At 41.8% G+C, this 72,089-nt stretch overlaps 6 protein-coding genes across 6 annotated transcripts in view; 3 read left to right on the plus strand and 3 right to left on the minus strand. All coding sequences in view use genetic code 11, as the record gives it.

The window, feature by feature from the left end:
• Positions 1–3,654, minus strand: part of EGR_04548 (TFIIH basal transcription factor complex helicase XPB subunit) — a gene marked incomplete at both ends in the record, with an annotated part of 6,940 nt that extends 3,286 nt beyond the window's left edge. Inside the window, 3 exons of the mRNA XM_024493797.1 lie at positions 133–417; positions 2,269–2,514; positions 2,704–3,654. Coding sequence (XP_024351725.1) covers positions 133–417; positions 2,269–2,514; positions 2,704–3,654 — 1,482 coding nt within the window. The remainder of the gene's footprint in view (positions 1–132; positions 418–2,268; positions 2,515–2,703) is intronic.
• A 1,428-nt stretch (positions 3,655–5,082) lies between these two features.
• On the plus strand, positions 5,083–7,080 carry EGR_04549 (Pyridoxal kinase; the record flags this gene model as incomplete). The annotated part of the gene is made up of 8 exons (XM_024493798.1): positions 5,083–5,170; positions 5,265–5,480; positions 5,513–5,547; positions 5,588–5,673; positions 5,712–5,953; positions 6,015–6,133; positions 6,485–6,563; positions 6,968–7,080. The coding sequence occupies 8 exons, from the start codon at positions 5,083–5,085 to the stop codon at positions 7,078–7,080; spliced, it is 978 nt and encodes a 325-aa protein (XP_024351726.1).
• Positions 7,081–10,148: 3,068 nt separating this feature from the next.
• Positions 10,149–12,475, plus strand: EGR_04550 (hypothetical protein; the record flags this gene model as incomplete). Its single annotated transcript, XM_024493799.1, has 2 exons — positions 10,149–10,345; positions 12,337–12,475. The coding sequence occupies 2 exons, from the start codon at positions 10,149–10,151 to the stop codon at positions 12,473–12,475; spliced, it is 336 nt and encodes a 111-aa protein (XP_024351727.1).
• A 2,618-nt stretch (positions 12,476–15,093) lies between these two features.
• Positions 15,094–59,568, minus strand: EGR_04551 (Nuclear factor of activated T-cells 5; the record flags this gene model as incomplete). Its single annotated transcript, XM_024493800.1, has 18 exons — positions 15,094–15,234; positions 17,748–18,336; positions 19,696–20,036; positions 22,014–22,466; positions 27,908–29,350; positions 32,907–33,026; positions 35,254–35,492; positions 36,514–36,643; positions 38,823–39,049; positions 40,574–40,899; positions 43,499–43,692; positions 44,931–45,260; positions 46,278–46,382; positions 48,569–48,710; positions 50,746–51,044; positions 51,184–51,504; positions 52,613–52,978; positions 58,999–59,568. The coding sequence occupies 18 exons, from the start codon at positions 59,566–59,568 to the stop codon at positions 15,094–15,096; spliced, it is 6,336 nt and encodes a 2,111-aa protein (XP_024351728.1).
• A 7,632-nt stretch (positions 59,569–67,200) lies between these two features.
• On the minus strand, positions 67,201–67,531 carry EGR_04552 (hypothetical protein; the record flags this gene model as incomplete). Its single annotated transcript, XM_024493801.1, has 4 exons — positions 67,201–67,256; positions 67,287–67,370; positions 67,410–67,481; positions 67,522–67,531. The coding sequence occupies 4 exons, from the start codon at positions 67,529–67,531 to the stop codon at positions 67,201–67,203; spliced, it is 222 nt and encodes a 73-aa protein (XP_024351729.1).
• A 221-nt stretch (positions 67,532–67,752) lies between these two features.
• The window catches only part of EGR_04553 (DDB1- and CUL4-associated factor), a gene marked incomplete at both ends in the record, with an annotated part of 5,530 nt that continues 1,193 nt past the window's right edge, over positions 67,753–72,089 (plus strand). The window contains 12 exons of the mRNA XM_024493802.1: positions 67,753–67,764; positions 69,018–69,065; positions 69,104–69,178; positions 69,212–69,419; positions 69,459–69,561; positions 69,637–69,680; positions 69,943–70,066; positions 70,764–70,821; positions 70,869–70,967; positions 71,682–71,765; positions 71,844–71,933; positions 71,999–72,053. Of these exons, the coding sequence (XP_024351730.1) occupies positions 67,753–67,764; positions 69,018–69,065; positions 69,104–69,178; positions 69,212–69,419; positions 69,459–69,561; positions 69,637–69,680; positions 69,943–70,066; positions 70,764–70,821; positions 70,869–70,967; positions 71,682–71,765; positions 71,844–71,933; positions 71,999–72,053 (1,000 nt within the window). The remainder of the gene's footprint in view (positions 67,765–69,017; positions 69,066–69,103; positions 69,179–69,211; positions 69,420–69,458; positions 69,562–69,636; positions 69,681–69,942; positions 70,067–70,763; positions 70,822–70,868; positions 70,968–71,681; positions 71,766–71,843; positions 71,934–71,998; positions 72,054–72,089) is intronic.

Consider the following 72,089-nt stretch of genomic DNA (forward strand, 5'->3'; position numbering starts at 1 on the left):
GAATTGGAAAACAGGCAATTAATAAAAGGAACTGGAAGGAAATCAGGTAACTGAGGAAAAGAAAGCAAAAAATGTGAAGAGTAAGACTGGAGGAGATAAAATTAAAATGAACAAATAACGAGAATTGCCCACCTCATCCAGAACCATGAGGCCCCACTCCTGGCCCTTAATCCATTCCATGAGACGCTCAGCCTCGTAGGAGCGCTTGCCGGAGAAGGCGATCATGGAGTAGGTGGAGATGCAGATGCACGTACTCGGTGAGGGACGGTCGCGCGCGTCAGAAGTGAATCGGAGAATTTGGCTGTCCTCCGCGGTAGACCAGAGCTTGAACTGGCTGCGCCACTGCTCGACCGCCACTCCACTCGTGCACAGGCATAGTGTCGGCTTGCGCACCGTGCACGCCGCTGTCACACCCACCTGTACGACAGAGGGTAGTCAAGGCAAAAAACGGAAGAAAACTGAGGCTGAGTGCAATACAAATTCATCAGACCATAGTAAAAAACTACCTCAACGCAAGCAGTAAGCATTTCGTAGTGAAAAAACAACTATTGTTGATCCTCGATACACCGGTTTGTTTTATTCTAGCGACAAAAAGCTAGTGTTGAAGCTCATTTACGATCAACAATAAAGGAGATATCGAAAGCATTAGGTCCTGGCAAAGGAAAAAAATATAACTTCCCGGGATTTCATAGAGTCGGCTATATCTTAAAATGAAAAAAAAAATTGATAGCAGTGCTAACTCTAGTGAAAATCATCCATGACCAAAACAAAAAACTGGGTCTCCATTTGGAGTGGGAGGATGTGTCATATGGAAAACTAGATAGGGCTCTTGATCATTAGAAGATCGTTTCCAGGCCAATATGCATTGGCAGTAGAGGGATGCAAATACAGTCCCCATCGTTGAAGTTGTGGCCTGTAAGGTCACGATAGAGGCCTGTTCATAAACAAGTCATGGGACTAGGTCCTTGTTGTTAGTAAAAGGATGGGATAGTTTTTAAACATGGAGGAAAGAAAGTGACTGAAGAAAGGAGGAGAGTGGGTAATCCGTCTGATCGACAAAGTACTAAAACTAGTTATTTGCGAAAGAATCATTAGGTCGCGTTCCGTGAAGGGGAGGAGGGTAAGATATATCGGTGTATTACGAAGTTAACGTAATAAAAAGCACCAACAAACCTGACCTTAGAAACAACTCTCACTCATGATCAAAGAGGAACGATAGGACTAAGTAGGTTAGGATGGGGTACTTAGAGACGCTTGGTAAGGTTGTCGAGATAGCCATTAAAAAAAAAAAACACCTCAGGCACTATCAAAGGAAGGGTTTCAAAAGAAGAAAATTATCGTGGTTTTCATCGGGAAAAAGGTGTATAAATTAAAAATTTTACGCCCTCTGCTGCAGACGCATTAAGATAAACTTGATGAGTGTTACAAAGTCAGAAGAATAACAGCTTCGTGTAACTCATAAGTTGCTAGTGTTGTTCCAAGACAGACTTACACTCTCAGAAAGTTTAATTATTTGACCCTAACATGTATATAAATCTACGGAAGAAAGTTTCCTCAACACAGAAGCACAGGAGCGCCTGGGGCTTTATAACTGAGCAACAGATAAAGCAAAACACCAATTTAAATGTTGGTTAAGCCACAAGAAACTATAGGAATAGCGGGGAGTGTTCTAACTGCTGGGAATATTAATGCAAAAAGCAGGATGGCCAATAACGTTGACTGTCTAAATTAACATTATGATTGAAAAGTATCAGGAAGTGCACAAAAAGAAAATTATTGTCAAAGCTGCTTCGGATACTAGCGAAACGCTTTATCGTAGATGCGGGGAAATATGTTTTAAATGTGTTATTCATAACAACTCTAAGAGTAACTTTCTATAAAGCGCTTGGAAAGCGACAAAGGTGCTCTTCTACGTCGACCAAAATGGTCAATCAAGAGGCATTTATGATACCGTTGGGAGAATGATTAGAAATGCTGGCTTAAACAACACATAAATCGTTGGTGAGTATTTGTGGCCTATCAGTCTGATTGAAAACCACAAAAATACTTTATTAAATGGGAGCCAGATTAAAGATTAGCCACATGGATGCCCCTCAAATAACACCGGAGATAATCACGTCAAAAGCAATAAAACTCCTATAAAAAACATAGATACCGCATTCCGGCAATTTGACCAAAAACAAAGGTACGAAAATGTAGAAAGCCAATTTAAAGGATCGGAGTCAATAGCTTTAATTATAGAATGGAAGTCCAAAATGAGCGACTTACAAGAGTCTTCCCTGCACCACAAGGTAGTACAATAACTCCAGAGCGCGCACGTCCATTACCAAACATTTTCCGTAGGCTCTTCTCCTGATACGGTCGCAGAGTGGTGCTTGCCCTCAGATCTACACTCATATCCTTATTCAACTTATCCTGTCGAAAGTCGTATTCAGCCAGCAACGGCACCTCCAGCTCCACACACCTCCGCTGTAGTCGTTCGATTTCATTCTGCTGCACCTCAATTGCCACCGTCTCAAAGGGCTTCAATCTCCCTTTCCCTTCTTCCTTCTGTGACAACTTACTTTTGGCAGTATCGTCGTCATCCTCCTCTTCCTCTCCTTCCTTATCTCCTGCCGCACCCTCAATACCTAACTTTTCAATGTCCAACGCATCAGCATCGCCAGTGGAGTCTTCCACTTCCTCTCGCACCTCCACGCCCACAGGCCCCGCCTCCAGCCCTTCAGCCTCCTCCTCTTCCGCATCAATTGCGGCGTAGAGCCTCAGAATATCCTTTAAACCTCCATCTGAAACGGAGTTCTGTGCCTCTCCTGCGCCATCAGCGGAGGAAGCAGTCCTGGAGGCATCTTTTGTCTCCACACCAAGAGCAAGAACCGTATCAGGGGTGTCAAACTTGTGTAGTGTCACCTCGGAGAGGCCCTCAGCGGTGGGAGTATTCACCAAGCACTCCTTGATTATCGAGTCTGCAGCGAGTTTCTTGAGAAAGACACGATGATTACTCTCTACGTAGAAGTGTCCACCTCGGAGGACCAGCTTTGCCTTGCCGTAGGAGAGAGTGCAGGAGCGAATGTAGGCTATTATGCCTGGGGGAAGGTCGGTTTTACAGAGGCGTCGGAGACAGCCGATAATCTCGCTGGTGCGAAGACCGACAGAAACCGCGGCATAAAGGGAATAGGAAGTTAATTTGTACTCATGGATGTGTTCTGGCCGGCAGACAGGTTCGGCAATGGCAATAAGGAAATCTTGCGCCTTGCTGGCCAAGGGACCAAAAGTTTCAAGAAAAATGTGACCGTCTGGACCGACCCAAAGTGGACGGGTAGGGTGATCAGAACGAAGAGTGAGGAGTACACGGAGATCTTTGGCACCGAACTCATCGCGGGGAGTTGGTGTGACAGTGGTGGCACCGCTTCCCTGCGTGATACCAGCAGAAGTGCGAGAAATGACTCGTTCCTCATCTGCCTCTTCCATCTCCTCGTAATCCTCATCGTCGTCGAAGTTAGTGTCCATGGCGGTGGTGGCAAAACTGTCGTTGCTAGCTTCCTGGTCGCTGTAGGAGGGCTGAAGGTCATTCAAACCCGCAGTTTCGTCCAGACGGGATCGCTTTTGTACAGGCCGAGAACCGCGACGTGAGCCTCGTTTCTCCAATTTGGGCATCTTCTAAAATAAATATCACGCCATAATGACGAGTTCATGGGAAACCACGTAACCTAGAGCATCTTACAGGAATGTTACATAAATGCCAGTCCTGGAATTATGAACTGGCACAGAAAAATAACAAGGATATATTAGGATACCCATATTGATAAGCGATTCTTTCCTGAAGAATTCGCCCAAATGTCTGTAAAGGTACTCAAAGTACTAACTGAAAATACCATTACCAGACAACACTAACACTAACCCATACGGTAATGAACTAACAGGTGAGATAAGCTTGTACACTACAAGCGGCACCAACCGCAATATGAGTCGAAGTGGTTAAATAATAGGTGTAGTACAGAATGGTACAATTTTCGAGACTTAACTAGGTTTCCTCTAAAAATTTTTGAGAACTTCTTCAAATTACTTACGGTTGTGGTTTCAGCTGCATAGCAGTAAAGTAACATTTATTTTTGCCGACCATTATTAATTTGTATCCCGCAAATATAACAGTAGCAACTTAAGACTCCTCTAAAGATGAACGAGGGCATAATACCCAGACAAAATACATCCATTTGGTACCCTGTAGGAGTAGGGGCTACTGGCATGACCAGGAGGCATAACAACCCACAAAAGGTACAGTGGCGGAGACCCAAAGTGTCTCCTTTTTTTCCCGAAAATTAAACTAATATAGCATTACACAGTAATGTGTGAAGATAGGGCAAAGACACGTATCTTCTCCCACAATATTATGGTACACTTGCCCAACTCTTTCACCTCCGCCTTTAATCACTTGAATAAAAATAAGAGGTACAAAAAGATACTTTATGCTCGAACAGCATCAAGAGGTGTATATACTAAAAGTTCTGTAAAAGATGAGAGTTTGGCTTTTCCTTGGGACCAGTTATGCACTGTCATGTACGAGTCGATAGCTGCAGCGCTTCGTGACTTCTCTGGAAACAAAAGCGGGAAACTTCGGAATAAAGCGTGCCCTAGCAACCTATAAAAGTGCTGAGGGACTAAAGACATGGCTAATAAGCCACAGTGCTCATCCGAGGTGCCAAAGGAGGCGCTTACGTTCCCACAAGACCTAAGTGAAGGGCCGAAAATAGTTAAGCATTGCAATGTATTTAGACCTTTGCCATTTTGCGTGCTATGTATGATTTGTAGTTTGCATGTTTGTTATAAGTTAGTCAAAATGAGGATGTAAAACAGCATTTAAGTTGATAACATAACAAATCCATAATCAAAAGCAAGCATTAGTCCTCCAAAAAAGTTTACATATATAGCATTTGTTATTTTTTCGTTAAAACAAGGATACATGCAATGGTTATGTGTGTTCGACTCATCTTGTTTAGTCGAACCAACAGTACACACCGAGGGACGTTTGTAGGTGGTAATACAAGCATACAAGGTTGTTACGGTGTACCACACATTGGCGCTTACATGGAGTCGAAACGCGTGCTGTCTGTACAGAGCCATGTTGTCCATGGATACGTAGGAAACAAAAGCGCGGTCTTTCCTTTACAAGTTTGTTTAGTTCTTAGCTTGATCTGTCTTTCTAAACAGCTGCATAATTACGAAGTTGACAATATAAATTCTGTCCAACTATCCTGCCATACCCGTAGTCCTCTTTTCAATTTATTACCCTTCAGAGTATGCGCACTGTACTGGACAAGTTTTGTCCCTTAAACATTTGGAATCCATATATGATTCGCTGAAACAGAACAGGTCCGCCAATTATGATGCTCTACTTACGGGATATGTTGGCGATCCGGATTTTCTCATACAACTGGCTAAAATTGCTATGGAAACCAAGTCGGCCAATCCACATTGCAGATTCTGTATGGTTTCTCTGATTCATCTTATTCTCTAGATTGTGATCCTGTTATTGGTGACAATGGTCATATCGTAAGTGAATAGGCTTCAGATTTTCCAGACTTGTTTTTAGTATGTACCAGAAGAATTAATTCCCATATATAGGGAGAAAATTTTGCCAATTTCTGATGTTTTGCTGCCGAATCAGTTCGAGGCTGAGTAAGTTTATTTAAATAATATAAGTTTGTTTTATTCAGGCTTCTAACTGGATGCAAAATTACCGATGAAGACTCTACATTCCACTGCATTGACCTACTTCATTCGACTTATGGTATTCCCACTGTCATTTTTAGCAGCACTGATCTACTCTTTGAAGACAAACAGGGTTTCAGGCAGCTTGCCACTTACATTAGCTACCGTCCAGATCTTGCTGAGTTGAGAAAATGTGGCAGATTCAGCGGAGATTTGGGTCAAAAAGGGAGGGCACTCTCAGTGCTTGGTTTATTTTTCTAATTATTGCCTTATCGTGGATGACTCATGCTTTGTTTTTCCAACTTTAGCTCAACGTGTTCGTGCTCTATTCCCCAAATTAGAAGTCCCCTTCTTTGGCACTGGTGACTTGTTTAGCAGCTTGACGTTGATATACTTTGAAAAGCACGATGGCAACCTTGACATGATGGTGTGTTCCAGTTAATGATCTTTGTTAGCTTTTAGAAATCTTGCCAATGTGTCAATTACCTATAAACTTTTGATGGTTTAATTCGGCTCTACTGACCCCATGAGCTCAAAAATAGTTAGAAAGACACTGGAACTAGCAAAATTATAAGAAAAAGACGATATCATTAATCGTGTCTGTCTAAAAGTAATATGTCGAATAGGCAGTGCCAACATAGTTTTCCATTTGTAATAAAAAATATTTGGAGGTACCTAATCATAGATTGATCGCGATGGCATCTTCTGTCACGATCAGGTTGCCGATGCTTTTATCTTTTTTTCAAAAAAATAGCTGGTCATTTATTGTTTTTTGCAGAAAGCACTCTACAAGATTCAGTGTACAATGCACGCTGTTCTCAAACGAACAGTGGAATATGCTGAAAATCTCAGCTCTGGTAAGCGATCAGTAATTTGTCGTAGGGATAGAATTTTTTTAAGCCGGCCTTTTTGGTAGGATCTCTCTAAATGTACTGGTTGTTTTGGTCATCGATTACGGTCTAACACCAACATTCCCAGTGGTTGTTTCATTCAAATACGGTACAGCTTCATTGCTAGCCTTCGCGGAGTGGCTGAAAGTTGATAAGTCACTCTAAATTGTGCTGTTGCCAATGTGGTGTTCCAGTAGCTCCTAGAAGTAGCACTGTTGCATGCTGGGAGGCTGATTGCATGCGCAACATTAACAGACACCCACGTCACCATCGTAAAGCTCGGGTCATGGGGGGACAGAAAAGGTAGCTAGAACTGTATATTCACTTAAAGCAAATATCGCTCTGTTGCAATGCTTTTCTACACCCACTAGATCCCACCAATATGATGCAAAAGTCTGATCGGTACGAGTTGAGGCTCATTCAAAGCGCAAAGGATATCCTCGACCCCCCGGATTTCGCCTCCGTTCAAGTGACTTCACTTTAGTAGTTGCTGTCTCCTCCTCTCCCGCTCCATCCTCCTCGGCAGCTTATTCCCCTATCTCCTGTTTAGTTTTTGTGATAATAAGACCATTCTCTGGAGGTGCAGCTGCAGCTCTGCTTTTTTGTGTGCCTGGTGCACCTTTGATGTCGTAATAAGGCTGAGGAGCTGTGGGTGTGGGGAAGACGTCATTGAAGCCGGCATGGAAATTCAATTATGGCATCAAAACTACCTGCGAAGATGTACTGTTGCATGCTATCGCTATTAGCTTATAGATGGGATAAGAGGCTGTGCGTGTGGATGGATGACCATACATCAAACAGGGCGGCTGAGTCGTAGAGCTTGAAAGGTCCATGTATTTGGACGTGCACCCTCCTACTTTGAGCACTGCGATATTGGCGGTGTCTTAGGAACCACCCAAGAGACAAGAATCATAACCATTGTGTTTTTAACAAACCCTCTGTCGTCAATCTTCAAAGACCAAGTCGCCTGCAGCGCATGGTTCCTCCTGCAAAGTTGGGATTCCGGTTTTCAGCATTGAATTTTTAGTTTGCGTCAGGTCGCCTTACTGCTGCCAACAATATACCATCCTTGTACCTGCTTTCGTAAACTGATAAAGAATGTGACACTACTTGTGACCCTAACTCAAGTAAGAAAATTGGGATGGCACCTAAATATGACACCGTCGGCAAGGACGATGTGTCCAAATCACTACTTTACTTCTCAGTAGTTCTGATAGATCTGTTATATGTGCATATCTTAATAATGCGCGCAAATTTTTCTTGGAAAACTTTAACCAACTCTCTAATGGTGCAAATAGACCAACAGATCACCACTGAATGGCGTTGTGACCAAATTTTCTCCTCAAGACACGAAGGAAGCAACGCTACATTCTTATGAATTCTACGAAGTTCCATTATCTCGTCAGCACTGCATTGGAAGCCATCCCTTAATCCATCAGCCTACCACATTCAAGACTTTTCCCCTCTTCGACATTGCGCTGTAGCGAAAGAGGAATTGTCCCATTGGTCGCCACCTTATAGTAGTTAATCACCTCCCGGTCTGTGAAAGGCCTTTTAGAGCAAATTAAGCTCTTTTATGCAAAAATGTGGGGAAAACCTGTTATATGGGGATTTACTTCCGAATAAGTCATTTTCTCAATGTCCTTTCGCTCCTCGTTCATTCGCCTGACTCGCATCATCTGTTCGGTTCCGCCGCCCCTTTCCAACCAATAGGCGCCTCTTGATAGGCTTGTGGCTTAGTCGAGACACCTTTTAAACGAGTTCTGGCCATGGCTGATTGCATTGTGCTTTGTTGTTATATGAGTAAAAGCCTTTGTAGTTGGCATTTGGTCATCGTGCTTTAGCTGTTCTAGTTTAAGTAAATTGTTTGGGGGATTCATGCGGGAGAGTTATGACAGGTGTCATCTTAATGACACCCGCCTCATGCCGCCTGTATGGGTCAACCTGCACGCTAAATCTAGATGGCAGTCAACAGTGTTAGTGGGTTCCTGAGCGAAATAAAACGGACATTTTTTAAAAAAAAAAGAGCGCCAAATTTTACTTGTTAAACCGTACAACACTTTTGAAGCTTAGTAGTGCTAAGCAATTTTAGCAATGTCAAGGATCTAGGGAAGGCCGTGCACCTCTGACGTGATGAGCCCAGCTGTGGTGGCTCCAAGCCATAGCACAACACTTATTCCCATGAGCGAACAGTCAATTCTTAGACCGCGTGCCCGATCCTGGATTCCTGTTTTGTGACGAGATTCTACAGAGAACATCTTTTCATGGAAATGGCGAATGCATTCGTTCACAAACGGATACCCTCGACAACCCATTACAAGCTGATTACTAAGAGAGACTGTCCTGAAGTGATTTTAGCCATACAGGCAAGTTTTTTATGCTGAATCTGATTATCAGGTAGCAACAGAACGCTGGGACAAGTGTAGCAGGCGACTACGTTGAAAAATGGATAGACCTTATATTTCTTCAGCTGCGTTTTTGATTTGTGAATTCAAATGGCCTGTTTTGGCTTTAATGTCCCTCCTATGCCTGTCATTCGACAGCTCTCACCAAGTGCTTGTTGCTTGTGTGACTATTGCTTGAAGTCTTCATATGAAGCTGTAAATAAGTAAAAAGCTGTCATTTTTCTAGAAACCAGTCACATTGTATTCACCAACCACATAGTGCATCTAAAATTTGAAGGGTAAATTTCGTTCCTTCCGTCTTATTACGAGGCAAAGTGGATGACTGTGAGTTGAAGGCCATTGTAATGGAAAGGGATGGATCAGTTATTCGAAGCGAACCGGCAAGTCAAGGAATCCGTTTAGGTAGATTCAAGGAGATAGTGTCTAAAAGATTGTCTTATTTTTTAGACTAGTTTTTCCGCAACCCCATTACCTTATGTGAATAAAATGGCTTTGGTAATGTAAAACTAGCAATCGTAGTTAAAGCTAGAACAACTTCTCACTTCACCCAAGACAGATCTGTGGTGCAATCAGCAGGACTGTGTTTATAGGCGTACCATTTTGGCCTAGATGGATGGAATAAAAACCTCATAGACAGTCAAATGTGAGGCGCACCACACCCATCTGCCGCTCTCTTAGTGGTGGTAGTAGCAGTACCAGAAATTAAAATTGCTCAATCCTAAGAAACTCCAACATTTTCCATAAACTTAATCGAGAATAGACTAAAGCATCAACTTGATAGTGTTTTTGTGGTTTAAAATGAAGACTTCAAGGTAAAATCAAAATTTCAGCTTGGCCTATAGACGGAGAATTTCATTGGTTCCTTGGTGTGTGCGCGCACGTTTCCATGTCTGTTCGGTCGATAAAATCCATTGATTGGCCAGTTGTTAGCAGATCGAATATGGCTTTCGGCTTGCGCGATCTAAGTGACAAAATATGTCACCATTCTGTTTGGTTCTATAATATAAAATGCTGATTATTTTTTTCTTGTTTTAGAGAAGTTAAATGGTTATTGTTGAAAGGCCTCTACAAAGTGGATGCATCGGTAACGGCGCACATGTACTGTTAATTTAATACTACTGGGGAATTATCAGTAGAAGGACTAAATATGGATGGAGTACCAGCTGCTGCTGCTGCTTTATTTGACGACAACCAAAAGCAACTCCACTTGACTCCGTTCTTTAAAAGGCAACTGCATTATCGTCTAATGCTAGTACTCCATTTGGAAGCCAACACATTTACTACCCAGCCACGCTTCAGTCACAATTCACAAATTATTTATATTTCATCCGCACAAGCTACAAGGTAAATAATTCTCAGGAATGAAATCAACTGCGCAATTTCGTAACCAGACTCTGTACAGTAATTCAGGCATTTGCCCTGTTAGTAGTTAAAAATCAGCCTGTGGTGACCAATACCTAATGGCATTCAAATCGTACATTGTTTTATTTCATTTTTAACGCTGTGACTTCTTTGGTTGCGCCTGAGATTATCAAATCACCGCCCATACCTTTGGTCCCCCAACTCTCCTCAGCGAAATGCTGTGGTCCCACATTGATGCTACCTGCAAAATGTATTCACAATTACTTTCAGTGTGACCGGTCGTGATTTCTGTCATTTGCATAATGTTAATTTATGCACTCTGGCAGAAAAATGGGACTCACATTGGCATATATAGCGCCAAGAGAGAATTCTTTGCTCTATATCTTCCTGTTTTGCGTGCTTGCCTAGTTTACAAGAAAAATACTCTTTTGTTACCTTGTTCATGGCTAGACTGGTAAAAATAGGTTTTGTAATCGTAAACGAACGAAGGGCTCTACTCAGCTAGCAAAGATGTATAGAAGGGAATTGCGTGTTCACATAATTGGCATCTCCATACAGGTACCGTAGGCAGCTCGGTAACAAACTTTTCCAGATGGTTTAAAGATAGATCACTTGTTAATAGCTTTCCTGCAGCCCACGAAACCAAGGTATTTGCCAAAGATAGGCGTTATTTTCGACACTTCTGTTTTAAACCGCCACCAATTCTCCCACCCCTAGTATATGCACTTGGTCCACCCCGCTAAGGTTTACCATCAACCAGTAAAAATCAGGATAGATGTCCTTTAAGATCGGGTTAGCTTTCTGCTGCTACCGATGTGGTGCCCTGAGACTTCCCTGAAGTCGAAAGGAGACGTAATACTCGGGCAGAGTATATATTTTCGGCGTGCAGAAGGGCCAAGCGACCACTGGTATGACCCGGACGCGGTGCTACCCGGCGGAAGCTTTGCCGACCAACGCACTACACTAATGCCCGCAAATCCTCATTTCGACTTCTAATTTTAATTCATATTTGCTTCCCATAAATCTTAGTTTTATTATTGAACTTATTTACCAAGGCAAATTTCTGTTCAATTTATGACATTAAGTATGGTTCCTCTTTTTTGCAATGTTAGCATGTTATCGTAACGTTACTCGAATGAGACACACAGGTACCGCAACACCATCCTCATCTGGTTGGCTAGTGCGACGGCGACGGTAGCTACTACCCTTTTTTAATTTTGATCTTGCGTTGTAATGGGGGCTGGGTTTGTTTAAAGAAGAAGGATTGGTACATTCACGCTTATATTCCACTGTGGTAGTGAATTCATGGGTTAAAAACAATCTATCCAGATCGCGATTTATTTTTCCTGATAAAACAGAGAATAAAAATTCATGTAAATTTATTCGTCTATTTACGCATTTAAAAGGTATAGTTCTTGTAAAATCGGAGGCTTGTGTGTAACTCTGTGTATAAACTTTAGTTTTAAAATTTCATTGGCCTAACTTTTTGTGTCTTTTTAAGAGATATTTCCCATATCGTATACGTCGAACTTTCCCAACCTGAGCCACATAGATGTGGCATGTGCGCTTTACCAGTTCATGGCAAACACCGAATTGTGCCACAAATAGACTAGTTGAGTTAAAAGCAGTAAAGTAGATGTAGGGTACTCCCAGCTTAATGGGTGGATTCGAAAACTTGATGGCGTTTAATGCCCAAATTTGGATGAAGAGCCACTTTTTCTGGAGACCAACATCAGACGTACTAATTTTTAACATCAAATATGTTTTACGATTCGCAAGTTCCTCTGTTTGCTTCGTTACCAACTTATCGTTACACATCTGCCCTGCCTCAGTCCAACCACGAAGTTCTTAAAATCTGACCGGCATCTAACGGTCAACATGCATTGCCCAGGAGGCGTTTATTTGTGCAGGATTTTCCAATTCTAACCCACGCAGTGAATCATCGCCGGACTTTGAATGTGCCATCTTATTAGGCGTACTGGAACATCTCAACGTGTACCCTGCTACTGCTGTGACACGCGCCCCGCACTTCCGTCCAGTGTAATCGTGCATGATCTCACTCGCACCACCAAGATGATGGTACAAATCGGAGAGACGAAAGGGCTTCTATAATTAAAAACAAAACTGCATCTATCGCATGGTGAAAAGTCTTTATCTTATTGCTTATGTTACTTGGCCAAAAGCATGCAGGAATAGGCTGTGTTTTCCTTTTGGCTGTAAACAATTTATTCATGATGGCCAAGGAGACATGTTAAAATAAAAAGAAATGAAAGTGTTCTGGTGGGCAATCAACCGTTGCTACAATCGGATTAAACAAACTAGACTGTGGAGCCCCGAGGCTTCTCTAAAGACGAAAGAAGCCATAATGCTCAGGCAAAATGTGCACTGTTGACATGCAGAAGGGCTGAGAGACCACTGACATGACTTGGAGGCCGTACCGCCCGCAGCAGATACAATGGCGGAGCATCTAAGTAGCCTTTTACTAAAACCCAGAGTTAAATAAATATTTAGTGTTATACAGTGCAATAGCCAACGAATCAGACAAAAACCGCCCTCCTAAGATTACGACTCGCACAGATGCTCATGGGAGCCTTCTTTTAAGCGTGTCCCTTTCCTTACATCTAGCGTTCCAGTTTATGCTCCCTAGCAGAAGCGCGAGGGCATGGCCAAAATATGGCAATTCTTGGCAAAAGGAATTGTTAAACTTGGAAAAACCTCTACTTAAAAGAATGTAGAAGGAGTGGACTTTATTTTATGCCCAATTAAAAGTATTCAGAACTTATTTTTAATGATTCTTCGTTGAAGGGCATTTATACTACTTCAATCTTCATAGCTGAATTTGGGTAGGGTTATGGGAGGAGGAAATCACAATGCGCCACCCTCCAAAAAAGTCAATCCCACTTCTCATCAACTACTCCGTCTTGGCATTCGAGGGTAGGAGGTTTTGAAGGACCGGTTTAGTAAAATCCCCACTTCCCAATCGACAATTTCTTCTTCCCTTCTGGTGCACCATCTCGTTCTAAAGTCAATTTATTGTTGTTGACATTAAAACGCTGAAGTTTTCAAGGTCTCTTGTGTTATAGCCTCCTAGTTTCGCTTTAGTTTTCATCTACTTTTGCAATAACTTTGTTCGCTTTAAAGTGAAGTGTAAAGATGTTAATTACTACGCAGAGTACAAATTTTGTTACCGATGGGAGATGAAGTGGTTGGCCCATACAACTCTTGAGATATTTGATTAAATGATACGTACGTCACACCAAGGCTGGCAGTTTTATGGCAGGAAAAAAAATAGCTCAGTAAAAAGTCATTCAGTCAGGGCTGTTGGATATGTGCCAGGTAGTGGATAATTCCATTCTAATATGAACGAATGTCATTGGAATTTGGTACAACCGAAGACACTAATGAGATGATAAATCGGGGAATGATCGCTTTACCCATGCAATTCACCGCAGATGTTACAATCTGCATAATTTACACCAAACAAAGCTTTTCCAGTCTTTTAAACGACCTTATCCTGCTTACCAGACCTCGAGACTATAAAATACCCATGCGTTTCTCCTGGATTCCTAAAACCTGTGAAACATCTGCACGGCCCAGGTCAGTGGACTTAGTGGCTTGTGCATGCGGAAAGCCATGGAGATGCAGCCTTTGTTACCGATGCAGATAGCAACGTACTTTGGTGAAGTCATGTACGTCTATTTTTCAGCAAAGAAAATACCGCTTTGACATTACAAGTTCACTACTCACTCTCTCAGCCTCATTTGCGGTGCTGTTGCCCGGGTTGCCCCCCTAAAAATGTTATAATGCACACAAGACCGAGGGTAACAATATAATTACAAGCGTTCGCACCCGGGAGATTAGTGGCTCCTCCAAAACGAGCAAAGCCCCAGGTGCTCTGTCATTCTCACAGAATCGCACACAAACTACACAAATATCACACGATTGCGGAGCCTCCTTATTGTTTCAAGCATCTACCTTAACTGTTGCAAACTTCTCAACCAGAGAGAACCGAAAGTCACACGATGAGTACTTCCTTCTTCTTCACTACTAGTGTACCGTCGCGGCCTTCAACGAAAGCCTCACTAGGTGGATGGTACTGGGATTGTTGTGCTGGGTTCCCCCCCCCTGGTGGGTACACTCGACCGCATTTCGCCGATATCAACACGACAAGGAAATACCGCACCTTACCACTGTTTTAAAAATCGCCATCCATCACAACACCGCGGGAGATTCCAATGAAGAGTTCAAAATCGAGACAGGTACTGGAAAATCGGGGTGGCTTCAATGTCTCCCCATTCTGTTGCACCCACCATTAGTCTTCAAAGCCTTCCGCACACTTGCATTAATACTACTTCTAGATCAGCATGTCTTACAGCGCTGAAATGGTGAGTCGATGCATACAAAACCAAAGGTAAATCAGCCACTACAGTATAAGAAATAATTCATTCATATCTAAAGTTGTGTGGGTGTAGCACCATTAAAAACAAGAATTTTGCTCGACGTTTTTCACCCACACATAGGAAGAGGGAGGTGGAAAGTCAGCGTGTGCGCATACGTATGAATGTGATTGTCAAGAGTGAAAATCCTGCATTTCTTTTATCGCGTCCATCTCAAACGCCGGTTGTGATAAAACAGTACTGGGACTGGAAAGTAATAATAAATGCGGGGGGATGAAGAGAGAACATGGATGTACAACCGAGAATTGGGACAAGGGAGGGGGGCAAAGGGGACTAAGGGTTGGCTTCAAAGTGTTTGTAAATCGAGGCGATGTAGGTCATCACATGGTTCCAGTCTGGACGATCCTTGGTGAGCATATCACTCAGACGAAGGGTCGTTGGAATACCCTGGCTCTCCGCTGCCGCGAAAGCCACCTGTAATGCAACACACGTTCGAGGGTAGAAGAGGATATATCGCTCCTATCATCATTAGGAGGGAAAAATCAACGCTAAGATAGCCAAAACGGAGACGGAGAGTTCAAGCCACGAGAACGACGACTGAATAGTAGCTGCTGCGTTCAAGAAAATGGACCTAATTCGTCTAAAAGTTGGATTCAATAAATGAGGTAAAAATATACCAATGTGATCAAAACCTATCAGGACTGCCCACAATCTATGATCGCTGTCAATTGAAACGGTGCTTCGTCTCAAGAGAAACTTATTTTAATTGAGTCAAAAAAGGTACGCAACCATGACAAACACCAATTCTATGCGTCCCAGAAAGAGGGGCAAAACGGAGTTGCTGCATGAGTTTCAGCACTTAAATATATTTCAACGTAGAATTTCGAGTGCAACCAAGTCAGCAAACAATTTGCCTTTGTTACAAACTGCCTCCAAACAATGTCACAAAGGTACGATCTGGAAGAACTTTTTGATCTACAAGCCCCTGGCAATCAAAATCTTCAGATGAGAACCAATGCCTGCTCCTAGTCAAAATGTTGGCGTTAGATGTAGAGAGGAATAATGCTAAAGTGCAAAAAGACTGTTACCAAGCGTTCAATTGAAGAATAAGTAGACCACCTCCATTTTGTCATGAAATCCAAGTCCATTTCATGATGCTGTATTGCAGCAGGAGAGAGTAGCCTGCATAAAAGCTTGCCTCCTTCTCAATACCAACAATGGAGGTAATCGCCAGTAGTCGCACGGAGTGAAGCGAATAGCCAAGGGTTAAGCACCTGGCTACAACTCTGCTGGAGAGAATAGCCCTATCAGCAACACGAATAGAGCTTTCTTTCAGCTTCAGTGTCTTTCAGACGCATTTAAGTGGAAACGCATGCAACTTGCGCCTTGGTTATGCCAGCTAAGCAATACCATCTCTTGGAACGGAAGAGTGCTTGGTCTAAAGCATAATCAAGAATAATCCTTTAATCCATTAAATAATTCAGTATTTTCACGTTATTGAGGTGATTCATGGGTAGGCAAGGAGACGCATTACGAGAAGCCTATAGAATTGGTCAAGAGCCAAACGCATCCTCTAGATGGAAAGCACATTTTCAGAGCAGGAGAAGAGGAGCTGAAATCACACACAGAGTCATTTTACGCCCCCCTTTAATTTGTTTTTCGCAAAAAATAGATGTAAGTGTTTAAGACAGCTTACTTGACAGGCTGGTGGTGAAAGGCAGATATAAAGTACATTTTAGCAGCAAAATAATAATGAACAGCACAATGATAGGGCTCGTAGAGAATACGATGGGCACTGGGCCAGTGAACTGAAAGCACAGTGCTTCTATTTAAGATCGTGTAACGGCTTCGGTGCATAAATAAAACTAAAATTGGCTAATTTGCTTCAGATACACAATTTAATGGTTTACACAAAAAAGGAAATAACTAACGGAAGGAGTAGCAACTATCAACTTCAGCAACCCTTTGCAGATAGAAAAGTTGCCAACCGAAAAACATCTAGAAAAGGCAGATTGTATGAAGAAAAATTAATGCCAAAAATAGCCGCCTAGAAAAGAAAAAAAGAGAAGTAACACCCTCATGTGTATGACTGATTTAATTATACGCAGCAGGACAGAAGAATTAGGCTTGGCGATGCTCGATTAGCATGCGAAACGTGGGCAGCTTCAACACCTTAGCCTTTCAGCACCATTTGCTGAGTCCGACTACAAAGGATTGGCATCGTTTTACGTATAGTCTGGATCACTGTCTGCAACAAAATGAATTAGAATTCATGTTGAAAACAACTGTCACAAGATTTCTGTCAAAGTGGTAACTAAGTAAAATCTCCAGTATTCTTTTCCAGCATGACCTCAACAGATGGTTGAAAGGGAAGTAAAGATGGAAGATATGACTAGTGCGAAAAGTTCAACCGAGCTTCCACCGTTAATACAGCAAATATGCTTTGGCTCGTGTGCAAACGTCCTCAAAGACCATGACTTGCGAACAATGGGTGCAAATTCATTGAAAAAGTTCGACCACGTCTCAAATCGGCCATTTCTACCACTCCTACCTGAACTTCTTGTCATGAATATAACCATAAAGCCATTTTTTGGGACGAAAATCCCTCAACACATTTGAATTCCTGCCTCGCAGGTGCCAACAATTCCCACTGCCATACTAAGGAAGAAGCTAAAACACCACCCCATCTTGACTGCGCATCACTAAGAGATATGCTGCGTGTAACTTCGAAAATAACGTCACCATTCATCGCAGAGCACCTGCAACAAAATGACACCCCCATTAATCGTACATTAATCTGGCTCCACTAGCACCTTATTCCACGTGGTTCCGAATTCCTTCTTAATGACTTGGCGTTCTACTTGTGCTTCTGGGACCTCAAACAGTATGCACGATACTAGCACATTTTCCTCCACACACATGCACCGTTAGCTCTTCGGGGATGATTCAGATGGCTACGCCACAACAGAGAGAACAATTCAACGCACCTCAAAGCGGCGCTGCTTATCCATGCTATTGACAACCCGCTCCCAGTTGGGTGCAATGAGGTGTGGTAGGAAGGTGTGGAGGAGGGCGCACAACGCCAGACCATCATTCCAGGAAGAGGAGAAGTTGGTCACCTCGACCCCCCGGTAGCCCGCCACTCGACCCTGACACCAGCGCAGCAGGGCGTTGCGCTTTGAACCCGCGTCGGTGCGCTTCGCCAATTCATGTAGCGGATCCGTCGCCGTGTCCACAACGGCGGTGGTACCGGAGGTATTTGTGGTAGCTGTAGAAGCAGAGGCAGCAGTGGTGGTAGTGGAAGAAGGCACAGAATCACCGGCTGCAGCGGAGAGAACACTTGAGACGGCCTCTGAGATCGCCCCGGAGCCGTTGTTCTTAGTGGCAACGGCGGAAGGGGAGGAGGGGGGAGCGGTGAGGTGGCGCTTCAGTCGCGGAGTAGTGGAAGCGGAGGTACTCGTGGGAGTAGCAGTGGAGGAGACAGTGCAGGTAGAAGGAGTAGCGGAGTGCATGAGGAGGAAGGACTCCTTTGCAGGTGAGGTATTGTCACGCGGGACACTGAAAATGGGCTTTGATCTGCCAGAAAGCAAATGAAAACGGACTAAGGAATCGTTGGACTAATCGGTGCATTCTTACTAATAGGTAGGAAATAGTGTTCTGGATTTGAAATAATCTGTGATTCGTAATCTAAATTTTATGCATATGTTTGAGGCATAAAACTAAGCTTATAGTAATTGGTAAAGCTTTAAGAAATGGGAATGAGCGTCTCCACTTTAACTACCCAAAGCAAAACAAGAAAATACCGCATAAATTAAATCTAGATTGTAAAAATAGCGTCTTCCAGGTAGTCGCAAAGGCTGAGCAGTTAACTTCATCCGGTGAATATGTATGATAAAGTGATAAAGTTAGATTTCTGAACCGGATCTTTTTTGTGGCTTTTACGCATAATTTTAAGGCTTAACGTAAAATCTAGAAATGGTTGGCAGCCTTCAATTGAACAGACAAGTAAAGGGAATAACTAGGTTCCTTATTACCTCACAAAGCAGTCCCCTTATGTTTCAGTTTTTATAACTAGATTGAATGATTCAATGACTACAACATCTCTATCGGACAGAGCAAACGTTCATTTGGACTTCGATCGAAGAACTGGTTATACCCATTTACCACCTCAATGGGGTAAAAAGAAACTGTCACCTGGAAGAAGTTGAAAGGTGGACACCAATTTTGGAAGTATCATATTAAAAGAGCAAAGGTAAGTACAGACAGCATTGCCTAGTTGCATGACGCATTACCCCAACCACGCAGCAATTGGAAAGGGGTAGAAAGGAACCTAAATATGGCGTTCAAAAGAGTTTAACACCCGTTGCTGTTGCGTGTGCGTATGCAGAGTGAATCACCCCAACAGTGCATCCGATTTCAATGCCACCACCACTGGTGCTTCCGAAGGGCAAGCAAACAAGAAAGCAAGCGGACTAGAAAGACACAAGATATGCACGTCACTGCGTCGTGGTGCCAACAAAGAGAGGAAGGAAATGTCACAAAAGCACAGACCTTTCCATGTCATATATTGATCAATCGACCAATCAACCGGGAGAAAGTGACAGTTTTCGAGGAGGGACAGCGGGACTCCCTAAGACCACCTCACCTTCTGACGATTTTGGTGAAGTGACTAATCTGTCGTAGTAACAGCACTAAAGGCAGTGGCACCAAGCGAACTCGAAATGAAAGTGATAATTTTGAAATAGAAAAAAGTCAGCACGATTATTAGCGCCGACAATCGCTACATGTCACCCATCGATGCAGCACCAGCCCCTGGAGATATGAATGGAGGTAATAAAACCAAATAATGTTGGAAAATGCAGCGTTTAGACTGAACCGTTACTGTTTAATCCGTGTTAGTAAAATATTCATGGATTTAATGATCTAAAAAGTCACCTCAACAACGACGCCGAAGTTGTCCAAGACAAAGGTGGAGGTTGAGAAGTTGCAGGGGATGCGAGGGGGGGAGAAGTGGGTGGTGGTGGTCCTCCAGGAGCCAAATCACCGACAAGCGGTTCGGCTAACAGGGAATGCCGGGGTGCCGAGTGGACGGGGGTTGAGTTAGGGCTACTACCGGCCGAGTGCAGCCGACGCGCCGGTAGAGAATTGCACCTATCGCCACCGACGCCGTTAACACCGGTATCGCCGACACTGCCATCAACGTCCAGCTTGACCTTTGCACTGGTAACTGTAGAGCGAACTGCTGAAACCTTCTGTTGGTGCTGGACAGCCTTTACCTTTATCAGAAGAAATAGGAGAAATGGGAACAAGTCAGTCAGACTGCTAAAAGAAGGTGAACCAACTCTCTGGTAAACACTTCCGCTTAAAAGTCGTCGCACTGATGATGATGAGAGCTTTGGATTAAGTTAAATACGTGAAAGCAACAACGCAGATTATTTTGAATAGAAAAACTAGAGAAATTAAACTGAGCTTAAGAATAAAGGCTAGTTAAAAGGAGTGGAATAATGACATACAGCAAACAAAGTCGTTCTGGGATAACCAAGAGAAATCGTAGTCATTTGCATCACAGAGTGAGACCAACTTCGGTAATGACAAAGCTGAATCAGTGACTTAACAAGCTTGGGAGGGCATACCTCCAGCATTTCTTAATTTTATTTAGTTTTTCTCTATATGCATAATTATCGACACCAGTGCTACTGTTAGTGTGCAATTAGCTTTTAAGAACAAGTTTTATTGTGAATCCATCGAGGCAATCTCAAGCTACCAGACAGAAGTGTGAGTCCTTGAATAACCATTACGCTTCAAAACAGTGAGGCAAGCTTATCCTAAAATAAGGAAGGTTAGAAATGCAGCCCCAAATCTATAAAAAAACAGGGAAATGTATAGGTATTGGCAAAATTTGAGACTGTTTTCAGCAAAAACAATGCCGAGTCAACGATTATAGAATGTTAACTAATGTGAATAGCCAGCTTGAGAGGCATGGTTTCCACTATTTTAGCATGACAGGTTTTTGGCTCCATTCGGTTGTTGTGACTGCGCATTGTTAATTTTTTGTAAACAACAAGAGTTGATAAACAAGCCAGTGTGAGCCAAAAAGGAAACCAATGGGTTTGACTGGTAAGGGCGTGGTTGCAAATGCGCAAGCACAAAGCAATAGTTTTAAGTGTTTTTTTGTTATTCTACCAGGTAATTTTAAACTTCACAGATAAGTCATCTACGTGGGACCGAGGTGTGTACTTGTGTGTGTTAATAAATAACTTGAAAAAGTCACAATAGAAGAGGTGGAAACCTAAAAAAAATTAATTACTTTCAGAAGTCCTCCATATTCTAAACATACTTCTTAAAAATTAGACACTTCATGTCTAATGGACTAGCAACAAGCCACAAATTAGCTTTTATAGACAAAATGAGTTGTTAAACCAGAGAAAATCTGGACGAAGGAAAATAGCCTATTTAAACCAAGCAAATACACGACTATTGCCTCATTAGACAGGAAATGCGAGCACCGTTAGCGCACAGAAAGCCTAGCCTTTAAACATCGAAAATAAGAAGGTAATACCAAGTGAAGAGCACTCACTCTGAGCGAACCGACAAGAAAACACCAGACGCTTACACAATGCAAAATTACTTAATCAATTTCCACGTCTTATTTACCATGCTCAGAAATAGGAACAAGGTCAATGGTATCTCCATTGGGCAAATAACTGACTTTTTATAAGCAGTCCACAAAATTTCGTACAAGGAGCAATTTTTAATGAAAAATGACCCTCAGATACATCAGAAGGGAGGCTGAGACGTTGCATCAGGTTCAGCAGATAAAATTTATGAGACTTTTAACGTGAAAACTTCGAAGCATGACGTAGCTGAGCCTATACGATGATAAGTTAATAAGATATTCATACATTCGTGACACAGTTTAAGATTGAAAAAAAAACTTTCGTTCAGGGAAAAGGCGGTGGTCCAGCTGAGTCTGGATGCAATTGGATAACAAACCCTTACCTCGATTACACAGATGCTTTCAGTTTTCAGTGATTCGGCCACTACAGTGATGGTGCTCAGCCCTGCTCAAGCCACCTGTGCTATTAATTTCGCAGTCCTTCAATTCATTTGTCATACTTCTCCCTGTTCAGGGATAACTTGGAGAATCCGATGAGAACTATAGTCTCTCATCTTATTTAAAATATTTACCCCAATACTTACCTTCAAAGCTACCTTTGGGCATACTCCAGGTTTTCACGGGGGAGGGTAATTACCTGGTTCTCGATAGTTTGAATGAGACTCTGGACAGTAGGTCCAGTGCGTCTGATGGCACCAACTCCACCACCACCACTGTTACCAGGCCCACCAGGTGAGACGGTGGCAGAAGCGGGATTGAGACCCAATTTCTGCATGTAGGTGGTGCGGTGCAGGTGCTGGAAGGGTGTTGAGGAGGTGGCTGCTGAGGAACCTATGGTGGTGGCTGAAGCCGTGGTTGCATTGGTAGAGGACAGAGATACATAGGGCGTCTCCGCCGGTGAGGTCATTGTGGCCACGCTTTTCATCTCCACACGCGGTGGCGATGGTGGGGGAGGCGGGGGTGGTGGTGAGGAGGGTTCAGCCGGTAGTGATGGTGGAAAATCCTGATGTGGAGATGACTTAGAGAGTTGGTCCCGGAGATTCGAGCTTTCTTGAAGTGCGTTCTCGAGGTCTGCTGACAGATGCTTCACCTATGAAGGACAAGTAGTTGCCAGTCTGGTGATGCGTTAGTGATGAAAGAAAGTCCACATTGGTTAATGGAGAATTTAAGTGATATAAATTTCAGATTTGTGCCAAAGGAAAAGTCGAATCAAGCAGGAGTGTTGAATAAGGTGAAAATGACTCAATAAGACCTAAGCAACAGCAATGAAACCATAGAATCAGAAATCTCGACTGTACAGAAACAGAAGGGACGCCCATACAAATATACCCAGATGAAAAAATCAAGGTCAATCGCGCACCACTGCATGCACACCACGACTACGATTTCTAAGCGTTTGCTCGCAATAGGCCTATAAAAATGAACCAAGCATATATATCCACTAGTGTATAAACTGGATGCCTCGATGTCACAACTCAACGCGTTCGCTACCATAGTCACAGATGGAAATAGATCACTATAAGCCAGGCGTTTTGTATCCCTAATGACACTAACATTAGCAGAACAGACCAACCTTTGTTCAAAATACAGAAGCTAGAGTCATTTTCGAATCCAAAACGGCATACGTGTATTTTATTGTGAACACATGGCTTAGTGCGATCGTCTATCACAAAGTGGTAAAGAAAGGATACACTAGTAACAAGTAGCAAATGAGTCAAGCACCTATCATTTTGGCTTTAGAAAGTGAACAGTGGGAATCATCTTGGGGAGTTGAATGGCCCTTATTCGATGGATTCAGGAAAATAGATGAACAACACTCCCACGGCCCGCGTCCGGGAAAGTGGAAAGGAGCCTACTACCTAAGTCAGGATTTTTTGAATAGATTAATTAAACACCATAGAAGACGCTGCACTTAGAATGGAAAAAACGTCCCTGCTGTTAACATAGTGAAACTACCGCTTTCAATGAACAGGTCACCATAACGAAAAAGAGAAATAGCGCAAAAGACTTATACAAATAAGAGATTTAGTGGAAAGACAAAGCCCCCAAATCTAATGCCAAGCCAAATTTCATTAACCAAATGTTATAACTTCAGATCAACAACATTCCGTTCATATGTTTATGGTGCCAAAATTACATAAACCTGTTGTGGAAATCGTGACATTGATTTCACTAAACCATCACTTTCCTGATGCAAAATGCCACGGGTTTAAGAAGGGTGGAAGATACACAAACCCTGTTTACAAATAAGAAAAAGTTTAATTATAAAAACAGATCGAGAGCTGGGTATTCCACTCCTCTGAATGTATAAACCGATGCCACATATTAGGCACTTGAACATCAGAATAGGATCCCCCGAGCTATTACCAGCAAAAATAAGACAATAATTTCCTGGAAATGGAAACATACCTCTGGTTTGTTTTTAGGCAACGACCAAAAATTACCCAGAATGGCCCAGTTTGACCACATGCACGCAAAAATACAGCCGTCAGTGGAATTCAAATTACTTAGTGAAGGATAGCATCACGAAAAGTTTGGAAGAAGCATTACAAATTAGTGCTTTTCCACACTGGTTGGTGAAGTTGGAAACACACAATCCCCTATCGATGAAATCAGTAAGCATAAAAACTACTCCGCTTTGAGGTTATTTTGAATAAATAATTCGTTTTTCATACTGGGACCCCAAATATTTAACCACAGGTTAGAACCAAACTTCTTTTGCTATGCGTTCATTTCCTCAAACCCGATTCATTGATCAGTAGGAACGTAGCTCAAAAGTAAGCAATTAGTTTCTTTGAAATGACTGCTTTCTCTCACCCAAGCATAAATGAAAACATTATGTAATCCAATCTCAAACTCATAATCAAATTTGAGCGTGACATGTACTTAATCCTGATGTCACATCAAATCGCTCTAAGGAGAGGGTAATCAGAAACCGAAACAACGATGTACCTTAAGAAAAGAGGAAAATGTCCGAGCAATATTGACTCTTAATCTATCATGAGCAATTCTTCTGTCGTTACCATTCTTCACACATCGTAAATTAACGGCTATCTCTCTCAGGTACCTGTCCGAAGGACACGGTGACCTTACACATGACTAGGTGACCGACCGACCGACCGACCGACGGCCAAATCACTGGCATTATATTCACCTCCTCCTCTTCCGCTTCTTATTTTGCCGCTGATGTTTTTTCCCGCATGTGCGTGTCCTCAAGAAGCTTTATGAACACGTGCGCACACGAGAACGTGAGAAAAGCCACCACCACTGCCATTACTGCCTCCGCCGTCACCTACTGCTACGAGACGCTCTTGTGCCTCCCTGCCTGAATATGTGGATGGAATATTGCCTCGTGTCCGTGTATACCTTGGTGACATTGATGCGTATGTGTGCACACGTGTAGAAAAAGTCAGGACAAAGGTGTATTACTAATCGCCTCTGGTAGGAAGAAGATAACGGAATAAGAGGAGCTTCACTGACTGCTTCTTCTAACACACTCGCTTCCCAGTCGGATGAGTTAGACGCTACAGACTTGAATTTTTAACGCAATTCGTAAACCAGAATGAAGAAAGGAGTATTACCATTTTAAGAGCGGTTTCCATGAAACTACGAATGGACTTCAAGGGAGGTCTAGAGACCCAATTGACTCATAGAAAATTCCGATAAAAAAAGATTTCATGTGACTTAATAACACTTAAAAATGCGATTTCAGTAAATAAAATACTGGGTTTTGTAAACATTATACTAGATGGTTCGCTATAGTTTGCGACTCCATGTCAGTCAGGTTATCAAGCGCTGTGGGATAACACACTAGTAGTATACATACTTTCAAGGAAATTCAACGCCAAAAGGAGAATTAAGAATGGGAATTCTTAGAAAAAAGAAGGCGTTTAAAAGATTCCGGCATCACAAGAGACAAATGTCTAGTTAAAATTGTTTGGAATGGAAATTGAATGGCACCGACTACATGCGTCAGCTGATATGAACGCATTTTCAACGAAATTCGTACAGCAAAAAGGAGTTAAGAAGAGATAATAATCAGTCTCCCTAAAATGTTATTTCCAGAACACACCTCTGGTATTACCATAAATGGAGAAAGCTGAAATTAGTTCATGGAATACTCCGAAAAGTAACACATTTGGAGAGGATTTTGGTGAAAATTGAGAAATTGAGAACATTTTTTTAATGAAGAACATCAGAAGCAGACGCCGAAGAACAATCGACTGGGTTGAATATAGCGATTGCTACTAGAATCTCGACGTAACTAATACCATCGAATTAGGCAAATTCAGTACGCAGATGAATGGCTATTATTTGCAGTGCTTCCAATCAGTCACCCTGCAATGACAGTAGTAGTAAGATGGGGACAAGAAATAGCTACCGACGTTATGCAAACGTAAACATAATGGAGTTTTGAAGATGGCAGCTTCCGGGATATTGCTTAACAGCCTCCTAGCATCTACAGACAAAGAACTTAAGAAATTGAGATGAGGTCGATTTATGAATCCCTTAAATAAACAAATTTGGAAGGAACTCGAACGACTATCGAAAATTTCCTGTCGGACTTCCAGGATGACACACAAGTAGTAGATATATTCTTGGGGAATTCGTAGCTAGAAAGAAAATAATCCCCAAGCGGTAAAGCAGCTCATGACGCGACTCAGATTCAAACAGAATCAGGTTATTGAAAGGGTTGGTTCTCAAATGTGCCTTAAGTACCACAAACCGATAGACATTTTAAAGATCGCGGTGTCACATGAGACAAGAGTCAAACTGAGTTTGAAAACGTTCTGTTCTGTTAGGTGAATGAGAAATACGAATGATAGCTAGGGTAAAATATTGCCGTTCAATGTAAAAGTAGTCATTGGGTAAGAAATGTATGCCAAATAACAAGCAAGTAAATTGTTTAGAACTATTCATTATTTATTAGGGTAATCTCTGCTAACAGGGGTATTTTGAGCTAGTCTTGGAAGCCAAAAAGAAGTAAATAACTTATCGTAAACCTTTGGCAAGAAGTACGTTTATCCATCCACCCATTAGCATGCAAATTTCATCATCTCTAAAGCCCAGAATGACGGTTTGATTAGTCGTAATCAAAGAATGTTTTTCAGGCGGAACGGGTACGCTTGGAGGTATGCTAAAGGTAGCAAATTATTAGCATGAAGTGCAAGCACGGAAGTAAAATCTGCATACAACAGAATAGAAGACCTAGACGAGAGAGGATAAAAGGAAACAACCACTAATGATAGTAGTGCAACTGGACAGGTGAGGGTGAGAGTGAAGGAGAGGAAATTCATGAGGTAGAGAACAAAAATGCTACAGGAGGCCACCGTCATCTCACATGCACGTAACATACACAAGCGCGGTGTCTGTTGTTTGCATAATTAATTACTGACAAGGGCTTTCGGTGGCGAACACACCACAATACACCCCAATCACATAATTAACACAAAATGTGCCACTTAAGCATCTCATCTCTCAGACGGAGGAGGAACCACGACACTTGACAGCTTGATTTATTAAAGTAGTGCAGACATCATCAAAAACACCATTGTTGGAGTTAGGCGCATTACTCGCCAGAATGGGGACAGTGACTAGCCTGTAGATACATAGATCAGTGGACGGTAAGAAATTGCAGCCGAATTACGCACCTTTGACATATTTGTAAAGCAAATTGGCTTCAAAGTTATTTTAAAAAATGAATTTTACAGGTGCATTTAGCAAAACGCCTAGCCCATAGCAAACTTAAAATCTTGAAAATATTTAGTTTATGTTAAAGAAGACAAAAATACTTTTCGCTCGAAATGGGATACCTTACTGGAGAGACACGAAGGATTTTAAAAACAAAAGTTCTCTAATAAAGGTGAAGAAGAAAGGAGGAAGACAAGCGCAGTCAGCTTAAAAAGTACACCCATTAACAGCGCATTGCGTGTGTTTGCAAGGAAATGGAGAATCTAGGTCGTCAATCCACCGTCAACATCGTCACTAAACATATTTGCAATGGGGATGATAATTGTTTAAAGACGGCTAACATTACCCAGTAAATGAAATATGTGACGAGTATGAATGGCTCATTGTTAAAAAAGCCTAAATTTTGAAAATTATTGAAATTTTGCATAAAAATGCGGATACGAAATTAAAAAAATAGCATTTTCCAATCGACAAGCGTTTCAGATTTTTCGTCGTCAGATAATGCTCGTCTATAGGGTTAACAATACCCACATATATAGCAATAAATCCAAGTTTTGACAAGTCATAGCCGATAATTTGTGCGGTCCAAAGTGGAAACGATAGCTGACATCTCAAAGTGGAGAAATGGCAAATTTAATGTTAAAATAATTAAACTAGTACTTTAAAACAACTAAATACATGCGCAGTACAAGTTTAGGGCTTATTAAAACAGGTCCCCAAATGGAAGTTATCTTTGAGTGTTAAATTAAACAACCGCTATCAGGTTATTTCTTAAAGTAAAAGATGGTGGATATCGGTAACAATCAAATTGATTAGATTCCTAGTATTCACGTCGCTCACCTGGTCGCGCAGCTCATGAGTCTCCATGGTGATGCGAGCCACCTCAGCTTCTGACTCCATCCTGATTCCATCCGCGACCTGTACTGTCTTAAGGAGATGCCTCTCGTGAAGTCTCAATTCAGTGACCTCGCGTTCATGCTCCGCCACCTCCAGCTCAAATTTCTCCCTCCATATTGCCACCTGTCGCATCAATGCCTCCACTTTGACCGAGAGCTCCACCTCCGCCTCTGCAGTAATATTAGTCTTTTCCACCACCGACGTCCGGTCGTCACCAGCTTCTGCTGTAGTGATGACTGCTGCCTCCATTCTCAGTCGTTCTGCCTCCTGCGTCAGAGACTCTATCTTCTCACTGAGTTGGCGACACTCTGCATCCAGAGACTCACAGCGCTGCGCTAAGTCGTTGTTTTGTGTCAGGAGGATCTGTTTCTCCTCCTCCACTGAAGCATAGAGTTCCGCGTAGTGTGCCTCCCTCGCATCCCCAGTGGATGCCGAGGGGCTGGTCACTAGCAGATACTTCAACTGATCAATCTGGAGGCGGCAATGCTCCAACTTGGCGGTTTGCGTACATAACGACTCAAGAAGGATAGCTCGTTCGAAGGCCAGATTGCGATTCTCTTCCTGCGTCTCATCCAGTGTCCTCTGCATTTCACATAACTCGCCCATCGTCGCTTGCAATTCCTCGGTTGTCGTGTAGTTCGCCTCCTCCATCTCATGAATTCGGTTCTCCAAGTTCGTAACCGATGTAGGCTTGGTGGTTTCCCCACCAAAAAGACTGGACATCGCGGAGACTAGGCTCTGTTGATCTGAATTGGCAGTTCCTGAGGCAGCAGGTGGTTCTAGAGGTGGGCGCGAGGAGAGGCAAGACGAATCCTCGTCAAGGTCAGCACCACCCATTTTTCGTTTGAGGTCGTGAGAGGTCTGTTGTTGGACCAGAGCCTCCGCTCGCTCCTTCGCCTCCCGCAAGTTGCGGACCTCAAAGGAGAGGCGTTCAATCTCCATCTTTCGTGACTCTGTCAGTTGAGTGAGCTCGGATATACGCGCCTCATACTGTTTTTTTTCCTTCTCAACTCGAGAGAGAAGATCAGAATTGATGTAGATACGATCACCGTTCACGGTGTTTGAGCCGCCAGAAGTGGAGGAATTCGATTCGCGGAGGACGGCGGAGGGGAGGGCTATAATTGAGGAGGGTTTGCGACTGGAGATCTTCCGTGATTTGGACTCCTTGATAGAATCGTGTGAGTCCAGAGAGGTTTGGGAGTTTGAGCGGGCAGATTTGATATTGTGACAGCTGGAGGACTTAAAAAGGGCAGGTTTTGCCCGTGGAACGGAGCGTGAGAGGGGACGGAGGAAAGTGCCCGGGTCGGGATTGTGAGCAGTTTCAATGGGTTTGTGAATGCGTGGTGAACGACGGACTATGGTGTCGGGAATCTGAGTTGTGGGGTTCTTTGGAGCAGTATTTCGTTGTACAGTTTTACCAGCCATCGACATGGTGCCGTTACATTAGAAGTACAAAAAGTGGCTAAAAAGAGAGCGTCTTCCAAATACAAAAATCAAGCGTCTATGGTCAAAAGTAATTAAATGATGCTAATTGAATGCACCTCAGCGGTCTAAGAACAAATTAACCTAAGCAGACCTAGTTTGGAAACTATTTCAGGGAATACGCAAGGAGCAGCCTTATTCTAAGAAAATAGAGGAAATAAAAATGGTAAGTAAATATTCATATCCCAAAAATCTGGCAAATTCTCTGGAAATATCTAGCCCAACAGGATACCGTGGGTCCCAAAACTGCAATATCAAAGAATATTCATACCATTGAATGAAACATACACTTCATAAGCGTGAATGAAAATAAATGGGCTTCAACGGTCGAAATTCTAAATACAATTTTACGTAGCGACCCAGGCCTGACTAAACGAACTGCAAACAAAATCAAGCCTCGTTGACAGCCGCAATTAAAATGCTTGCGTCGCGGAGTGACACAGTAAAACAAGAGCCTTATCCTAATTTTTGCAAGAACGATTATTGAATAAAGTAATAAGCTTTAGATTTTCTAAAGTTTTTAGATTAAAAATTTTACTATGTGTATTTGCTTATATTTTGCCGTGATTTTTAATGCATCTTTATTTTGAGTTGCAAGAGCAGGAAGAAATACTACTAATGCTCCTGCAAAATGCCTCTATACTAAAATTGTTCTTTGATTTGCATTCGTTTTGCACATTTGTATACAAATTATTTTGTGATTAGCTTATCTGCCGATAAGGCATTTCTAACATGGAAGATAATGTTGATTGCGGCCAACTTGCTTGTGCGTTTATTGAGAATTTTAGTCTTTAGTTTCAATATCCGCATTTGAATAAGTTCAAAAGAATACATTTGTACAAAATCCTGCTTTGGTAGAGAGAGGTAATAGAAGTCATGTACTTTTGCCGTGCTGAATGGCCCTTGTATAATTTGCTTAGAATCACAGGATAAGTACTTGCAATTATTACTTTTATCCCTAGTAGAAGATAAATTAGCTAACTCATTTTACAAGACTTAGGCTTCTTTTTGGTGCTCCGAGTCTTCCTTGAAGTCGGAAGAATTTATAATATTTGGAAATCAAGTGTATTGGCCATGTACAGAAGCGCCGAGGAAAGCATAGAGCCCTTAGACTTAGGTGCCCAGGCAACCATAAACCCGATAATTAAATAAATAATCCAAGTGTTGTAATATGTTCTTAAACCTCGCTCCTGCGTAATTCGCCATGAAATCGGCTACTCTACAGCACTCAGCTTGTTAAGCGCGTCAATCGTGTTAGCAACATCGTCATTCGACCTACCTCAAATATGGTAGGATTACCCCCTTAATCGTCATGCTGTGTGTAAGTTATTTTTTTCGTTACCTCAGAGGAGCAGATTTTATCATGCTCAGTGTTGCAGACACAGTGCTACAGTGTGTCCAAAGTTTGAATATTAAATAAAATTCAGTGAAGGAAAACGGACGGACGATAATTTATAAGCTAGAGCATTTATATCAGCTGTTACTCGTCGAATATGGCAAAGCGTCTCCAGCACATATAAGGCACCTCAAAGTTGTGATTCCTCATTAGTAAAGAGAATAAACAACAAATATTATAAAACAGACAGCCACATCACCCAAAGTTACAAATGTATGTCACAGTGCAAGGTTAATTACATTAGGTAAGTATAAAATTATTGTCAATGGGCAAAATAAGGCATTGAATTGGGACTGAGCGGAGGAGAAAGAGGCAATCAAGAAGAAAGACATTTGTTTGGTTGGTTGCTTGTTCGTTTGCTTGGCAGTTCTAGGGTTTGCATGTACATGAGGAGGGGGAGGAAGAAAGGCAGGAAAGCAGGCTGGACTGCAATCTCCCTCTTCCAATTTCATCGTCATAATCACAACCACTGCCATTGAAATCAACAAATTCACTATCACAACCCTATGAGCGGCCAGGTGTAAGGTTCTCGCGGGTGCCTCCTAAAATTAAATCAGGGTTAAGTCTGAGTGGACAGGAGCCTACTTCGCTTATTTTTTTCCAATCCCGTGGTCACCAGAGCACACGCAGAGGCACCCAATGGCTCTCCTCCTCCTCCCACACACGCGAGAGGTGTAGGTGGTCCACTGGGTGCTTCCGTTTGTGCCAGTGGGGGGATATAAATCAGCCAGACATAAAGGATAGTTTGATTAGATTAAGTCACTTTAGCAGCACGAGTTGAATAACCCTCTTAACTGCGCTAGTAGATAAGTACAGCTGAAGAGACGCTACCACTGAGGGTGCTGTCTTAGATTTAACGGGCGATAATTGCGACATATGAGCGAATGACTGCCTAAATTTTGTTTGTTAGAAGTGAAGAAAAACGCAGACTCATAGGCTTACTAATTGATCAACTTTTAACCTTCAGAAATCAAAAGATTACAAAATGATATTCCGAAACCTTAGCATTATCTTCAACCTTTACGGAAAAATAACATCAAAAGTTGCGCTCAAATGACCATATTCCTTTTCAACTTTTTTACCATTGACTAAAAGGTGATGAATTTGTTATAGGCATAAAATAGCTCGTCATTTTCGTGTGTCAGATCGAGATTTTATCATCTAACAATTCCAGTTACAAAAAGTCAAAATTTAGTGGAACGCTGTTAAGGTTCGTGCTAAGGCTGATAGCCTGAAACTTCAGATCTTGTTAAATCTTACGCCCCTGATCGCAATTTAATCAACAAATCGCAAAAAGAAATAAGGGGTAGCGAGCATTAACAATAAGATGGTGCTATTCATAACAAAAACTCACCCTTGGGAATTGTGAAAGTTCGGAGTCAGTGAACTTCAAGCAATTAACCCATTAAGCACCCTAAACCCATATAATTCAACCAACATTTCCTAATTCTGTTAATATTAACCTCACAATCTAACATGAATGAAATTAATAGTGGGCATATTAACATTCACCAAGTATGAAAATATCAAGCTTCCACAACTTAGGCTAAGTCCGTATCATTTTTCGCCCTGGCTTCTTGCTGCGACATTTCTTCACTTTTGGTCTTCGAATGTCCCTAAGACAGTGACATAGAGCTCCTCCTACGTTAACACTAAAGTTGACTCCGAATTCTTACGGAATGTATTGTCCCCAGGACTGACTTATATGCCTCAGAACCTTAGTGAATCCTACCTGGCTAGATGAAAAAGCGCAGGAGGGAAGTTGTGATAATGCAACCGTCAAAACTAAATGCCATATCAAATAGCATTAACAAATGTCCAGATACAGATCGCTCAATTTGACAATACGATTTGAAACCGGAACTCCCATATTCAATGACCTGGCTTAAAAGGATCAGTATCTGTGCTAAACGTAGACTTTCCGGCTGCAGCCCCACAGTAAAAACCAATGCTAAAAGCTCTCAATTTTTCAGATAAAAAAAGGTCTGACTAAAAAAGGTCCCCAATATCGGCTGACTGAGTGAGTTAGGGAGTGAGTAAATGAATGAGAAACTTGCCTTGGACGTAGTAGAAATTTTTGGGTGCGCTAGTTCCACTGGGAGCATCAATGACGATCTGCACCCGTAGCGGACTCAGTGACGCCGTCTGACCGTCGTAGGGCGGCACGCAGCAGACCAGGTGCGACTGTGGCAGAAAAGGCACAACGTTATAGTGGTAATGTGCGCATTAATGGTACGAGGAATTCTGTAAGTCGAGCAGAACAATGAATTTTAAAAATGCAAAAACAAGTGGCATTGTGGCAGTACTGTGGGCATTTATAAAAGGTAAGCGTATCTGTCCCGTGACAGTAGTGGGTGCGCATCCATGTGGGTCGCTTCAAGTACCGTTAATAAAGATAACAGGCGTCAGTGTCATTACGCCCATCCACAGATCAGTACCTGGTGATGAAGTGCCTTGTATTAATGTTCCAAATTCAGGCATGCGTCTATCATTGACAATTCCACCGTGGCTGTTCCCAGTCCACAGCACACCACTCACTCCTAAGAACATTCAACTCATAAAATCTCCGATCCTGGATGATTTACGCATAACGTGCTGTGGAATTGGAAAAACGACGATCCTTCTTCCAGTGTAAAGGATAAACACGGTCAGTTACGAGCATTTACCATTTCAAAAAAGTCGGAGCATGCTGGTTACCACAGATTTTTCCTTTTGATGAGCACAGATAATGAAGTGAAGCAGGCTGTCATACCATGACGAACCGTCCGGACTGCTAGTTAAAAGCCATAGTTTATTTGTGTGAATATAGCAGGAAACTAAGCCGAAAAATGATACCTGTCCTCATTTCTTAATTTTTTTTTGTCATTCATAAGCTTTTAAGCGCCGGGATAAGGGTCTACTCACGTAACCCATACTACCAGCTTCCCAGTCTTCCGATGGGCTCACGGAAAAGCTCTCGCCATACTCGAACGCCTTATAAGGTCTTAGATAACAACTTGAGCTCTCTTGTACTCACTAGGCTCTTTATTTGAAATATGACTGGTTTTGACGGGGATCCGACTTTTGCCCTTATACATTCCCTATTAAGCCTAACGACGATAAAACAAGTTTGAACACATTTGTAAGCTACAGGACCCGTGCTGTCACGCCAGGAAGGCCAAGCTGGCTGCCTGGTATATGTACTGACGGACTTGCATGTCCACATATAATAAACAACAGTTCGCTGTCGCATTTAAATCGCTCGCCGACATGTGGTCACTTTGGAGCACTTCTGCATTTATTTGTACTGCAACTATCGTGAAGGTTTTGACACTTTGCCTATTACGTATTTTGGTGCATAATACATTAAGTTGATGGTGGGTGTGGGATGGCATTCTACAATACTGGTCGAATATAAGCAATCCAAACACCGTCAGATGCATTTTAAGATATTAATCTTACTGAACTTGACTCAAAATCAAAAATCACAAACTTCTTCATCCCTGTTATCCTAATCCACTAAGTCCGCCGAGGACAGCTTACTAATGTATCGGGAAGTGGTTAAAACGAATTTCCCCCTTTACGGAATATTTCCGACTTAATACTTCTTTTGTTAATTAGCAATTCCTCTCTTAAGTATTGCCACAAATGGTTAACTTCTTCAGCATTTTTCATTAATCTCTGTCATTAAGTTTGCTAACGCTGACGCTAGTAATTATGATGGTGATACTACTGCCCTGATAATGACGAAAATGTACAGAAAATAGGAGGGAAAATGTTTTAAAGTGAATTCAATTTATTAAAGCAGAACCTTCACCTTGGCAACGATTGTAATAATTTCATTGTGTAGCTGATAAAGAACAGGTACACTTTTCGTTCGACTTAGATCCATTTGACCATTATTACTACAGGGATAGTCCAACTAATTAAAAACTTTTTTCATCGCAAACTTTTAAATGATCAAGTATGCCTGGGAATGGGAGAGGTGGAGGGATTGTGTGCATAGTCAAAAATATACAGTAATTTGATAAGAATTTGAAGTGAAGTGAAGGCTGCTATAACTTAACAGGGAGCCGACCTAACAAACGAGATGTGACGGAAAATTTAACTTATTTGTTTCTCATAAACAGTCCTGTTTTTATTGTCCCATACTTGCAATTTTTTAGTAAAATTGAAGTAAACACAGCTAATGCTTCATCGAGGGATAGATAGGAATCACAGGAGGCTAAGTAGATGCATAACAAGATGAACAAATTGAATGGTTTGGGACAAATTGGTGAGTAGAAAGATAAAGAGGTAAGTGGGTAAGCAAAGCAACGGCACGCAACTAGAAAGACAAATGGAGAGAATGTTCGCCCGGTAATACCATAACGGTAATAAATTGTATTTTAGTCCCGAATTGAAATCAAAAATGCGGAAGCATCAAACTCACCTCAGTGAGAAAGTCAGTGTCCACACGAGCCTCGCGTTGCCAAACCACCTTGGTCCCCTCGAACACTCCGGAGGGTGCGTAGACGCCACCATTGTCTGTTGTTAAGACCACCTGGCGGAAGAGGACTCGACAGCTGGGCGAAAAGTTGGAGCCGAGAACGATTAGGTCCACCATGCCGCTAGTAGGTGCCTCACAGTGCGACAGTCGGGCAATCACTGGTGGTCCATGCAGCGGTAGGGCTGAATCGGTGGTGAGTTAAAAAGGCTAAATTTTTATCAAAATGTGACACTGTAAAGCGGACGGAAAACAGAGCGAAGACAGTTTGTTAGAATAGAATAGAGTGCAAAAGACCAGCTTTTTTAACCTTTCACTATTCGATCTCCACGACAGTCGTACGGGGTCCTCCTTCCTCCGTCGTCACCTACGCTAATATCCAACCTGCTGAAAGTCTAGTACGCCCCATTACACCTACACAGACCTTTTCACTCCGTCATGATATACCCACGCTAAGTGTCCGATTCTGCTTGTTAGTAGTAGAGCTACCGCCCGATTCCCGCGCCCGACTCGTCTTTGGAGGGTAATTCAGATGAAGATCATGAAGAATGTTTCCTGCCGGGTGGGCAGGTTCAGTTTTACGGAGTAAATTGTTCAAGTGATTTATTTCCAACAGGTGGTCATGCTAATGCACAATTCTATTTACCATAGACCAACGAATGTATGTTAACCCTATCGAATAAGAAGCTAGGCGGTTTACGCCAAATCTGGGCAAATTTTGCCTCCATTTTGATTGGTTGTGTGCATTTCATGTACATTGAAGGAGGATGTTTTTGGGTTTGCCTCGTCAACATGTAGGGGATTTGCAGAGAAATGCTTGGCTCTTTACAAAATACCTTAAGGAATCTGTGTCCATTAAAATCACTCCTCTTGATAGTGTTTTGTTTAACACAACAAGCAGCAAATACGTTCATAAAAACTGGTTCCTCTAAATTGCTATGATGCTTCAGCATAGCCACTGGATACGTTTACTCAATTCGGCTATGTAAGGACGATTTATGTCGACTTTAAATGAAGCAACATTTTCAAAAGTCGTGGCATCATTGAAGGGAAAATCGAAAAATTAGCTTCCCTTGCAACAGGATATGCAACTCCTTAACAGATCAGTGTGCTTGTGAATTGACGAGAAATACGGAGGAGATGGACATAGTGGGAGAAAGGGAAAGTCGAACTTGTCACTTCACAGCTGGACAAAAGTTAACTTACAGGGAAGGTAGGTGAAAGTCTCGGGCCTACCCGCTTTGGTCGGTGTCTGGATGTACACGTGGACCTGCAACGGCGAGGTCAGGAGGCTCGAGGGACCACTGTACTCCGGAACTTTGCAAATTAGATGCGTCTACAACAGTCACAACACACACGAAAATTAGTATGACTATTTCCAGCATTACAAATATGTGGCATTCCAGTTCCTTATCTGAGTCGGTTTGTCGTAAATTCGTAAAATTTGTTTTGATTCAGTAAATCGTTTCACTAATCGGACGTTGTTATTTTGATTGTAAACGTACTAACTTTTAAGTAGTGCTTAAATTGGTTTAGGAAATTAATAACAATCTGCTTTAAATTCGTATAACAAAACATCTAAGAGATTGTTACAGGCGATTTCGCCCTAAGAACCCGGTGGAAGTGTTTAATCTCTATTCAAATAAAAGTATATCACCTGTTGTATGTCCAATATTTTATGCAGGACTAAATTTAAATGGAGTGGCTATACGTGTCAAACCTTGCTACCAGTTCTTGTGTAGGTTGAGGTGGATACATTCCCATTGCTAAGCTTCGGGATCTCCCAATTGGCATAAATTCAGGCTTAAAACAAGCATTCGGGTAGTATTCCCGTCAAATTGGAAGTGACTCGAGATGGACGACGTTATGATAATGGAAGGGGAATAATCAGCCCATTCAGCTCTACAATTTTGGTGTTTGTCTGGCTATTTCAGTCTCACGCTAACCACCTAACGCTTTGTACTCCTCCTTTTATATTGGCAATGTCATCATCTGTCTTTCAAAGCATTGCGTTCTTCAAGAGCAATTTATTTTGGCGCTAGGACGTCGTCCCCCTCGCCTGAACTGCCCACCACTTTTGGAGGCGAGCCAAATGACCTTGTTGAGGTGAGGCTAACCATATGTTACATGCACGTGCCTTAAATCGCACCAAGACTGAATGTCTGACGGATATTTTATCCACAGCTATACCCTGTCATGAAGATTTTTGGGAAAATTATTAAACTAAATTGTTAGTCCTCTGCGCAGTCATACACGAAAGAAAGGGCAGGCTTGTATTTTTAAACGTAAACAGGTGTGTCAGCCATTAGGGAACATTACTTAAGCCACGGCCCCCTTGTCAACTTTGAATACAACGCCACCGATGAAGTCATGCCGTTAACATGGTCTTAGCGACTGATTACGATGAGTTCGAGGATGACTTCGTCTCAAATGACCAAACTCTTCACTTCTGCCCTTAAGAAAAGTTCCCAATATCTGCCAGGGGCATCTCCCTCATGATAAATGGAAAATCAGTATTTCTGACGTTGGGATGATGCTGCAAGCTTCAGGTTTGTCCAGTAATTTCTAATCGCCTGAAATAGGCCTTGAGGTCATGGAGGGGGGCCACACCCCGTCCTGCCGCACTTTGTTGCAAAATTTGAGGCCTATGTAAAATTCTACATAAAACTAATCAAGCCGCCTGTCTTGATTTTAAAAAAAAAACGCTTCTTTTTGTTATAGAGACAACATGACTTGGAGTTCAAACATCAAAAGATTGGTGCCCACTCCTCAAATATTGTCATCTCTTACGTATTTAAACTCAAAACGAACTTCATGTCTATGTGGGGAATAGTCCCGCTATCCCAGGAAAAAAAGACGTTTCCAATAAGCACACAGTGTGCAAAATTTAAAGTTTGCTCAGTAGAGAGAGGCATTGTAAAATTAGGCCGCCAGTTTGAAATCACTGTTACAAAAAAATCCTTGACATTTTGAAGTCAGGTCGAACTGAGAGAGTTATTTTAGCTAACCTCTACCTGTTTCAGCAAGACTGCTGCTTGTACGGTCTGTACAAAGCTGGAGTAAGTGGAAGAAAATTCTTGTGATTGTTTTAGTCTTTGCATGCAACCTCAGCTACCTTCGTTTTAACTGAGATTACTAAGCTTTAATGTCACTGAGGGGGTCGTCACTGATGTATATTATCGAGGGCGTTATAAATGGGACAAATGAGGCCCCCTGAAAATCGATTCAGGCATTTTAAAAACCATTTTGATCCAAAAATTAGCAAAGCTTATCGGATTTAGTTAAAAAATCTTTCCTTCTATTCACGTACAGATACATTTACTGCATTCGTGATGAGAAATGTATTTCAATCCGTTTTTGCTCCCAACTAGCTAATAAATCTTGTAAATTTTAATGAGGCAATGATGAGTCTTACGAAACCGGTAAAAAACGATAACAGTCGTTTAATAGAATCATTTTTGATAGACAGGTAGCCTGAAGTACTGATGAGACACTAAGACAGATCTCTACTTTACCTGGTAGAAGAAGTTTGGGTCAATAATGGCATCCCTTTCCCATACAACATCTCCTTTGCCCTCATCATTTAAGTCGTTTGGTAGACTGTTGCTGGTGGACGTGCCGGATGCCAGTTGCCGGAAGATGACACGAGTTCCACGCACAAAGTTCTTCCCAATTATGTAGAGCTCCGGTTGACTCCGCGCGTCCCCCTCCTTGATCGACATCCGGCATATCTCCGGTCCTCCTACGATTTGTGCTAAAGTAGATGCTCAAACTTTTTAAGTGGATGCGCCTCCTGGGTACAACAATGACGTCTTTTGTACGACCAATCTAGAGTGAGTGTGAGCATGTGTACCCTTTTTGTCTCAATTTTATGGCATTATTAGGGCTTAAAGGTTGCGATAGCAAAAGTTATTTTGCGGAGTTATAATAGTTTTATTGGGCCTTCTGATGATGCAACTAATCTTCCAGAATGCAGAATGGCATCCTTGTTTACAACCTACATTTAAAATCAACTAAGAGAAATTAAATTTTGTTTTTTGGATTCTCCACGAACAAGCATCCAATTAGTTACATCAAATCAGGACCTGCTTAGCAAGTTCCTTGTAATTAATGTCATGTTACCTGGTAGAAAAGAAGTTGATGCATTTGCGAATCCACCTTAGACTGCTGTGCTTCGTCTGCTAATAGAGCTACAGAGGATTGAGCTTAAAGGGGGATGCAATGCTTCAATAGCTGGAATAATCATGCGGTGAGGTGATACCTCTGCCTATCAAGATGGTTCTTCACGCTTTTAGCGTGGCAGTCAATTTTCATTATTCTAGAAATGCATATGTATTCACAATTACTACTACTTCACAGATGCCTCTGATGCAACATCGTAACATGCATTCCACCAAGATCTTGAAGGCGAAACTTTTAATAAAATTGCAATAGAAAGTCTAGGAATTTATGTGTGTTTATTCTTTTTCGTCTACCACATAGGTGACAGTGTGATAATATTCGCCTGCTACAGTTATTCCATTAGCAAATAAGCCGCCACTGGTAAAAATGGGAGGAATGGACGAAATGAATAGAGTTACACTTGCTAGGAAAAAATTAATCGTGAATTGGCATGGTGGCTGGAAGGCTTAAAAGTGGGATTTTACAGAAGAGTAACAAATCTATCCAGTTTTGGGACATGACCTAAGCGAAAACAGATTTATCCACAAATTCTATTCGAATAGTGGCTAAATAGCAAAACTCAGAGATCTGGAACCCGCCTCGATTCAAGGAGCTTAGACTAAACAACGTGGATAGTTGAAGAGTATTAAATCACAATGTTAACCAACTTGTTCACCTATATTCAAACGAATTTTCCTCCTAATATGGCTTCAATGTAGAATATTATTAGAACTTCTACAACATTAGGAGAACGGGATTCGCCGTTTAATTTTTTCAGTCATGAATCTTACCCACGTAACCTATATTCACTATATTTCCTCCGTTCTTTTTTACCCTGCATTTTCAAGACACCTGGTTAAGGGTCAAATGGTCCAAGTGGAAGTGTAACGGCTGGGATCTAGAAGATCGACGCTCAAGACATGACATGGGCTACGTAGCATATCAGTTTTTTTCGTGTAAACCTTGTATTTCGTCCGTGCTTCCGGTCATTTAGCCTTCTCCTACAGTCATGATACAGGTGGATGTGCTTTTCAAAGTCTTTGGATATCATCAGTTAAGATACCTATCCAATGCCATCAGTGTGCATTACGAGTGGAGGGCTTACTGCAGCGAATGGGGTCACTGATGACTTGTACCACCCCTTCCACTCTATTTTCGTGGGAGAGGAGAAGAACTCTGTAGACAAGGCGTGCGGAGCTCGACTTGGGCTTTATTGACCGACGCGCAACTTCGTCGCAGATCGGAGTGGAAGTCGGCTGCCCACGCTGGGTTGTGGAGGAAGGGGTAGTAGCGGTGGAGGCGGAGGTGGAAGTCGGGGGCTGAGCAAGACATGGAAAGCTAAGGAGCTTCTTTTGCTGCTCCTCCGACAACGACGCCATTCGCCGCTCCACATCGGAGTTGCGTAGCTTTACAAGTCCAACGAAATCTACACTAAAAAGGCAAGCAAAGTGGAGTTACATGCTGCCGATCTGGGGAAACAAACATGTTGAATTAGAATTCTATCTGTTGGAATCGAGAATAACACAATCCAGTGTTAAATAGGATCAATTATTCCTATCTAGTATATATTACAAGAATCTGTTTCTTTCTGCCTACTAAGAATTCGTGCACTGTTGCCCAAAGAAATACTTGTTTTTTTGGGAAAAATACACCATTACACCTTTCACCATCGATCGCAGAGTGGCTGAAAAGAATTGATTTGATGGATGGATGGATGGATGAATGGCTAGACAGAGGGATGGGTGGATAGGGACCGATGGAGCACAACTCATAATCCACACAGGCAGAATTGCAAGACAGCAAAGAACTCCTCTAGTTAGGGCTGACCCTGCCTCGTCTCGCAAACAAGCCCAGCCCCACCCTACTAGCTGATTTGAGTACTCACCGTTAGCACAAAAAAGTAAATTAGTTATTTTTAAGACTGGCACACGCTCGCTAGTGCGTATTTATGTACGCACCAATGCAGATGTCAATGCCCGGTAAAAGGGCTGCGAGATATGCAGAAAACTGTCTAGTCACAGCAACATTTTTTGCCTTTCATTAAACCACCGGCGACAGAGAGAACCCTTTTTAAGTAGCCTTTCCGCTATCACTCACTGCTCGTTTGCAAAAGGGTGCAGCTGCTCCTTTTTACAAACTTGAAAAGTATCTGATTCCCTCAAGCTGACCTATCTGATTTGTTTATTCGGCTAATATGGAAGTATGAAAACGTTGCTCCAAGCATAAGTGCGTCTGCAACAATTTAAAAATGTTTTTCGGATATCAACTTCAATAACAGTCGATGGTAAACTAAGACATTTCCTTGATTACACGTTCCTTTTTTATCTTCCGTAAGCCTCACAACCCAACACTATAACAATAATAATAATAGTAGCAATAATAATAACAACAATGTTTTCTGACTCGTAGCAATCCTATGTCAGTACGACTTTTTTGCTTTCAGGCTGTATACGCAGAAAAACAAAGTTATTTCATCATTACTTAGGGCACGCAATTTGGTTAACCACCTCGCACAAGCTTTCATTCCATAGGAACGAAATCTTCATATTCGTTAACTCAACAAATGCTAGTCAATAATGGCATTAGAATGAGTTATGGCAGGCAAGTCCAATGCCACACACAAACTAGGTGATTCTGAATGTCTAGCTAGTCAATACCTTCAATTCAACCTAACATGTGTCCTTAATCTTGAAAAGTTGATGCGGACAAGTCCGTCCACCCCAGTGTTTAGTTCTCTACTAGTTCATTAGCTCTTTAGCTGCCGGCATCACATGAAAGTGATACGTATTCTCTACCCCCTGGTTATACCTAATTGTGTCACGAACAGAGGTTGAACCGATAGTTGATGATAGATGGGAGGATACTCTTGGCTTGAGGATAATTGCACTTTCAACCTTTGGAAATCTGAAATTGCTGGGCGGCGTTAATCTACCCTAGTATTAAATGACAAATATCCTTGAAAAATGGGAGTTTTTTTACAAACAAGTCTAGATTTCTCCATTTGTAATTCGCAGTCATCAAATATAGCCTATGGGAGCATTAATTACTCGTTAGTAGATCCTCCGCACATGAAACTCATTGACTAGTACTTCAGTGGCCCTTCCGAACGTGTTTAAAATGGTGGACGGGGTGGGCGCCCCACCAAATCAGCGTCTTATTTTGTCTACCACAGACGTATAGTGGGTGGAGAGTGCCTAGAGCAGCCTTGTAGTGTCAGATCATACCACACAGAACACGAGTTAATACGCCCTTTTGTTACAAAATGACAACAACACCACGTCTAACACTCAATTCCACTACAAGTCAGTTGAGGGAGGCGGTTTTCTGATATTCATGTCCCACTAAGCTTTTCAAAATCTTGAATTTGCAATGTTTTTAAGAGGAGTTTCAACCCAACGGCGCCAAATTACCATCCTTTAAAGGGTTAGAATTAGGGCTGAAGTTGGACTTAAATAATCGTATTTTAATATTTTTGCGATAAAATGTATAATGTGTTAAGGGTGCCATGAAATGCTAGTACGATCATCTCTTCGAGAATTTGTGAACATCAATAAGTTTACGTATTTATCCACAGAAACTGGTCAGAATTCCCGGTTCACACCATCGAGCGATAAGTACAATCGCATTTCCATTTTTTCTGAAAAATCTTTGTGATATTACTTCTTATTAAGAAAGATAGCAACTTAGAATACACTCGGCACACTCGAAAAATTCTATTCTAACTATGGGGGGTTAAATCTAGAATTAAAGTTCTACACACAGATATGTATGTGTGTACACCTAATATTATTAAAAATATTTAATTAAATTTAGTTGATTTTAGGATGAATTCCTACAATTAGATCACCAGTGGGCATTAAAATTTTCAAGGATGCATCATTCATGCTAAAAATGAATCACTTCGTAAAACATATGCTGGCTGAATTCCAGATGTTGATTTCAATCAAGTTATCACATTTAAATGCTAAGCCCAAATAATCGTGGCGACATGCATTAATCATTGCCAAGTCACAGATCACAAGCAGGTTACCTCATCACACGATCCTCGGAGTTGGAGGTGAAAGGCACCTGCACAACTGTGGTGAAACCGTAGACGAGCTCAGAGCAGCCGCGGTTGCTTTTTGTGGAGACGAGGCAGACCTGGTAGAACATGTGTAGATGCGGGTCCGTAGACTCATTGGCTACGAATACTTGTACCATGGCAGGACCTGACCATCCTTGGAGCTAGAAACCCACATTTAGTAAAAAGAATGACCATCCTTATCACTACTCTCTGCCATTAATTGGTTGATGGTCAGGTAGTTCTCTATCTGTGTTTTACTTTGTTTACTTTTGGCAGACTCACTACACAGTTGTGACACCAGTAGTTGGTAAGCCAAGTGTGGATAGAAACATCACTGAACACGATCAACTTTGCAGCTCCAACATGTAAGATAGAGCTCACCGCTGCCTATCTGCAGTTAGTGAGCAGGTAGCCCCTCAATTTGGTATGCTTTTATAGGGGGTAGATTCAGGTGGCGAATCAGCTACTTAATTGAACGAAATTCACCAGTTATCTAAATTAATTTAGCAATTATTTATATAATTCACAGCATTTGAAAATATTTTGACCGATTCAAAGGAATTTTTCCTCTATGGTCGGCATTTACTGCGGATGCTAGAGGCAAGTCTGGGCGATACTTATGTTTAAGGGCCCTATTCTTCAGGAAAGATTCAATAGGGTCAACATGAGCTTCTGATAGCAATTTAAGGGGTTCATTATCTTCATTTAAAATAAATTCGTCGTTTTAGAATGGAAATCTCTCCTGTCGTAAGAGGTTTCACTGCAGTGCTCAACATTTATCGAAATAGTTTACCCAGATCGGTACAAATTCCCAATAGCCAACCCTGTTCTTAGCATTACATTTCGTCTTTGCTTTACATCCGAGGACTTCTTCGAATCGTGCGCTCTTGCACAGTGCGTTTTCACCAAAGCATAACGTCACGGTAACATATATTGCATATAATATCAATAACATTATTGCAAATCAAGCTTAAAAAGAAAACACCACAATATTGCAAATTTGGAACTGGTAAATTCGACCTCTGGAGAGCTTTCATTTATAAACAGATTAAAATCACTGCAGTTTTACTTGTAAAACTTGGCTGACATTAGCAGAAATAAGCTGAGATGGGTAGAAAGGACCTATTCAAAAATTTTAATGCGATGAAAGTAAAGCCTGTTTATTCGTCTTAAGACGGAGACACTGTTTACCTTCTGGGTTGTCTAATTCGGCCGTAATGGGGGGGCCTATAATTAGTTTACACTGACGTAATTAAAAATCGATGGCAGTTTCGCGTCTGGCCTAGTTTCGATGCCAGCCCAGCATCAGGACGGACTTTGGCCCCTCTCCTTCCTCCACAGGTATGTGTAAACACGTCTAGCCTTCCAATCCTAGCCAAAACTTCGACTCTGTACATACCTGGATGGTAGGATAGCCGTCAAAGGTGCGATTTTTAATGGGTCCTCGACTGCCCTCAGTGAGATATCGAGCTCGGTGTTGCAATTCGGGTTGCTGCAACAGCGTCAGTTTCACGTCCTTCCAGGTGCTCTCAAAAGGTTTGTTGAAGTAGTTGAACTCCTCCGAGGTGAGGTATCCGCCGGAGAGAGCTGACGAGATCATGCCACCACTACCACCACCGCCACTGGCAGCATCACCACTACCACCACCATTGCTATCACTACCGTCTTCAACGTCATTCTCCTTGCTCTCCACTTCATAGGCGGCTGAAAGGGGTCGTGAATGACTGCGCTAACAAAAAAATTTTGACGATTTCAGAGTTACAAATGTTGCTATTACTAACACGTCCCCAATTGATGCATTCACTCGGGGAGATGTCAGTACGCAATATTGGCGGCATATGACAGGAAGTAGTTCAGCACTGTTCAATCAGTTAATGTGAGAAGTTTGGCATTCTGAGAGAGTCCAAAATGCGAGAGGGGAGATAGTGGAGAATGTATTATTCCGGTTGGCAACTTTGGTAAGGCAACTTTCTAGAAAATTCTCACTCCCTTGTAACCAAAATGAGTGTTTCATTAATTTGAGAAAACTCATGAGGCAGTAAAAAAGTTGTGCCGTTAGATGAAACGAATCATTTCTAGCATTTCTAAGTTGCAAACAGAAAAATGTGTCCTGCGAAAACTTGAAGAAATGCTATTTGGTTGATTGGCTGACTGGTTGATCAAGATGACGAATATTGCCCACTACCATACAGTCACCGTTAAGATTCTACCAAAAAACAAGCATTTCAGGCGTTTTTCATGATCGCTTCTGTATATTAATGGTAAAGTTTGCCTTTTTTGTTGTTTTTTTTCCTGCAAGTGGAATAAACTGCAATAAATGTTTTGTAACACGTTAAGATGAAACCGCTGAAGATGATCGCATCGGCGGATGTACAAGTTACTGATTTCTAGGCGGGACCTATCTTAAAAAGTAGTCTAAACTTCCAACTAATTTATAGTTTAAGCAAGAATTATACGAAAAAAGATTATTTTAAATCAGAATAGGCGATTGAAAGAATGACATGCTTCCCCAAATTAAAGTCAAGAAAACGTGGTTCAGTAAATTGTCTGAGAGCGACTCCCAATTCTAGCGATTGGTGAAATCAGAGGTTACATACCCTAAGTTTACGGTTCCAAAACCACATTCTTAACTTCAAAGCAATCTTATGGATAGATTTCGTTTGATCATCTTTGAGATGAAACTATCAATTTTTGTTTACTCCTTCATACCATGAAACTGTCAAGTGAAGCTACAAAGTCATCTCACCACAAACAGTAGTAAATCCCGTTCCGGTCTTCGAAGCCCGATGATGATTTCAGGTGGAATCGACACAGTAATCAGCTTATTCTCACCGTCAAACATAGCCCGAGACTGCAATGTTGAATCACAAGAGGCAGAACACGTACTTATCGTCTAAGTCTACTTCATTTTCAGCTAAAATCAGAATGCTGATTGGTTCATGATCACTGAAACTTCAAGGTGGCATCATAACGGATGGATGTGTCTGCCTCCAATGTGACTCAATTTTAAGATTCAAATAAAGTATTATAACTAGCCATCTCTACTGCGTCGTCGAAATCAAAGCTGGTTCAACAAAGGTAACAAAACCTTCCGTCTCATCGCTATTTCTACATCGAAGTCCTTAAAATGCTAACTACAAACTCATAATTGCAAATCAGAGGAAGAAAATTGGGAAGTAGAGTGATTTTTTGCATTCAAATAACCAACACTCATTCAAGTAAAATCATAACCTCTTCATATGTCCAAAACTAATTGGATGTTCCACAGCCAGGGCTCTGGACTTCCTTATCACGCTCTTACTCGCACCTTAATGTTAAATGTGATTCTAATTTACTTATCAGTGAAGCTCAACATCAGTCGTGTAATAGTTTGGATTGAATTCAGCAGCCAAGTTTAGTCCGTTTTGGAAGCCTAATGATAATTTCAATTGACACCACGATTAGAAGTCAGTCTCAGTCACGGCTTTGAGTATCTAGTAATTAATGAGGCACACTATATTCATAGAACCTCGATTGCAAAAACAGTTGTAATCATTAATTCAATCCACTCCTCCCCCATTTGTTGAGGCTTAACAACTGAAATTGGGGCTGCAAATTGACGTCACAATAGCGTGCAAACAAGGTAGACAAATGTGAAAGCACCCATCTAAAACTTTACATTAACACTTACGAAACACAGTCAGCTGAGTAGCTAGCGTGCTTGTGTATGTGTGTACACGAAAGTAAATCCAAAAGTGACACCGTTACACCCTGACTCGTGACTCCCCCCCTCTGCCTTGGTAGGCAGCACGCTGACAGCAATGGTATTGATGACGGCAGTCACAGCGGAGACAAGCACACCTCTGTTGTGTGCATGCGCCTGTATGCAGTCATCACAACCGACACGCATTGCATGTGACCGCCACCGCTGGTGTTGGAGCCGCGTGATCATTTCCAGTTGAGCTCGGACAAGGCTCTCGCAAACACTGCCTCAACTCGCATAGGATCTTTCAACATTGCTCGGAAATTCTACTAACTACCGTGGACCTTCCTCTAATCAGATAATCAAGCAGAAGACATTGAAACGTAACCAGCAGATCAGATTCAAGCAGCTTTTAACGAAGTGTGAAATGTTCTCGCGTGTGTTCTACCTTAAATCACACCTGTCAGATTGATCAAGGCGATATAGTTGAACAGCTGTGTTTGCTGCAATTCAGCTTTGACTGTGCCGATCTTTTCGTCCTAGCACAATTTCAGCTATCACGCTTGTTGCATTAGGCTCTGCCAATAATTTTCCAACCTCTGCAAGTCTACAAAAGAGTTACCCCCAGGCTTGTATATTATAAATAATCTTAAGGTGTAGGTTAGTTGTTATGGTTAATCAATTCTAAAGAGCGTTAATCTCGCATTTTACTGATTGATACTGCACCAAAAAGCGGTAAATTGAAGGCGTTTACTAGGAATCTACAATGATCCATAACATATGGAGAACAGACTAAACACTGCTTTAAAATAGCAAAATCACTAAAGAACTGCGTACAGAATTGCCGTTGAGGAGAACGATTTTCGGCGCTGACTTGACTGAGAGTAGAATGTAGTCCAGCCTCTATCAGCACATCTCAAAGAAATCCATTCCCCATCGGATATAGATCCATGACATTCACCACCGCTATGGAAGATGTATTTACTATATACTATTCGTTTATGTCTCGCGTTTGGTTCGAATGTACAGGAAGACTTTGGATGCTCGAAGTAGAACAGTAGTCACAAGGAGACCCCGAAGAAGTGTTCAAAGCACGCGAGCTATGTGGCATGGTAATGGCAGTGGAGTTGACTATATAGGCCTCGGCGCTCTCCTGTGTTTTGAAAATCACATCAGTACCATGGACCATGCTCCCACTAACCATGATAGCGTGCTTAATCACATTTTCACAGGCAGCCCAAGCGACGTCAGTCTTATCTCTTTTTTACCAAAATGCGTAACCACCACCATTTTTTCAACAAACAAGTAAATAAGAGGGGAGGAGAGGGAAGAGAGGTTGGTAAATTTTAACTTACTGGGTCGAGGAGTGGTTTTACGTGGTCGAAGTCTGGTGCAAGAGTTGTCTGAAAATTGCCTGGATGAGGGAAAACTGAAAGTTTTTGATCTCCCTGTTGTTGCCAGCATCGGGTCGAAGTTGGATGTGCTTGGACTAGGTTTCTGTAGTATCCTATAGGTAGAAAAATTCGGTAGAAAAATGGAATAAGCAGTGCATTAATGAGCTGTGCGGTCCGATGTTTCCCTTTTTCCTATCACAAGGGTTTTAAAATCACTATTGGGGTTTGGGTTCTCTTAGGATCGTAAATCTGCCGCAAATACCCATTTTGATTCCTGACTAGATTCAGCCATAGGATATCTTAAAAGCAGTTCTTAAAAATGCAATAACCTTCACAGACAACTCAAAATATCAACACACAAACAACCAACCAACGGCTAACATATAAGTAACATGATGATAAAGTGGTTGAGGGGATTCCGTCCCACTTTTTTGTATAAGGCCTAAGGCGATACCAAAGTGATTGAAGTGTTGAAAGCAGTAACGCTGGTAATAAATTTGTGCCTTCGATAACACCTTAAACGCGTGCATTTCTTAACTAATTACACCAGTACCTCGCCTTTATTTAGTCTAAGACTACACATTACATGTTTCTTAACCCAAGTTCACAACCCAGGTCCCCCAAATTACTCATCTCACTTGGTCAACTCAAAGAGAAATTTCCCCACTATTATTGATTTTTTTACTGAAGCAAACCAAGATGATTACTTTTGCTGGAAGACGAGGTACAAGGCGGAATCCCTCATTGTCATTCGCAAAAAACGTGCTTCGTGAGTAAACAATATCCAATTTAGCAAATTCTTCTTAAGACCTCACAGGCAAATTTACTTATCGTTTCTTTTTCAAATAAACGGATTATTTAAGCTCCGGATGTGTAAGGGATGCAGTAAAATGACCCTCATGAGAGGTTTCGTCAAAAAAGCGTCATTTAAGTGCGGGGACACGTTGAAATCGACGCTGATACTTTTGTCTGAAAAAAATACAACATGACGAGTTTGATTGACAGCGGTGAAGTGACTTAAAGCAATACTTGTATTCCTTGAGATGTATTGCAATCACCTTTACTTTGAATGATGAAAACATTATTATGAAATGGTGATGCAATTTACAGATCTGGTTGAGGTAGAGTTCAAAAATGAAATACATGATTTGAAGGGACCATCACGTGGATGCGGTTTGAACCCACAGCTCTAATCACCTATGGTCTCTGGTGAAGCTGCCACCTTAAATAAATGAGTTATTGATACACGGAATGGATGCGCTGTAGAACATCGTCCAGCTGTCAGCAATGCCCTTGAAGCGGAGCTTAATATAGGAGTCCCATCGGATTTCGCAAGAATGAGAACATGGAAATTTCTCATTATTATAAAATTTACCATATTCTTCTTGTGACTGTCTCGCCTTCGTTCGCAATACAAACTTTTAAGCATTTAACAGTAATTATTGAGGTGTAAGTGGGAGTACCGAGGACGATATCCTAAATGCTATTCAAAGTCGTCACACTATTGATATACATTCCATGGATTTATAATTGGACTAAAGTGGAAGCCTTGGTACTAGCTGCTTCTTTTGAACAATGCAAGTTGTTTACATGGCTATTTGTGGAGATGTTGAGAAATGAGGCGATATTTCAAACAAAACGCACCATGCGTGCGCGATGTAAAAAAGCAAATTAGCAAATGATCAGTAAGTTATCGAAATAATTATATAAAATGACGAGAAAATTGTTAAAATTCTCAGTAAACATTAGTTAGGCGGAGGGAGCAATTGCCGTGTGCTCGCCTAGCAGTTGGAAGAGTGTTAGATGGCAGAGGAAGACGCGTAATCACTCCACCCAACCAGAGGTCAAATGACGGTCTACTCACTGCACCTTCACATTCCGCTTTAATTCATTCAAAACACAGCCAAACATCCATTTCTCTTTCTCAAATTACACACAAGAAAAAGTAGCGGTAATCCATTGAGACCCCTGTAGCGAGCTTTTTGGGGTGGGAGCTATGTAAACCGCCATCTGATGTCTCGTCTGAAACTCAAACACCCCAGCAAGGTAATTATAGCAAAGGTATCATGCAATGCTTACTATTGAACATTTCTTCATGACTACGCCTCCTTTAGGTGGAGCAACAAGGTGAGACTTACTTGGCGTTCTCAACGCTCTGCTCAGAGGCCATTTCCACCCGTCTCATCATGGACTGTCGACCAGTGCACAACGATGTCTTGCGAATTGGTGGTGGCTGCTGCTGTTGCTGTTGTTCTTCAGTCACAGATGGTGGGGGAGGTGGAATGGTCTGCTGTAGACGCCAGCGCGGAGTGTTCACGATAGCAAGCTGTTGCTGACGCGTCATGTGACCCCAGGCAGCATTGGGAGTTCTGTCTGAGACCTCCGGAGCCGGAGTAGGACTTAAGTGGCCCCGAGATGCGGCAGCCTCATAGAAGTACTAAAAGACAAAGCACAATAGGTCACCTTCGGCCTGTACTTTGTCATCGTGCCCCTCCTTTTTTTTCCCGCCTATGAGTGTAGCAACCAAGAAGAAGCATAATGCAGTGGGCGGAGGAGAATGGGAGATGAGTACTTACTTCCTGTTGCCTCAATATCTGCTCTGAAGCACCACAAGCAGATGAAGCAACGGAAGCAGAGGCAGCAGCGGCAGCGACTCTGGGTGACTTCCACGGCTGTGTTCTCAGGTTGGTGAAACTCTGACCATTGGTGTAACTGCGCAGTGCATACTGGCGTTGTACGAACTGACTCCTCCGAACAGGCTGAAGCTGTTGTTGCTGGTTTGAGATGTACATGGAAGCACCTAGGCGCCGAGGTCTAGCGGGAAGTGATGCAGCGTTTCGACCGTTGTTCACCATCATGTCAGGTGTCAGCATCTCAGCGCGAAGCATGGATCGACGCTGTGGGCGCAATTGGTTTTGGAGGCAAGGTAGGGGGTGAGATGATTATTGAGAAGCAAAGCGAAAGCACATAAGCAGAGCAAAAGCTGTTGGGAGGCTTTTATACTCTAGAGGGTCGGCATACTACACCTCTTCGATTTCGGTCCAAATTCTCCTTTTATTGTCGTTGCGTTTGTCAAGGCTGTCTTCCCGCCGTAGAATCTCGGGAATGAGAGGTTAACTGTGTTGGCATTTCCGGTACGACTGCGTGTATTCTTTTCACATACGCACGCGGTCGAATTCAAACAGAGCTGACGGTCAATGTCAATGACTAACCGACACTGAGTAAGAGCCAGCTGTCTAAACTACCTTCTGTGTAAATAATTCGACTATCTGTACAACTCGGCTCTGACATTTTAAGCCCCAATAAAGTCACCGTATATATTCACTTCACGGAGAAAGACTGCTTATTAAACAGGTGTTGAATTTTTGAGAGCAATACGAATTTTGTATTTACTAACTCAAATTCACATTTTATTATCAAATGCCATAATAAGCTTTTTTGCCTTTGAACTAAAATAGCACTTCCTAATGGCTAAAGTACTTTGTGTTTCATCTTATCCTAATTGAATCTATCCTTTTTATTTTGCTAGGTTTAGGACACAATGTTTCTTCGTTGTTCTCAAAGTCACTAATCTTTGTTGATTATTCAAATCAAGAGGATTTGGGCATTTTTTTATGCAAACTTTAGGTGTGTGAGCTTATGGTGTATTGACTTTTTTCCAAAAAAAGTATGAAACAGCATTTCTTAATGCCAGTGCGATTAGTCAAAGGGAACTGAGATATACGATGCTACGGTACCTCAATAAATACAACTAAAATTCATGGAGAAAACAGGCTGGCTTGCTATTCCACTTATTTTACATTTCATCAGGATCATGGAAACCACTTAACACACCGACTGAGGAAATGAGCCACATCCCATCAATTTTCTTACAACACAAGAACTAACTTCCTTCTCACATGTAAATGCCCTCATACGAAGGATCAACTCTAACCACCACAGAAAAGTGGCGTATCATCTGGTCAGATCCATGAAGTTCATTGCAGGCTATTGAAATTAGCCTACCTTTTGGGAGTTTAGATACTGCTGCTGTTGTTGGTGCATCTGCGCCTGCGTCAGTCTACTACTCCGTCGCATCATGGATGGGTCAAGGTGGTAACGTTTATCGGGACTCGACTCCTGTTTCGTGGAAGCTGGTGGTGGCGGTGGTGAAGATCCCCGAGTAAGTTGACTTATAATATGAGAGGAGGAACTCGAGCCTTCTGAAGAGGGATCCCCAGGGGTGTAGCAGTATTCTGGTGGGGGTGGTGGTGGTTGTCTCCTATCCAACAACTGTCCCCCTGTTGTCGGGTCTGTTTCGTTAGTAAAGTACTCCGTGGAATAGGGGTTCTGAGTTTGGCTTCGACGCTTACGACAACTCGAAGGTGTCTCCTGGATGGTAACAAGGAAAAGAGGATGGAATTTACTTCTTTATTAATGGCTGTCTCTGGTCCCTTGATAGAAAATTTGTCGCAATACTGCTGCCACTAACTCTCATTTGATGGTGTTGTGTACAATCTCAGTTGCTAACTCCTCCCGATTTACATTGCGCTAATTTTTCAGAGATAAATAACGCCCTTATCCATTTTTAGGAATTTCTTTTTGTAAGTCATCAGAGCCAATGCATACAACAATATTAGTTGTCGGTTTAACTACACGGCCCTTTAAGTCACTGTCTCGGTGGCTAATAGTCCTTCGGCTCTTTTGCACAGCTCTGTCAAGACTCATACATCTCAAGGGAGGGCTCAGTGCTGTATTATTCGACCTTTTTTTCTCTTGTGGTTACAATACACTTCTACCATATTTGGTAAATATTCAAATCTTTTAAGCAGCCAGACTGGAGGCAATCATTTTTCGTGCCCCAACTAAACGCGACTATTGTGTTTGAATGGGTGGGATTTTGAAATGGGTTAAAGGAGGAGGAGTGAATCAACAAATCACTCACCTATATACTGTTAAGGAACTTAAATTGACTATCGACAACACCATAGCCTAAATGGTAAATCAACAGATAGCCCTAAATAAAGTAAGGAATCGAAGCCACAAATGCTTTTTTGATCATGCAATTTAGCTCTGAAACGATTCAGTGCGACAAATTGCATTTTAACTATTACTCGATCATTGTGGTTTCCGCAAAGACATTGGGACACCAACAAAGCGTGTTGATTTATTTGTGTGGCTACAGCTACCAAATGTAGATGACACAACTTTAATTCCATATAGCTTCAGGTTATTTATTGCGCAGTCAACACTCGAAGGACCTTTGGTAGCGCATTGCAAGTACCCAGAAGGGGGAAGGGTTCTAAAAATTGCAATTCTTTATGATGTGTCAGGCAATAAAAGCGACAACATCAACTTTTTGAATCTAGCAAAAGTGAATACCTACTAACATATTGGAATGTCGCAAATAATATTTAGCACATTTACTATTGGATTCTCAAATGAACAAACTAATTCAAAATAAAAAACCTTACATCTAATCTGCCTCAAACTTAATCAATCTATTTGCAACCACAGTTGTATTATTTGTAACGCTTGGCTCAGTTTGAAAATGAGGGGTCACGGGTCTGAGATTTTAGTAGTTGCCAGGCTATGGTCATATGAGGGTAAGCGTTTGAAAACCGATTCGCGCCTAGTCAATTGTCAGTGATACCTACAGCCAATTAAAACGGCATCATCAATTCCAAGACCATTTGTGCTATCAAACGTTAGCTTTCCGGGAAAAATTGTAAGGAGAATTGTTAGGTAATTATTTTTAGGGTAAATTAAAGGAGAAATAATTGCAAATTTTTCATCCAAAGGACCTTTTACAAAGCATAGGCTAGCACACACGCGAGCCCTCTTGCTCAAGGCCATTCAAGCTATTGGTAGATGAACTGTTTACAATTGGAAACAAATTGTCACAAACCGACCAGCACAACCTTAAACATAAAAATTTTCAATTTGTACAAAATTTTGTTCTACAATAAGTATTTAAAAGGAGGAAAAAATAGGGGTAGACGGCTGGTGCATTCTAGCGAAAGGCGATTAAATTAACCAGTCCTCTCCCATTTCCAACATCAAGGAAGTTAGCGCCATTTCGATTATTTTACATACTCTGATGACCACTTCTACCTAATTCAAATGAATTGACCTCATCAACTAATCAAATATTTTTTTGCTGATTTACTAACAAATTTGAATGTTCATGTTAAATTTCTACATAAAGATGACTACTATATTTTGAGATAGTGAAGCCTCATGCTTCGTTATACTCAACGAAATACTTCTTTCGTCATTAGTATATTTGTCACCAACATTACATAGATGAAATTCCGTTTATCCGCTTACGCCAACCTGTCACAACAAATCGTGTTTCACAAGCAGACAAGTTGAGTTATAACGCAGTGTATACATATGCTGTTCCTAATACTAATCACACCACCAGCTTTTGAACGCCTGTTGAATGAGCCAAAAAAGCAATGGGATTTGATGCCACACAAGAATAATAGAAGATCTAATCTGCTTTGATCACTTTCCCACCAAGACTTGGGCGACAATTGGATCAGTTGAAATTGGCCGAGAAACACGAACCTATGCGTGGCGCTATGCAAGCATGATTGGGCAAAATTACGCCTGTTTGGAGCCTCAGGATAAAATCCTGGCATGCATGGAAGGGCTGAGTAGAAAAGAGCTTTGAGGAGTGACTCTAGGCTTGGCTGCACAGGTGCTGCTGTGTGTGTGCACACTAAGTCAGGTTATCGATCTCAAACATCGATGCTTGTCGTATGACCTGGTATCAGGACTCGTTATCTCGACGCCTCACAGCCTCATAGTTCACTGATCCGCTCAGGGCAAACTGTCAGGTCGCGCGGTTGTTGCCCCCACTGCCAACGCTGTTTCTGTGCCTTGTTGCATGCGCTCTCAGGCGACTACACACCATTGAAAGGCATCGCGTGTTGATAACCAGTGTGATTGATGACGGTTTTAGAGCAACACATACACACACCTAACCCCTGCAATGGGCGGTGCGGCCTTAGAATCCTACCTGCGTATGCGTGTGTGCAGCCTTGTGAATTAAATCCTAAAAAAACAGAGAAGCGCCTTCATGTCCTGTGGTCCCAGCATGCCACACTAGACTAGCAAAACTTTGAAGATAACGTAGGGTGAAGCTAACCATGTAAACAGAAACTACTTGTTCTCTCGGCTAATTCAGTGAAAATTGACGGTCTTTAACTGCAAAATATAGAATGTCCAATTTTACGGCATCGGGGTTTACTTGATTAATGTACAGGTTGTCTAAGTCAAAGCAGAACGTTTAATGTCAGGTTGGTAAGAGAAGATACATCAACTAGGTAACACCCGAAAGTCAGGGACAAGTGTTTTCACATGCAGGTATCAGCAATAGGGCAGTTTAAACACTGATATTCTAAGTTTCAAGCAACAATGGTAGTGCATGGAACAATGCATGATGAAGTTTCTTATAAACGAAGATGTAGACTCCGAATCCATCGGTATCTACGGGAGACTAAGCGCAGCATGGTGAGGCAAGAGGTTCTAAATCGCATCACTACATGTGAAGCAATCTGCAGACACAATTTTACTCCAGAATCAAAACGAGCATGCGGATGTACATGTCAATGAGGAAGTGAAGCAGGCCGTCCTAGGGCAATTCAACTTATGCCAAAGCCTTCCAGACATCAGTAAAATGCCGACTAGTTGCGCGTGTTAGGGGGCAACCATGTAACGCGTGACGAAACAACCACCACTTACCCTATCTCCATTACCACCTAATGCTTGAAACGGTTACCCACTCCTGATTCTACTCCACTGACAAAATCGTATGGAGTTTCAGGAGCTACTCAAACTCCTGTCCCAACTGCAACATCACAAGTGTTTTAGGGAGCTTATTTCAGTTCTGCCTTGCTTAAATCAGGCTCAGTTGGTTTTCGAGACTACAATAGGCGTACCTCTGCTAACCAGACACATCAATTATGACGTTCTAATCTGTCTGGTCTGCTTACACCAGTTGCCTTTCCTTCGCAGAATGCACTTTAACAGAGGTCGTGACAAATCCTGATGTACAGCAGAGCTAACATTTGTTTCGGCTGGATGTGTGAATACACTGGTATCTGCAGTTCTGTGCAATTCGGTCGCCATGGCCGTGGATTAAAGCCTTGATAATGTCTCCTACATTGTTAGTTCCTCAATCTGAACTTTTGGATAAGGCCGTTTCTGGACTTGTATGTCATGCGGAGTCTTCATGAACGGTTCGAGCAATACAAAAACGGATTGACACGTGAAGAGGATTTCAAATCGTAGACTTACAAAAGTCAAGCAGATATGATAAAGACAAAATTCGCACTATAATTCAGTATCGGAAAGCATTGCCTTGCACGAATACCTGCATGGATGCATGCAAACGTTTATGTTCGCCATCTCAAAATTATATTTCTCGTTACACAAGGTGAAAGGGAATAAAAAGTGGAACGAAGTGAATGGTAGTGAAGTGTTTACACGTGACAATGTCAATTATGTAGAAAGTGCATCAAGAGAGTGGCTTGCATGACTGCGTCGCTGGTCGCTAAGCTTAGATGCTCTTCAAAAATTATCCCCTCATGAGTGCTACTACAGCTCCAGTCGACCTATGCCTCCCCTACACTACTGCTGATAGCGTAGGCGCGTCATGCCATGCTACGTGTAGTTACGTGCCTGTGTGCTGTCTGCGTGGGTGGCAGGATTGGTGGTGGCAGCGGCACTGTTCATACGCGCGTGTACACTTTCACCTCTCTGACAGCAGACTTGATGTGCGCGTGTGCGTGTGTGCCTTACACGCAAGGTCAACTCAAATTAGCGCCTCCATGAGTGCATACAGGCCACCAGAACGAATCGCGGGGATTCCCGAAACCCTCTTTTCCGCATGGAGCATACATCAGAAGCCATAAGCCGCCCCCTTAATAGACATCGATCCAAACTTGGATCCAGGATTAGGATTTTTATTTCCCGTTTAGACCGATTTACGCTTTGTTTTGTAGCTCAATGGGTGTGGTGAAAATCAGAATGCAATTTTTGGTGTCGCACCAGCAAGCCCTCATTGCTTTTAACAATCAATCACAGGAAGCAAGTGTCGATTACTATTTCGAGGCAATTTCGTTGAGTGTGGTGGTGATGAAAAAGAAGCAGGTGCTCGACGGCATCGCGGTGACGTTCCTCCCAGATAAGTGCATCAGTGTATTCACGCTCAACAAACTACCTGATGCACTGCGGATTTGAATCAGTAATCAAGAGGGAACTGAAATGACTCCAGGGAGGGAGGTGACTTCTCAAGCAGAAATAATTTGGTGATTACAGCCTACTTTAAATAATCAACATCATGCGGTATTTTTACAAAAAGACATACCATAATGATGGTTTACCAGTTATTAATTAAATTTTGGGGATAAACATGTAAAACTTTTCAAAAGTTTATTCGCTTTCTCCTTTTTCGGGTGGAAAAATAATGGTTACTGGAATTCGTTGGCGAAAAAATGCCAAACAGGGAGTTGAAAATATGAGCCTTTTGGGTCAAAAAGAGTGGACAAATGAAAATAAAGTTTAAATTTTAACTGTACTTTCAACGTCATAGAATGGGGTTTAGGTTTTGTCCACTATTAGTTATAGAGCCTGGAAATCATTCAACGTATGCGAATGATGAAATTACTTTACTTAGGTAAGGTACACTCTTATTAATTAATTTAAACTGGATTTTATTTTTAAAGACCTAGAAGTTTCTGAGATTTTAGTCCCTAGCGCATTGAAGTGCGATGGATGCGGTGTGGTCGACTAGTCAGACCCGCTATTACACTTCCGAGAGCACAACAAGCCTCCTTGGCCTAAGTAAAGGCCCACTAATCAAAGTTGAGAAGTCATTTTAAAGCTGTTTTCGCGTTTTTGAGCAAAACTATTGACTACTCGTATTCACTTTGAGTTATGACAGTTTGAAGCAAAAGGGCTTTAAATTGAGGGTTCTAGATGCTAAACTTACTTCGTAATGACATTGCAAGCAAGAAGTCAAAATCAAAAAAAAAAACGGAAGCATATTTACCTTCTGAAATGAATTGACACTAACCATGCTTCTCAAGGATTTAAACCTCAAATTCTATGTGCCAAGAAAGCTTAACAGATCGGTGACTAACCAGGTTAATCAGCAGCCACGAAGTGTTGAAAGTTCCTACAAAATGGAACCCTTCAACATCTCTCTTTTACACATTACAAGTCAAGTAGCCGAACTATTCCGCATTAATTCACTGAGGAATCGAATCCAACCACTGGCAAAGTGGTTCAGTTTTTTAGAGTAATTACGAAAAAAGGTTTAATTAGGTTGCCAAAATGCTAATTAGTGGACCCTAGTCAGCAGACTATTTACCAAGGCCTGAAAAAAAGGTGAAACTCACCTGAGAAGTCTGAACTCTTACAGCAAAGTCCATGGGTTCTGCATGCATAGTAGTCAACTCCTGGAAGGTCATCTGACCTCTAACCATGGAAGATGACCGGATGGAGGAGTCTTCCGGTGTGCCTTTGGGACACTTCTCCCTCTCCGGCGTACGAGGTAAACCACCATCAGTGCCATCTTCGCCTCTTCTTTCGCTCCCGCCGCCACCACGAGTTGAAAGAAATCCTTCCTGACCAGCCATCATTTCCCCATAGCCCCTGCCAACAGAGGGCATCGGTGTCGTCATTAGGTCGCCTGATGCAGTCTTGATCGAACCCCCATTGGGTTGGTAGCTGAGGCGTTTTGGCTCACCACCATTACTACCACTGCTACTACCGTCACCGTTCTCGGTGGAATAGCACATCTCCTCCACGAAACATCGATGTTGCCCCATGGAGATGGTGGCGGCAGTTGTGACAGCAGCAGTGGCCGGGGAGTAGTCCATGGAGCTGAACATCTTGGCCTGGAACTGTTCATGGCCAGGAGAGTTGGTGAAAACGCCGGTTCCACCAGCGTTGGCGGAGAAATCCATGCGCGTGTGATAATGACAACTGTGTGTGTGCGTGCGCGTGTGTGCATGGGAGGCAGAGCAGACACGAGGTATCGGCAGTGCACACGCATGAATGCGTTCATGCATGCAGACGTGCATGTGTGTGCACTCCCCCCGCAGCCAATCAAAGAGACGGCTGAAGTGAGGTGGTGCGTGCGTGTGTTTACAGCAGCTGAGACGGGCGTGTGCGTGCCGGAGTGTTTGTGGTGTGCCCGATGTGATGTCTCCATGCGTTTGATGTTTCTGCTCTGAAACCTCGCCACCGGATACCTTCAAAGTCTTACCGAAAGAAGCTTTTTTAAAATCGCTTTTTAGAGCATATAGAGATGAAAAGAATGCATTGCCTTTCCTCTCAGAATTAAACTTTGAAGTAAAATTAGCTTTGAAAAAAACTGTCCTTGATTAATCGTTGATTATTAGTATCTCCTCGATTAGAATTCGGCATTTTAGCATCATTCATTTTGATGTATTTTCAACTAGTTTATTACGTGACCAAAGTGGTAATAAGGCTTATAGTATTGCTTGGTGCCATGGTTTGTAATTTATAGGAACTTTAAAATACATCTGATTGTCAACATGCTGCATAAAGCTCATATATGTATGTGTCAGTCTGCCACCGCTCCACACTGTATGTTCTACTTTTTTACTCTTAAGTCCCACCTTTGTTCCATAAAATATTGGATCAAAAGTTATGGCTGCAGAAACTTCTTATCCATCTTCCTTTGTGGGATTTGGAGATGTGGTATGTGGTATCAAATTTACCTCTGGAGACATACCAGTTTAAGGTTGATAGTATTAACAAGGCAGTTCGAGTTGCAGGTGTTCAACTTGAATGATGATATTTCAGTTTGTTTACCCTCACATCAATTATAAAGGAAAAGTCACGAAGGACGCTAAGAAAATGGGCCCAGTCCACTTGTCATGAATTAAGAGGTGTTAATAGGGTCCTAGGATTACCAATTTGTTCCTCACTTCACATTATTAAAAAACTGACTTCTTGAAGATAGTCTCCTGACTGGTTTGTAATTAAAAGTCGATTTTGTGCTTTTACATTACGACAGATGTTAAGCATACTAACGTATTGTTGGTTGTTCTCACACATTTCACTAACTATCCGCAAAGCACTTCTAAGAAAGACTAAGATCCAGATCACAGACGGATTTGTTTACTATGAACTGCTCACCTGCTGAAGGCCACTTAATTGTGACTGATATCTGTCTGCCTGATTGAGCTCAGAAGGGCTCGAAGATGGCCAAGAAAGGTTCTTTGCGGAAGAAGGAGGCCCACTTGTAGTCTTCCAAGCCCTCGTACCTCATTCGGCAAAACGTGCCTTTACTTGGGTTGGATGTAAGGAGAGAGTGTTTTGCCTCATCCTCACGGTCTGCATATTCCACTAATTTTACTTCTCAACATTATCATTGTCTTTTTTTTGCATGAGAAAATTGCATAGGGATAAAACTGAGAAAAAGACGCGAAGATGGAGAAGACTTGTCGGATCCCATGCCAGAGAAGGGACTTTTGATGAAAGTGAAAGTTGCTAGCTTCTGTCTCATTGAGAAAGGATTGGTTTAGAATAAATGAGAATGCAGCTTGAAACGATGACCATTTCAACGAATAGGGGATTATAAGGCGAAGATTGCAGACCACTAAATACCGTCATGAAAAATATAGAAAATTACTTAATTACCTTATACTAGTTTAAACGGTCGTGTAGACTATAAAATAAAGTCTTATTTTTTCCTATTGATTCGTTTTCTTTTCCCATTTATTCAAGATGATAGAAGTCTTAAAATTAATGCGACTGTACGAACAAGGAATTTAACAGAAGTGTGTAGATTTTGAAAACTCTTTCCCCACTTCTCTGCAAAGCCAACTTTAATTGCTTGACTTTACCATGCAGTTTGTCAATCTCCCTTCAGGTGGGTGAAAGGCTCATCACCGTACCGTTTTAACTGTCACTCAAATAGTAATTTTGCTTAACAAAAGTGAGTTTACGTAGCACTCTGTGATGAAATGCCTCAAGGCCCTCCCTATGCTTCATCAAAGTCCTCCTTTTCTACAAAATGTATTTTTCCTAAGAACCACGAATTTCCTGAATGAAGTGGACCATTTTAACCAAATTTGCCGAGTTAAAATAGGCCAAATCCAAATCATCCACCACTAACTAATTTTAATTTATGTCACCTATAATTTCATTTGTATTTTGTCAAACTGTCAGATAGGCGATATTTCATGTTGATGTATTTGCCATCACACAGCTCTACCAAATCGAAAATTGAGATTCTCACCTAGGAGATTATGCTCTTAACCTGAGTTACGCTAACAGTGCTCCAGCAAACAGCAAACAACCATTGATTTCCAATACATTACGTGTTCATGCACGCACTTCCGCGACAAAAAGTATCGCGAGTTAATCGATAACACCCAACACTAGTTAACTTTTGCGACGTTTATTATCCTCGTGATGCGTTTCCCCAATCTTAGGAATGCGCTTGACTAAGTTTCTCGTAAGTCCCTTAAGGTCGTCATCAACCTATTTAACCTAACTCCTTTAAAGTGAGAGGTGCTGCACTCATGTAGTGTCCCCACGATCCTGAAACATGCATAAAATCTTACAAATAGCTTGAATTTGGTGATTTAAGTGGTAATGTGGTCCCATTTTTAAAAAATTTTTTAAAGGCGCGTCAGCTTATGTTTAAGTTTTGCTGTTCAACCTACCACAACAGGGAAGTAAAAGTACCAAATTACCAGAATAAAAATAACATCCTTACTTCAAAGCGAAATACGATAAAATTTGTTTTGAATTTGGTATTGATACTGTAGAATAATATTCATTAAGTCGCCAACACGCCTGGCGTATTTTGGGTGGTCGTCATTCTACCATAATGGCCGCATTGGCAACCATCGGCGAGCCCCTGTTGTTGTAGAAATTATTATTGGTAGCCCTAACAACAATAAAGCAGACATGATAGTCCATGAGGTTTAAACTGGTCGATCCACGAGGTCAGGCATTAGGGGTGAGGCGTTAAGGTGGGTATACTACCGTCCGCCCATCGGTCTTGCCGAGGCTTGTGAGAAAGTTTCACTAAGTCATCTAAGGCCTTTCCTGGACAAATCTATTTAGGAGTTGGAGGTGTCCTGTATGATTTGATTTCTCAATTGTTGCATAGTTTAGGGACTCTGAGTTGATTTTGTAATTAATCTTACCATCATTCTGGAATTGTCGTTGAAGAGTCATGGGCTAACTAGAAAAGTGGGGGCATTTGGGGGTGACTGATGGTCGAGGAGATTGTTTCTGCATTTAGGGAACACGCATTCCCATAACCATTACAAAAGGCTCAAATTTGTTACTCCATCCTAAGTTGATTTTATTTTCAAGAACTCTGCTTTTAAATTATTCGGTGAATCCTCTATCTACACTTTCCGTTTGTGAGTAGAAGTGGGAATATTGCAGAAGTTTTCCAAACAAATTTAGTCTTGGTTACTTGACATGTTTAATGTCATTATATAATGAAATTCGAGCAACAAAATAACACCGGAACGGGAAATGAGTAGATTGTAGCACTTTTTGTTTGCTTTTACTCTTGGTCTTGGTGATGGGGCCACTGAGGTGCTCCGCCATTGTATCTTCACCGGGTGACCTGGCATCCGATCCAGACAGCAACTCCCAAGCCCTTCTGTTATGTCCTCTTTCATGGTCAGAGAAGTCTCAACGCGCTACATGGACAATGCCTCGTCAAGTACGAAGCATTTGCTTCGCTTGAACACGGTTTGAATGAAAGTGGTATTGCTACTGCTTCAGATACAAGTTTAAATTATGACTTGCCACGTAAAAAAAGGGGCAACTACAGTTTTTATCAAATGTAAGTCTAGTATCCCTAATCAAGAGTGCAAAGTCTGATTTAGACAAGTACTATTACATCTCACAAGATGACATTCAATTTTTTTATTATCGTTATTGTAAGTAATCAAGTTGTGGATCAAGCCTCTTCATTCACACCCGGTTTTGCTGAATTACTGGCCATTGTTTAAACATTTACGGCGTTTTAAAAGCCCTTCGTAAGAACTGGCAAGTTTAGCCGCTACCAAAAGGTTCCATCCTTCTTTGACGCTTTGAATCGCTGTTATGTCGCTACAATTGGGACTGCTATCCTCTTTAAGTCGCCTCGCAAAAGGTGATGCAGCGTCTGAACTTGTTCTGAAACGCAGCAGAGCATACGATTGTTAAGCAGCTCTCTCTGATATTCGGAGAGGTGATGGTGAAGGGCTCCCTGGATCACCAAAGCAAAAGTTGAATTGGCAGAGATTGGGAGGACCCCCGTAGTCGTGTAAGCATTTAAAATACCATTCTATGAAGGGCGAGCCAAAGTTGAAGGACTCATCTATTGACTACAAAGTTAAGATTACCATTCTTAACAGAAAATTATTGGAATTTTCAATAGCAATTCCAGATGTCTACATAAATTTGAGACTTTCTATACAGAGTGGTCTGCAGATCTCCCTGTACGTTTCTTCCAGATGAACGAGGATAGATAAGGCTTCATGGGTTAATTAAAAACACAAGCATAATTTAAATGGTGATTTATACGTTGCTTTTAAGATAACAGGAGGCAAAAAATAGCAGCATGAGTAGTTTCTTCAAAATTTGTCGACATTTGCTGCTGTTTCTGATACGAAAACTTGCTAGTTCTTTTATAAAATGCGTAATGATTAACATCAAATACTGGTTAGGTATTGTCTTACTGGAATGTGGTGTTATCTCCGAAAGTGCCTTTGCCCTCCAGACAGCTTGCCATGTCAATTAAACGTTGAAATAGAGCAGACTTGTTTATTTCGGGAACTGGTTGCCGCACTTTCGGAAATGAGTCAGTGGAGTGAGAGAACTGTGCTGAAAACGACGTAGCATGTCCAAATATCACACATTGTTGGCCTGCCCAAACTGTTAATAAAGTTGGTAGGCACCGGTTGCAGTGCATGGAACAGTGTTTGACGGTGAAATTCATCGTCTAGACGTTTCAGACTTGGCGGATGTCTCTCATGGGCGATCTAGACCACGATTGCCTCCAGTCAACTGACAAGGAATAAAGGTGAAGACTTACACTCAATCGGAGACTGAGACTAAACAGCTTCATCGGTTTTAGGACCCACCGAAAATGAATGAAAAAAGACCTATCTCACATCTGTCCCATCCTACAGTAATTTCATTCATTTGTTAGGGTTAATTCAAGAGAAAGCCCCACTTCATTGAGCGACAGATTGTCGTGGAAATTTATCTTAGTATATTGAGAATATCTGCATTTGCTTTAGTGATATATAATCAGCTAAATTCAAATAATTTGGTTCATTTCACTAATTCACCAGTAGTCATTGAGGTCTGGATAGAAAAGTAGCCTGGGGGATTCTTGCAAATAAGTTGGTGCCATACACTAGATTCCACTATCAAGCCAGCACCTTGAGCGCACTACCCAACACTCCGGTTACGTCGTTGATAATTCCACCGGAACGATAACCCTTGAGTGGATGCAGCAGCTTCTGCATGCACTAGAGTGAAAATTATGTGACTTTAAAAGGGACTGCAAAATCATTGACTTTAATTAGATGACTGCCTAAAAAATCTACTTTTAAATAAAAACTCAACGCACACTCCTACCTTGATTCAACTTAGACAGAGACTTATGGTAAAATTGAGGCTGTCCTCCACGAAATCATGACGGGTAATTCTCATGTTTATAATATCTGTTGCACAGATGATGTTATTAAAATAGGCACATACAAATCAGAATTCTCGTTTTTGTTTTACTACAGGTAACTTTATTTGATCTTGCAATCAACCTCCTTCCCCTAAAAAATCATTTTCGCATTGCTGGAACAAAAGGTGTCATTTATGCGAAGCTTCGGGGCGACATCGTACTTTCCAGCATCAAAACGTGCAAGAAACGTACGTTTTATTATAATTCCCTTAAGAAATAAACACGCTACCTTGCCATCTGACGGTACTTGACTGCATTTTATTCAAGCTGTACTGACCCACCGCTGTTGAAGACAGTAAAAGCATTAAACCTAGCGAGGGTGCGTAAAAAACAACACAACACAACTTCTTTAATCAAAAAAGTGATTCATTGCAAGGCTGACCTCGGTCACTTGCAGCATGGACTGACCACGTCACATATGCGGACCTTGGAGCGTTTAATTTGCGCCACCCAAGTCACCTCTGAAGAAGCTATTAAACGGAGAAACCACTGCATAACTCAGTTGCGGTGAAGTTGAAAGAACGGAGACAAACTGTAAAACAATGCCTATATCAACCCAGTACAGGAAAACGGAACTGATACTCCAGCACTTGTTCCTTATAGGGTAGCCAAGGTCGAAGCCAATGTCCACTCAGGCGGATTCGGAGGCTGTGGTAATTTTGTTTATTACACGACCAAATGCATACAAGGCTACATGGGACGAATGATGAAATCGTTCATTACTGACAAATTGAATAGTCGAGATAGGTAAAAAGCGAGTCCACTAGTAGATCATTTGGTAGTTTTGAATGCCAGGGAATTGTGTCGGTTTGAAATCGAATCACCCAATTCCCCCAATAAGAGTAACTGCGCAAAACGCTAGATGGAACCAAGTGCATATTCAAAACACACGATAAGATCCCCTTGTCGCTTTTCTGACAAATTTGTCAACTGCCTTACAGTCTCATGCACCGTAACTGCAATTAAGACAACTTTAAGTTACCAAAGGATTAATGGGGAAGTTATTTCGCGTGAGATGATGAAGGCCAAAGCTCATTACCAGAAGGATCGAGGTGCCCAATGGGTAAATCAAGAGCATAGAGAACTTGTAGCAACACTCACTTTAAATGTCTCCAAATCACAGTTTTTGATGTCACATGTACCCGATTATTTGGTCGCATTAGTAGAAAAATTCGGAGAGCGTAATTCAGGCGAGTCTCCATGTATATGTTAAAATAAGAATCGCACCCAAATACATTTCAGTAACCATTTTTGAAACTCGCCCGTGGAAGTGTAGGTCATTCCCATTCCGTATGGGACGGCGGCGATAAATAAACCATTAATACGTGTTACTAATGTGTAAGACAAATAAATGAATACAAACCTGAAGAAACTAATCTCAAAATACACAAATTCTATCAACGAAGTCAATGCAGCGGTCAAAGGTTAGGCGCGCAACAGCCTATTGCTCATGTAAGTTATAGACGCTCGATGGCACAGCACAACATGAACGAGCAATGTCTACAAAACACCTATTATTTAGACGATATGTTAACTAGAAATTACGGAAGCGACCCATTGTTTAATAATGGTAAGTTCACAGATATCCTAATTTCACCGGAACGTAAGATCAAAACAACTCGAGGTAAGTAGCAAAAGCGGATTCGAATGAGAGAATCGCAAAAAAAATTTAACAGATACACCAGATTTAAGGAGCAAATAAATTATTTGAGAGAAATGAGGGACGATTTTAAACATAAAACCAAAGTTTCGTTCCGTGCTTGGAGACTGAACCTCAAAGATGACGACACAACGACAAAGCACAAGGAAGTAATATATTACGACTTTGGAGTCACAGCTACAATTGTTTTTGAAAATGATCAGGTTAATTGAACAGATCCCGGTTTTCATCAGTCACCACTACGTCTTCACGGCGCTTAACTACAAAATAAGTACGCATGAATTACATACCCGAATAAACGTTTTTATATTTGAATGTACGTTCCAGTCCATCGGCTCTGCGACACATGTGACGGTATATGGAATAGCCGAAACCTAATTAATTGCAGAAATATCACAAAACCGAAGACTTACACGCAGAAGCAAGAGGAATCCCATACACTAAATGCGGATAATTTTTAAACAAGTAGACTACATTGGCCCGAACTACGGTACACAAAACAGATAAAATAAAAGAAAAACAAACCCCAAGACATGATGAGTGGACGACGAAAGAGAACAACTTTAGGCAGTCCTACAAGGCGGGCAGTAAGTGATGAACCCAAACAAAATCGGGTTAGGGGAATAATTATAACTGATCACGGTTATTTGAACTCAAAAGTAATCTGAATAAAGTTGCTTATGAATGCAGAAATGCAGGAGCTGCTTTGTAATTTGGCAGGAATAAATGAAATAAACCGACGCAAACATAACGAAAATGGTCAACTTGGTACGTGGTATGACTTTTAGCTAAAAGAAAAATCAGCTGGTTACTACTTTAAGTTTCACTGTGATGCAAGTTATTTGAAAACGAGAGGCCTGTGAATCAAGATGATTTTAGGGGGAGATAAACTGGTTTTCCAATTCCCGTAATTATGCTCACTATCACTGGGTTGATAGGTTTTATAGCCTAGCCTGCTATCTACCCCACTTCAGTTGCATATCGGCGCGCAATATAGATTGCGTATCCCATTACTGCTGTTTGTTTGCCTGCTTTTCATTTGAATCGGTAGATGCTGGCCTCTGTTGCTTCCAGTACATTTTTTAGCTCGTTGGAATTTCGAGTGATTTATTGTGCTCTGCAGTCAAATATAAGTTGTTGGCATTTACAATTCTCGGAAAAATAGCCTTTTATTTCCTCTATCTCGTTGCGAGGCATCATTTGTCCATCTGACATAGTAAGGGCATGAGTTTCCTGTTGTATTAAAGATGTGTTTTTACTCAGATGAAATTAACGCTTCCCTTCTCTTTACTTTCCCCCTTTGCCAATTCACAATTGCTCATTAGCTTCTTTACAAGCAATTGCTTACCCTTTTTGAGTCCTGACACCTCGTACTCTCTTGACCTCACATTTCTTCGCAATATGTTTGGTTCCGTAATAATTACAAAGTGTCTATCTGCCATTCTGTTTAGTTATCTCAGGAAAAGTCGCTTGCTACTTTCAACCTTTTTATTCGTATCCTCTCTGTGTGCGTGAAGTTCTTACTTGCTAAGAACTCTAAATTAAAATGATTCTGGAAATTTTCTTTACTCAACACTTTTTGTGGTTATACGTGTTCTTGGAATTGTTTAGTATCTAGTGCCAATGACCTACTTCACCTTACCCCATTTCGTATCATTAGCTTCAATTATATCGAAGTATTATTTTCGCTAAAATATGAATTAGGCAAATCTATTACTAGTCTTGAGCGTGCTTTACCTTCTCAGGCCACTTGCTTGAATTTAACAAAAAACGCCTTTTACCTTATTCATTACAGTAAATTAATGGCACCTCTTCTTTTCACCTTTCTGTGAGTCTTCCGAAGTACTTTCCGGTTCAACCTTGCTTTAATTTAAGCGTTGAAACTCATCACCTGTCACATGAACATTAGTCTTGAGTTTCACTAATGTTATCAAATCGCAGTTCCCAGTTGCCTCAGTATTTGTCTTCGAAGTGTTACTCCCTTGTTATTATCGTTAACTCATTGCCCTTCTTAATCTTAGATATCCGCGTACCTTGAGCAAGATAGCATTCAGCCAGTCGAATATCAGGTTATTTGCTCATTTTTCCTTACACTTCGCTTTTTTAGGGTTCCTTTCGAGGGGTATATAGAACGAATTTGTCCTCGCTCGAGGACTGGAATATCTTACATGATCTGCAAAGAGTAAGAGTCCCTAATTCTGCTCTATTTTTTCAGCGAGAACTTCGAAATGGCAGGCTTTCCGACCTTGGACTATCCTACCTCAGCAAACAGTTTGTTTTGAATCCTCCACTATATTTCCTCCCCCTCTTCCCCCTCGTTAGACGTGTGCCAAACAGCGTTTTGTGGGTCCTCTCTGCTGTTCATGATGCCTACTGCGGGATATTTGACAAGACTGGTGACAGGTTCTTTAGTGCCTCTGTGAGTGAGTAGACAATTCTTCCGTGTGCATTTTTTGCGCTAGAAAACCGCGTTTCCATATTTGACTACACTGGACGTTACCTTCGACTCAACCGTGTGGTTGAATGTAAGAATGGTTTTGGAGGCATTACCTCAATGGTTCAAAGGTAGGGATGTCTCTTTAATTTGGCTCTTGCACCTCATAGATTAAACGACTTCTCGTTCCTCCTCTCCTGTTACAGTCCGGATCAGCGACAACTTGCCCTAGCCTCCGACTCCTACGGTTGTATGTTCATCCTCTCTCTGCTATCATGTTTTTAAACTTTGTGAAGCATATTCGTTCGGATCGAGATTTAACGTTCTGAGCTCAAGTAGATGCTTGAAGTGTTGGTTCCCAAGCTTCGAAAGAACACCTACTCTTCAGACAGAGTGTTGGCTTTTTGTTTATTTTTTTTCATTCGCTTTGTTTTTTTTTTTCACTCATGATTATTTAACTCGTCCACAGTGATGGAAGCCGCTGAAAATGCTGTTCATTGTCTCCTTTTTAGTATACTTGATCGATCTTGATAGTGATGCCGGGGCTGCAGCTGTAAAGATTTTGCCTGGTATAGACAGGCACCCAGTTTATAGCCTCGCCTACTGTGGCACCTCCAATACTGAAATTATCTATGGGTAAGTTCTTAGGTTCCTTATTTGTCAATGTTTGTCGCAGAAGTGGCGGGTTTCAAAGTGGTGCTATATAGTGTGCTTATTATGCTACTGCCGCAAAGGTTGAGTTGTGGGCTACTAACAGAGTAGACGCAGTGAGACATTAGATTCAATCAAATATCATTCTTCTATGTGACCGCTTTCTTCTTCCGTTGAGCGTTGTCCTTGCCGCTCTAATGATGGTAACGCATCTTGGAGGTTTCGATGGATCTACTTGTTTTGCCTATTTTGTGAAGTCCTCAGGGCTGAACGACGTTTTGAACGCAAGCATATTTCGTATGACAATGGCTTTTTAAAGGAATGTTTGCCCAAATGAAAAGTTATTCAATACGGAAAGCACAATGTAAGCTGGTCCTACGGGACTGTCTTATATTCATTCTTCCTTACTTTGTAGCCATCTCAATGTTGTTCAGCAGCCCAATTAGGTTCTTCGTTGGTTCTTACAGTGGCCTTTTAAATTGTTTTTTGATTCTAGTCCCACATCACTACTGATTGGCATGCGAGATTCGAGATTGGGGCTGTTTGCAAAAGATGGTATGATTTCGAACATTCTATTGTACCCTTTTTGTGGTACTCGTAAAAGAACATTCATATTCTTAACAGTAGGAATCCTCTTTTAATTTCAACAAATACTATATTGTTATCTTCCTGCCGCCTGCAGCACTTCTGGGTCACGCGTGTCGTTGTTTGACATTGTCACTGGGACGCTCAAAGGCACGGTATGCTTCTGTGTTTTTTAAAGCGAACCACTAAACTACCTTTTCAGTACGCCACACAGACGTCGGCTGTCGACGTGAAGGCTGTCGCATGGTTGCAAGATGGGGATTTTGCTTTCCTTGCCGGTTCCGATGATACGTGTATTTGGGTAAGTTTCCCTTTTCTCCAGTTCACACAGATTGAGGCTACTCTTAGGGCGTAGAGAGCAAATCTGATATGACAAGCTACAAGAATCACAAAGGTTCTTAATTTGCAAGAAAAAGAGGCCACATTTTCCCATTGCATGATGTATACGTACATTTTCCTTTCGAGCTGCAAACGTAGGGTGGCAGGAAGGAAGACCTCGCCTGTCGTCAACACCGTCAACAGTGGGGCACAGGGTTGCGATAGAGGGGACAAGCTTATGGGGTTTGCAACTGGTAATTTAAGCCGTATTTTTACCTAACAGGGAAAGATGCGTCCCTTCTTTTCCGTCCCCTCCCCTTTTTCACTCTCCATTCTCATAGCCCTTTACTACAGTTTCAAATCCGTTGTCCTCTTATGAGGTATGTAGCTGGCTCTGATGCGACCAAAGATGATGCGATTGTATCATATCACAAGGCAACGGTGTACCTGAAGTATTCTGCTAATTGGTTGATTCGACCTAGGATCAGACCGGGAATCTTCCGTGTGTGCATACACAGTACCTTAATTATTTGTGTGCTATAGGTGGAACTACTTACACGGGTATCACAAATATTTTATGAGAGAAAAAGCAATCGTTATGCTCGAAATACTGTCCTATTGTTTTACTGTATTCTCGCAATGCAGATCTACTCGGATAATGCTAAACTGCCTGCTTTTATTAATCATTTATTTGTAGAAATATGATAGTAGACAGGTACATGCGGGTCCTGTAGCGGTTTACCCTGGGCATCTCGACGGCGTCACCTACATTGACTCAAAGGTAGCTAAGTAGACTCATTCGCAGAGGAGACTAATTGTTTTGATGGGTAAATAACTTTCCTTTTTCCACCTTCAAAAGAACGATGGTCGATACTTCCTGTCCAACAGCAAGGATCAGACGGTAAGACTGTGGGACGTTAGGTCCAGTGCGCCGGTCAACGAAGAGAGAGTAAGTTGCTTAAAAAATGGTGTTTTTTGGAGCGCGTTAACACAGCCCCTACCTCTTCGACCTAGCGAGTTAAACCGGTTTATGAGTGGGACTACACGATTGATCGGGTTCCGCGGATATGTACGTTTTCCACCCCTTTTTTCGACAAAAAGCTGT

The sequence above is a fragment of the Echinococcus granulosus genome (assembly GCF_000524195.1).
Source record: "Echinococcus granulosus chromosome Unknown EG_S00029, whole genome shotgun sequence".
NCBI lineage: Eukaryota > Metazoa > Platyhelminthes > Cestoda > Cyclophyllidea > Taeniidae > Echinococcus > Echinococcus granulosus.